This window comes from Acipenser ruthenus, chromosome 49 (assembly GCF_902713425.1).
Source record: "Acipenser ruthenus chromosome 49, fAciRut3.2 maternal haplotype, whole genome shotgun sequence".
Classification (NCBI taxonomy): domain Eukaryota; kingdom Metazoa; phylum Chordata; class Actinopteri; order Acipenseriformes; family Acipenseridae; genus Acipenser; species Acipenser ruthenus.
This window is the reverse complement of record NC_081237.1, coordinates 4,454,802-4,525,340: the sequence shown is the minus strand read 5'-3', so window position 1 is coordinate 4,525,340 and position 70,539 is coordinate 4,454,802. Positions and strand designations below refer to the sequence as shown.

Here is a 70,539-nt window from a genome sequence, read left to right as displayed (position 1 = left end):
CAGCCTTCCTGCCTGCCGAGCTTCCACCTACATGTGCAAAAACAAAGCAGCAGACAGGCTCATTACTACCGAAGAGCACATGAATGACAATGATCATACTCCAAAAAAAAAAAATAATAATTCTGTCTATATTACATTTGGCCACTTAAGTAACAAAAGACACATGTGTAGCACAGGGATTGAAAAAAACTGCATAGCTGTTTCACTCCATTCCAGGATTTACTCCGAGATTGATTAGCCAAAGTGTATAGGTAAAAAGCTCAGGTGTGTTTTATTAATCATTATTAAAAAAAAATATATAAAATAGCAGATCCTCCAGCAATATAATAAATGCACTGCCACTTACCCTTGTCGCTGTCCCCTGCCTTGATGGGGCTGCTCTCCAGGGAGATGGTCGCAATCTTCCTCTCAATGCTACAACAGAGAGAGAGCTGCTTTAAAAAAATCAACAAGGGGCTCCTGAAGATATACAGGGTGCTTTGCAAATGTCATGCTTTTGGCATTAAAAAAAAAAAAAGGAACCAGAGATGATGCACAATACGAGTCAAATCAAAAAGGACTGAAATCGTGAAAAGGACACGTCACGATTGTATCTGTTGGTCGAAAAACAGTAAAAAAGACGATAGTGTTTCATAGAGCTGCATTAGACATTTAAAATTGTATTTTTCATCAAATAGTTCAGATAGAAATGAGGTCACACCAAGATTAGATATACAGTTTAGTTACTCATATTTAATTACAGTATAGCTGATTTTCATAGCACTCAAGGAGTGCAAGGCTCTCACTGTATAGCAGTTAAATCCAGTCCAGGTTTTGCTATACGCTTCCAGTCAGCAAAGCAGCACCCCAACCCCCCAGCCAGACAGTGTCAGAGACACTGAAGGCACACAGATCTCAGCGATTTATTTAGTTTCTGAACGCAGGTTACCGCATGCTGCCGCTGTCGTCCTGGAAGCCGCAGTGCTCTTCGTCAGAGCTGGACGGGGGGGAGGGGGAGTAGCGCCTTGCCCCGTTCAACTCCAGGGGGCGCTCCCTCTTGAGCACGGGGGGCTGGTCCAGGTTCGGGACGGGGGAGTTCTTCAGAGAGTTCTCCGGGGACGAGATGGCTGCGATTTCCAAAGGCTGGTTTATGTTGTTCACCTGCAAATAAAAAGAAATACATTAACACAAATAAATAGATTGCATGATCGAAATAATGAAACACGGACTGCCACACAGCATTGCTATACATCCGTAATAGGGCTACATTTTAAAAGAAACCTAATAAATTCAAAAGACAAAACGTAGCCTTTAGCAACGTCACTCTAAAAAAAACACTACCCTTCCTCACCATGGAGTTGATATTGAGAGGGGACCCCGAGGCGTGGGTGCAGAGTCCCGGAACGGGTTTGCGTTTGGGGGAGCCCCCCATGGATGTGGTCCCTGCAGAGCCACGCTTCCTCCTACCACGCTTCCTGCCCTCCAGAGCGTGGCCCTGGCTGGCTGGAGGTCCCAGCTTAGCAGAGGAGGGCTGTTTACCCCCCAGGGTCCCTGAGAAGATGATCTTCCTCTTGGCTTCGCTCTCCAGCAGCTCCATGTCCGACCCCAGCTCCCTCTTCCCCTCAGGTAGGATTCTGGGGGGCCCGTCAGCGTACTGCAGCACCCCTCCTGTACTGTGGAGCCCCCCTCCGCTTCCCCCCAGATGGGGGCTGCCGGGAGAGGCCTGCCCCGAGCTGCGCGCCTGCATGACCAGGAAGGAGGACGTCTGCGGTGGAGAGCCCCGGGACACTGGGGACCCGTCCAGGGAGCTGGGATCCAGGGAGAAACAGCCCGAGCCTGGATGGGAGCCTCCATTCACAGTCATGGAGCCAGAGCTGAAGGAAAAACCTGCCCAAAAAACCCCAAAGACACAAGAAGGTTAGGCTGCAAAACAAGGCTAACTAGTAAACAATGCAAAATGCACAAGGTTTATTTATTCTGCAAATAAACGTGTACATAATGTGTGTGTGTGTATATACATATAAAATTGAACACATTATGGGGTCTGTTACATTGATCTAAAACCATGCCAGATCTTTACACAGCTTCTGTTTAAATATTAAACCAGGACCAAACTTGGCATGTTTGTTACAAGATAAAAACACTCTTAAAAAAAGAGACACTCAAAATTTGAGATTTTCACAAAGTTCCTTTTTTTTCTTTTTTCAATTCCTCTTTTAAATACCATTATACACAGCTGTAACAATGACTATATTCACACAGTTATTGTTTTGAGATTCAGCTTTTATTAGGGAGCTCCCCTAAATCCCTCGTTTAGAAAGATACAGGGTATTAATGCTAGCAGGGTAGCCGTCTGTGTGACAGGCAGGAGATCGAGACGGAGGATGAAGTTGATACGCCTCGCAGGCAAACAGGATTTATTTACATATCAACACACTGAACAGCTCGCGTGACACTACCAGCAACGGTAGAGCACGGAACACATACAACACAGTGTACGAAAACTTTGGTGGGATCTACAATCTCTGAACTAATCTTCTCTGTTCAATAATAAACTCTGGCTACTTGCCCAGCTGTCTGCGGTTTCGACTTGTTTACTCAATCTTGGGTATGCAACCCTAGTTCTGGTTCTCTCTCACTCACACACTGTGCTGAGGAGCTTGATCATGGTGGATAAACGGTTAGAGATGATATGTGACAGGTGGATACGCGAAAGATTACTGTATTTAGATTCACCACCACTAAGATCAACTGATTAGACCTGCATATATCTCCAAGCGAGACTGGCTAATCTCCAATGGCTAGCAGTATGATCAGGTTTGCAGAAGTGCCACAGGTCTACTGACATTTCTTTAAAAAAATTACACCTACATGAGAACCAGCCAACTCGGTTACTCAGAGACCCAGCCCCCCAACACGCCCCTGGCAGCCTTACCTGAGGTAGGTGTGTGCTGCAGTTTCTGTCCCGTCGCGCTGCCGTTGGTCTGGCAGGTGGAGCTGCTCAGCTTGTCAGGGTAGCCCGGGTCTCGGGTCTGTGGTACCGGACTAGGCGTGCTCCTCTGTAAAACCGAGTCAGACAACGTCAGTCACAATCTCAAGATCGAGTAAAGGGGATGATGCAATATTGATTTGAAAGGAAGGAAAGTTTACTAAGCACACTGCAAAGTTAGAGTGCAGCAGATAAGAGGAGACAAAAGCTGCGCAGGTCTAAGGAGCAAGTAGCTTCAGTGTGGTTCCAAGGTCAATTCATTTCTTTCTCCCCCACTAATGTCATCTCTACCAATAATATTATAGAATAACAAGCAGGGGTGGGGGCATCCGAATTGAAATACCCCAGCTGATGATGCTTGAACTGGGAAATAAATAGAATTATAAAAAAAAAAAAAAAAAAAAACACAACACACACATTGCAGCAATGGAACTTGAGACGGGGAACAAGCGTAGGAAAAATGGGATGGAGAAATAAAATAGCTGTTTAAGCCATTTAATGTTTGTGGATACCGCACTGTGTCAGCGGGGCGGGTGGGACTGGTGATCGAGTGCAGTGGCAACCCACCAGTTTCAGCGCACAAGGGAATACTGATAAAATGAGGATATGAACGAGGGGGCTACAGGCATTGCAGGACCTCCTCAAGGTGCTCTGGACAGAACTAACCTTTCCCAGGGTGCAGGGAGTAGGGTGATGGGATGGTAGAGACAGACACACTCACCAGTTTCTCTGCGCGACTGGGCAGCACCACGCTGGCCAGGGGAATGCTGACTGGCAGCTTGCAAGGGTGCACCGTGCTCAAGGGGATACTGACGGGGAGGCTGGTGATGGTGTCAGCAGTTCCAGGGGGGATTCTCTCTTTACAGCCCTGAGGGGATGGAGGCGGAGTGGGGAGGGAGGAGGGGAGAAGGTGGAAGACACACGGAGAGACAGAGAGGGTGAAATACCCTGATAAAAAACACACAAGCATTTCCACCCCTGCAGAACCGTGCATATAAAAAAAGAAAAAAACAGGACAGCAAGCAAGCAAGAAAAGAGGGTTTCATCATGATCATAATTTCGAGTTTGTACGAGACACAGATTTCATTTTTTTTTTTGTATCTGGGTGTTTTATCGGTTAAAACCGAAAATCAGAAGCCCTAAATATAAATGTGCCTTTGTAATAGCTGTTTTTTACTGAATTGCTGGCCCCTTGAAAAGAACACGAACTGCAGCATTTCATAAAATAAAAAGGGAAGACGAGTCTCGTGCAGAGCGAGACTGAACAGACACTCAGAAGGTACCTTGCTGTCAGCAGTCTTGGCCGCCCCGCTCTGTTGGCTCCCAGGTGAAGGGGGCAATGGGAAGGTCTGTCCGTGTTTCAGCCCCGGGGTGAGTGGAGACAGAGCCCCATCCCTTCCAGCCTCACCTCTGAAGAGAGAGAAAGCAACAAATCAGACCGACACTCGCACAATGCTGCAATCGAGAACTTCTAATGTGTATTCTGAAAGAGTCAAGGGTAATCAAATTAAACTATTAAATTATAACTAATTATGTACTAAAAAAAGACAATAAAATGTATTTATGAATGTCATTAAATGTAAAAAAGAATACATTTTATTGTCTTGGTTCAAAACATATACAGACATTATTTACAATAATATTTATTTACAATAATAAAGCAAAGCAGATTTATACTTTACACTAAAAATTAAAAAAAAAAAAACCAAGTACAATTTACTCAAAACCCTCGTGACACTTTCTATAAATGCCCCTCCCCTGTGCACCTCACCTGTGCAGCCCCAGTGCAGCCCTCTGGCCCCAGCTGGGCTCCTGGTTGAGGTGTCTCCACAGGGCAATCTTGGCCGGGGAGAAGCGTGTGTAATCGGGCAGGGCGTGGCTGGGCTGCCTCTGCCTGGCCCCGGGGGTAGGGGGAACGATGTCTTGATCATGAGGGGAGGGCAGGTAGTGCGAGACGAGTTCCGCTTTGCCCCCCCTGTCGAACCCGTCGCCCCCATTCATGGACAGCTCCGGGCTCAGCCCGTTGAAGGCCGGCAGGGGCAGCTTGGACACCTCCATGTCGAGGCAGGGGGGCTGCAGGTCCAGGCAGGGGGGCCCCTTGCTCCTGTAGTGGGAAGGCAGGGTGTCCTCACAGGGGCTGTACGACTTGAGCTGCAGCAGCTCCTGTTGGCGCTGGCTCTTCTCCAGCTCCACAATGCTGATCTGAAGACACCAAAGGAAGGAACCACAGCGAAAGTGGATTAAATTAAACAAACGTTTTGATTATAAAAAACAGGTGGTGTTTGCATTCAGGTTTAAAAGGAGTGTCACAACTTTTAAAATTAAGATCTTTTGATTATTTTCTAGTTCCGTATACTGCAATTAGGCAGCTGCAGATACAGGGATGGAAACAGGACTCCCATTGCATAGCAGTCTGATCCACTCCTGGTTTTATTAGGGGTTTAATAAGACACACCTGAGCTTGTTAGCTATAAAGTGGCTAATCAAGCTTGTATTAACTGGAATGGATGAAACTGCTGTGCAATAGGAGTCCTATTTCCATCCCAGCAGATAGTTCGGCATCTACCTTCGTTGGCGTACACAGAAGGAGGCAATAGCCGAAGCTTTGGATTTAAACGTTTAAGTTTTGGGTGTTTGACTGTGGAATGCCCTCCATTTTATGGCGACACAGTTAAAAGTTTTGCACACTATTTCGCACATGGTTTTTCTTATTACAATCTCAGGACAGGGATCCCCAAGCTCCTTCATTGCAAGTGAGATTGCTGCTATTTAGCCCTACCCTGTATAGTCCTACCCTCTGCAATGAGTCACCTTGGCTTCTACATTTTAAACAGTGCTTCCTGCAGCTAGTGCCATTAACCACATCTTCCTCTCTCTTTCCCTCTCCCTGACAATTCTGCTCTGGTTCCAATCCCTCAATTAACTCCTGCAACAAAAAGAAAAAGGTCCCAGTTCTAGTCTCGTAATCGATATGCTAGACGCGCCAGGGACGGAACGAAGACTCCCTCTGCATGGCACTTTGATCTATTCTTGGTTTTAGTACGAGTTAAACTACACCTGTGCTTGCTACCTATATACTAGCTAATCAAGCTTGTAATGAAACCTGGAATGGGTGAAACTGCTTATTTCCATCCCCGCACGCTACTAGCACACACTGGCTGGTGATTGATATCCTGAGAGACATATGCAATACACACCCTACTCCACTGCTGGACCCCATGGCAGACCCATCAAGAATGGAACAGAGAGATCTCTTTACCAAGGTTTTTAAAATCCATGATTTTACCTCTAATAGGACTAGTGGCATTATGAAAAAACAAGAATATAGAAGGTGATAAAAAAGGCAATAAAAGATTGGAAAACCTTGGCTAACACTCCTGTAATGCCAGCCAGCTATCCTGAGGCAAAGGAGCAGACCTAGGATCAACTGCAATTACAATGTTGATCCTTGGCACACCTGCGTAACTGTTATTATACCATATAACAGATCAATCACAACTGAATTGCACACCTTTCCAAGTGTAATCATTCACATTTTCATGTTGTTTTACATTGTGCGATCATTACTCTCATTTTCCACCACTTAGTGACCCCATTATAAAAAACAAGTTATATTGTATTTTGCTTTTGCACGATTCCCCTCTAGCTGCAGCGCAGTGCTTGTTGTGAGCGCCCCCTACCTGCAGCTCGAGGCAGTGTCGCTGCTTCTCGGAGATCTGGCTCCTCAGTGCCTGCTTCTCCTTCAGGAGAGACTCCAGAGACACACTCGACCAGTCCAGCTTCAGGTCGTCACACCGGGCCTTCAGCTGAGAGGCAATGAAATAAATGAATAAATAAAAAACAAACACACCAGGCTTCAGTCTTTACTCCTTTAGCAGAGTAACGTACGGTGCATCCCATAGGATGGTCAACAACTGAAATTAGTCTCAATTACCAGCTAAAAACTACCAATTAAAAAAATGCAATAAAATCACGACTGTCACGTCCCATCAACAGTAATTCTCTTGCACCCTATCAGTCTGCTTCCACTAAGATTTTAAAGTATTGTATTAATTGTGACCATTTTACATTTCTCTTCTTATAATAAGAAGGAATAAATCCTTAATTCCCTCTCTCCCTGTGTAACCTCGCACACAGCCAAAAGGTCTATCTAACACAGGATAAGATCAGGTTCTTCTGATGTTTCAAAATAACCTTTGTTTTGTAAGTGTTGTTATCACAACACCTTGGGCTGGTGCCTGCTTCTATCACACAGACAAGATAAGAAACTGGTTTATTTAATGATGTACAGTACTGTTACCACGGGATGAGAACCCTTTGTTCATTAAAACACTGATTACGATCACAGGTACAAAGTCTCAAGCCTGGGCCGGCTTGATCTTCAAAAGACTGGCTGGGAGACTCCAAGAAGGGCAGCTGGTTTTGCCTTCTATTTAAACCTGTGTATTTCTGTACTCTTTACTCTCTTTATCCAAGCTGGCATTGAAGGTTTTGTGATCGATAGAGTGTCCTGTAGGATACCTACAGCACGGTTTTGTTTGAAGATTTGTTGGTGCAGTTTGCATGTGGTTACGTTCTGTACTGTCTGTCACTGGATTTCCTGTTTGTTCCGGAATTAAAACTTCTTTTTTTTTTTTTTACTGAAAATCGCATGAAGAGCACTGGAATTATTATAAACAAACCTTTTATCATTACACCATGGCCCACCACCTCTTTATGGACAAATCGGCTGACTACAGCAAGTGGGGCTGATCCTTCATAGCTTTAGACTAGCGTCACGAATGGGACTGTCGCCGATAACACCACTATTGATTTTTCAGTGCAATCAATCTCAGGGCTGTATTGATGAATGTTCCAGCCCCAGCGCCCTGGCTCACTCACCAGGCACAGGCTCTGCTCCCTCAGCTCCGATGCGTCGCTCTCCAGCTGCTTGGTCTGCTCCTTCAGCTGCCGGTTGTGGGCGGAGATCTCCTTCTGCGCCTGGACCAGGTCCTCGTACGTCAGGGCCTTCACTCCCAGCTGGGGGGACAGAAACAAGTTCACAGGGATTGTGGCGAATTAAGCTTGTCGTTAAACCTGGAATGTGTGAAACTGCTATGCAATAGGAGCCTTACCACCCCCATCTCTGCATAAACTACAGAACACAGACGTTAAACTGGGAGGAACTCAAGGGAAAGCAGGTGTGTGTACACCGATGAAGACACAAGCCAAAACCTATGTACTTGATTTAGTTTCTCAGAAGTTTTGACTTATATTATTGAGTATTTTGCAAGTTATGGATCATGTAAACAGTAGACAAATGGTTTCAGATACTACCTGCATCATTCCCCTCCGCTCCCACTCAAGTAGGCCTTGTTAAGCACACAGTAAAAACCGAAATGACTCAAATAAAATTGAGTCTAATTAAGCTTGCTGTGAGCCAGAGCTCTCCATCCTTTTAGACTGAAAGAGCCATTTCAATGACAAAACAGTAACTGAACTGCGCAATGCTTCTGTGTTGCAAACAGGCTCATTAACCAGGTTACAAAGCTTTGCTTTCGCACTTCGACTTGCTTTTAAACAAAAGCTACTGAATATCCAGCCTTCCCCCTGCCGTGGAGCGGGAGACGCGGAGGAACGCACCTCCTCGAGTTTGTGCTGAAAGAGCCCCTTGGTCTTCTCTTTCTGGGCTTGGCAGAGAGTGTACAGCTGCTCAACCCGGCCCGACAGCTCGCTGTTTCGTTGCTGGAGAGAGAGAGAAAGGGAAAGAATAGTCATTAAAGCCCTCCAAGAGAGTTTATTCTAGAGCAAGGGGAAACCTAAGCAGCAACAAATTTAGAGAGACACAGAAATTAATATTTAACTTGTAAAATCACTGATAAAATTCATACTATGACCCCAATGACGATTCTTATGCCACACCCCAATACTGTAAATCCTAAATCCCCACTGCCTTACACTGAAGGCAGTATTACAGGATCACCTTACATCACAGGAACCCCTCCCCTGCAGGCTCAGCACTGTGCACCATACTGTTACCCCTGCATTGTTTTAATCACCTTCTCCTGCTCCAGGATCTGCTGCAGGCTGGTCTTGTACTGGGGAGTCTTCATGTAGGCCATGAAATGCAGGTACTGGACTTTGATGGAGTCTGTGAGAGAAAAATCAAGCGCAGAGCAGCGCGTTATACACCTTGTCCATCTCCCTGTGCTTTTATCATTACAACCCCTTCTCAAAGACAAGATGGTGTCGGCGAAAAGCCCCACAAATGTTGCTCTGCCTGTAATCTGACAGCATTTCTATATTCAGCTCAATCACATGTTTAATACCTATTAACAGACTTCCAGCAGCTTTATTTGCTGAAATTACAATTAAAATAATATTTGTTTAATTACAATAATCCTGCAGTAATTACAATTATACTAAAAAGTAACTACACTACACACATTAACACTATATATTCAAAATAACCCAGCAACAATCACAGGTACGAATACAGAAACATGCTAGACAGCCTTTTATTTATTCAAACTAACAGGGTCACTAAAAGTGGTTTAAAATACGAGAATAATGGTCACTCAATGTGAAAAGCAACATGGAACTGCAAATGAAGCTTGGGAAGGTGTGGAATTCAACTACAATCGATTACTTATCTGGTATAATTACAATTAGAACTAATTAAGTAGGCGTGCCAAGGTTCAACTATAATTAATTACAAAATCGGACAACTCCATTTGTAACGGAGTCCAGCTGTGCCTATGAATGAAGGTAACCCTCCTACCCAGGAGCTGCTGCAGTGCAGGGGGGGTGGGGCTGAGCAGCAGCTGCCCTGATGAATAGCGTTGCACTTTGGGAGGTAGTTGGAAGAATGGGCTACGAGGTGACTTGTATGCATCTGAGAGAGTCAGGCAAGAGAGAAAACAAAAAAAGGTTACTTTACACAGGAATCTATTTTAATGAACTAAACAGATGTCAAAACACAGCTACATGAATACCCCTTTCCTCCCCGGATCGATTTATTGACCTTCCCCATTATTAACATCACTGAATACAATAACACAGAAAGGAGGTCAGCCCGCTGTTTAGATACAGTAAGATAAACTAGACCTCTTAGTGTGGTAAAGCATGTATACTGAGGAATACTCCCTTTATAATAGAGCAGCTACAGTCTTAATATTTCACACAGGAACATGTGTATGCATAAATGCAATAATAATAATAATAATAATAATAATAATAATAATAATAATAATACCCTTAAAACAATTTTTCTTCTTTTCTCAAGCTTACAAAAAAAACGCTGGTCTGCTTTACAGTGCACATGTATGAAAAGCTTGGTGTCACATGCTTCACGTAGCTTTCGGAATAGCTTTAAAATGCAGTACAAGTAAGAGAAACACGCTCCCACACTGACCCTGAGGGGGCGCTGTCTGGGACACGGTTTTGGCGTGGAGCAGGTCCAGGGCTGACTGGTTCTTCTTGGCTTTGCGCTCAGCGGCTGCGATGAGATTCGCCTTCTTGGGGCGGCCGCGCTTCCTGCCGGCCATCTTGCGCCCCTTGTTGCCGATACGGGCCTTGCGCGGCTTCGCGGGGGACCCCTTCTTCACCAGGGCCACGGACCCCGACTTCTCATCTTCACCCCCAGAATCCTGACCGAGAGAGAGAGAGAGAACTGAAATACAGTGCTACCATGTGCTTGATTTAGAGCAGGGGGGTCCAATCCTGGTCCTGGATGACCAATCCACTCCAGGTTTAACAGATACAATTATATAATTAACTACTTTAGGGTCTGGACAGAGGTTTCATTACTTAAACAATTAACAGGGTTGGAACAAATACCAGGACTGGAAAGGCCAACTTTGGCCACCCCTGATTTAGACAGAGGGCCAGTGGATTGCTCCACGCCCCCCTGCCCCCGAGAGCACAAAGAAACTCAGAAGGTCCGCTTACCTTGTGTTCCTGGATCTTGGTCGGTGTAGTCGTGTTGCTTTTGCTCTCTTTAGTTTCTCTTTGTAGCCGACGTCTAGCTGCCTCTTGTTCCTCCTGAAACATGCAACAAGTTGGAATCTCAGCCCATTGACTTGAATGGGAAGGCAAGGGCTGGACGTGAACCACAAACCACACGGTTCAAAGACCAACGCCTTACTATTCAACTAAAGAGCAAGCTCTGCAGCAGAGAGGTAAGCATGAGCGTTGCGTGGATGTCTGCATTACTGACCGATCAGCCGCTAGGAGACGGATTACAAACAGCAATGCTACTGTTACAAAACAGACCACTGCAGGGACCCCTTCTTAACCTGAACACGGGCAGATCGGACGAAAAAAAAAATTCTAAAACAGAACAACCCCCATTCTTACACGCCACTACCAACCTTCACAATAACAGCGCATGTGGATGTAGAAAAGACATTGGGAGGCTGCATTTACAAGTCATGACTGTTTTTAAATCGGCACCTATTCTTTTAAAAATGTCATTCATACAAGGTATTATTAGTTGAACCCTACACAGTGTCAATACACAGCCCACCCACACTCAGGTTTGAACAAAGGATTTAAAACAACCAACCCTAACACTTGCCAGATATGTTTATACTGTACTTCTCCCACGCCAGCTCCCCAAATAAAGATAATAATCATTTAAAAAAAAAAAAAAAAAAACTTACCCTGAGTTTTGGATTTCTGAGACTAGAAAAATAGTTTTCAAGCTGAAAGAGACAATGATAGAAAGAGTTACATGAGAGCGGCACGCTCGGTATGGAAGATTACTACAGCAACAGTCAGAGCTCTCTCTGCAGCACACCGGACCAACAGCTACCCCTGTCTTAGCAGTCAGTTAACTGAAGAGCTACAAGTGGCAAGATTTCCAAAACACAGGATCAAAGTACAACCATCTTCTTAGAGGTGGAAAACTGGTTTTGGTTGGGACACCAACCTTAAACGCTTCATTTACGCATTCTGAATTAAAACGAACGACCTACACCCTGTGTGTACAAGCCGCAGATGGACTTTTGAGCATTTTACACTGCTGGGGAAAAATCGCCTTGGATTGTGTCAACCACTCATCGGTGGTTATCCAGGGATTACCCTAAAAATAAGTGGTTGACAGAATCCAGGGGGAATCCCTGGTGCTGTAAAATGCTCTAAAAAGCTGATCAGATATCCTTAGTTTCTTATCGGTGTTAGCATGTTATAATTGGTGGTTAGAGTTTGCTGGATAGTCTTTATACTTACTATGGTGCGGTCTATTGTATGCAAGTAGTAAGAAACTGGTTTCCCTGTCCAGGATACAGAGCCCCTCAGTGGTGATAATTCCACAACCCTCATTATTGTGCCTATGTCTGGAAGGGAAGAGAAAGAGCACAATATGAAAAAAAACACAAAATAAATCCAACAAATTATACATATTACACACATTTCTTATTACTTTAGTACTATACAAACTGGAAAAAGAAAGTCACCAAGTCTCTCTCTCTCAAACTAATTTAGGTTTAAGAACCTGATGTAAGAAACTGGTTGCATGAAAATTAAGCAACAGACTTCCACATACCGCTCAAGTTCCGACTGTTTATTCTAAAGTTTAGAGGTGCAAAAGGTTTAGAGGATACGATTTTGCCACCTGGAACGAAAAACAAAAACAAGGAGAGAAAGAAAAAAAAAAAGTTAGGCGTTTCAGAAATGAAACCAGATAGAATTCAGTGAGCTGCTGCACCTGACAACCGGCCCGAACGTTTCAATGCAACTGTAATTACAACGCAGAAACATGATCCTTTTCATCTTCATACTACTCCGATACAGTTTGGAGTTTAAACTTCAGTGGTTACACCGAAGATACGTTAGTGCGTAGATTGTATTTGTCCACGTGATACTCTGTTTTGACCCGAGGAACTGGCCATCGAGTTTCTGAAAAAACACCCTCACGCATGGCAGATCTTAATTACACAGCAGATTCGTTTGCTGAAATTACAATCACAAAGCTCTTCTGTTCAATCCGTTACAGTTATGCTGCAGCAATTACAATTTCAATTGCACTAAAACAATTACGTAAACAACTACCCACAAACACATTTACTCAGTTTATTCTAAATAACCCAGCAATAAATCGCAGGTACAAATCCAGACACACACTTGAAATAAATGGGGTTACTAAAAGTATTTGAGAACGCAAGGACAATAATCACATGGCAAATACATGTGTCATTGAACTGCAAGCGATCAACTGTATGGTATAATTTCAATTAAACTTAAAATGATGCAGGTGTGCCTAAGTTCAATTGCAATTCATTACAAACTGCACAATCACGATTGTAATTGACCTCAGGGCTGACGCATGGAGACAAACAGTAAAAGCTGGGACACCAGACCCACCTTCTTTCATGTTTGCAAACCGTTCCTTCAGCTGGTGGTCCACCTCGGGACCAAAGGCAAAGTTATTCACAAAAATCACACTGCAAGACAACACTGTGGATTATTGGTACAGAAGGGGAACGATTCAGAGAAATACAGAGCAACACATTCAACCAGGAGCAGAAGAGAAAGGGAAAGGGAGAGTTTAACATCCATTTCAAAATCGCTTCCTGGCAGAACCCAAAACAAAACAGAACCATGTTATGCCTGTATATAATGTGGGCCACATACTGTATCTTGTATGGTTCTAGTTTTTACTGCATCGGCATTGATGCTGCCTGCCAGCAAGAAGTACTTGTAAAGGAGATGTTGCATCTCAAGCACCCCCCTGTACAAACAGATTTGAATACATAAATACAAATATTAAAAGAGATGCCGGCACACACAATACATTTAAACATTTACATATCAATGTCAATATAGATGAAAGCATCATCAAATAACTACCAACAATTAAATTAAAGCTTATTTTTAAAGTTTGTATACAAATAAGCTTTTATTATAAATATTACTATTAGTTTATTTAGTACAGAGACTAGGGAGTGTGAACTGTGCATCAGCTGCAGAGTCACTTACAACAACGTCTCACCCGAAAGACGGAGCACAAGGAGGTTAAGTGGCTTGCTCAGAGTCATACAGTGAGTGAGCCAGGATTTGAACCGGGGACCTCCTGGTTACAAGCCTGTTTCTTTAACCACTGGACCACACAGCCTCCTTGAGCATTATTACATTACTTTCGCAATCCAAGTATTATAGATATTTAAACGGTACAAGAGGAGGGGGAGGGTGGCCAACAAAACTAACCCCGTGTGGTCCCATGCGTGGTTGTTTACGATGACCGTTCCTCCCCCGTCAAACATGTGAAAACCAGAATCCTCACCTTGTGTTTGCGATTCTCTCCTTCCACTCTTCAGAAAGGAAATCCCCTCTTTCCAACTAAAAAAAAATAAAAAATAAATAAAAATAATAAAATAGATTTCAAAGATTTTAATAATGGGCCTAGAAAAAAAAAAAAAGTTATAATCTTTTCCAGGAGATGGCGCTCTCTGATGGGTGTCGATGCCAGCGGCGCAGATGGCAACTACAGCCCCCGCTGATCTCTCACAGACAGAGACTGCAGAACCCCAGCTGCACCCTGGGATACGCATCAGCATGGTCAGTCATCCGGGACAAGCATTCTGCCAGAACGCTGAGAGAACAATGGCAGCAGATCCCCATCCTGAGCCCTGCCAGGGGCTTTCTCTCACACACTCGTCATTCCAGCCTTTCATTCATTATGTCTACCCTGTCAAGGGTGGAAGACCTTGTTTGTCAGCATTAAAAAAAAAAAGAAAAAACGAACCAGTAGGTGGGATGGCTTTCTGCATGCAAGTAAAGGTTTGATGCTCTAGATCTGTGGTTTCCAACCCCGCTCCTCAGGGTCCCCTGTGCCTGCTGGTTTTCATTTCAGCTCAGCTTGCAATTACTTAAATAAACCATTAACTGAACTAATAAAATGCTTAATTAGGTCTTTTACATTTATTTTTAGCTCTTCAAGTTGGAGATTTCAACTTAATTATAAAATTATAAATAACTTGCACTCAGCAACTTTTTAGGAGCCGAGAACAATTATAAAGGTCGATTTAAGCTAATTATGAGTTCAGTTAAGGGCTTAGTTAAGTAATTGAGAGCTCAGCGGGAATGAAAACCAGAAGAAACAGGGGTCCCCGAGAACGAACATTTCTGTGGGCAGTACAATCATCGATATCTTCAAATTATATTTTGAGTGCCCAATTAATCGATTGCTATTTGGAGGCTTAACTGACAGTCCTATTACCTATACACTGCGGCTAATAAAGCTTGTATTAAAACCTGGAATGGGTGAAACTGCAATGCAATAGGAGTCTTCTTTCCATCCCTGTTACGTGTTGGGTTCTGTTGAAGGGCTTGCATATAGCACAAAAGACGTCTAAATGTCTGTCTAACTTCTTTTCATATACAATATATAAAACTTTTCATACGGCTATCATCATAAACTCACCGAATAATTGCCGTGCTTCTTTCCGTACCATTTCATCCACTTTGTAAACTCCCAGTCCATCGCCTGCAAATGCATTTACAATGAACAAACATCCTATATACACACACACCAAAAACGTAGGGCTTGCTGCATATACTGTGTCTAACAAGCTCATAGTGAAACCCGGAATGGGTGAAACTGCTATGCAATGGGAGTCTTATTTCCAGCCCTGTTCTGATGCCATGCAAGATATAACAGATCAGTGCGCACCTCTGCGTATTTGGATGGGATGTCTGCCTTCTCAACTCCGTAGTAGTGTTTGCAGTTCGTCGCTGCAGCCACCTGTAGCACCACCTGGCCCACACCTGCAATCAAACAGCAGGCAGAGAGAAAAATTCAACTGCATGCACATAGAAAACCAAAATCTAAACACTGAACTAGGCACCTCTTAAAGATAATTACAGCTTCTGCAGAACTAAGTGACAACGGACTAAAATAAAGGTTTGTTACGACCAGAAATAATTCTAGAATTATAGGGTGGCGAGAGGCTGTGTATGGGTTAAATCTGCAATGGTATAAGAAACCAAGTCAAGTGGACAAAGGTTTCGTCTCCTGCCTTCTTGCTAAGCTGTTTCTGTAGCTGCTTCTAGTTTATACTGATTGGGCATTTTGGATGATGCTGTTGATTTTGACACGCAGGTATTCCCCATCCTATAGCCCTACGATAAGCCACCAGGAAGCCCACGCCGATGCCCCTGCAGTTCAGGCTCCGGCGGGCCGCGGGTACTGACCGCTGCCCAGGTCCACGAAGGTGTCTTCCTCCATCATCTCGATCTCGTTGATGATCTGAGCCACCAGGTTGAAGGAGGTCTCTCCGTACACCTCCGGGGAGAAGGGCTCGTAGTTGTTGAGCTTCTCCGGGTCGGTGACCGAGTGGTTGTAGACCTGCTGCAAGATGTGGCGGAGCAGCCCATTCGAGGGAGGAGTGTTCAGCTTCATGGGCTGCGTCGTGCCTTTCCACTGCGCGGAGGAGGAGAGACAAGGGTGTGATGTGCTGTCCTTCATTAATTCATACATTTGCAATTTTTTTAAATGCTCTACTGGGCTACTTGGACCGATTCACAAAGCTTAGGAAGGTTTTGCAGGGATGGAAATCAGACTCCAAGTGCATAGCAGCTTCACCCATGTCAGGTTTTAATACGAGCTTGATTAGCCCCAGTGTATAGGAAACAAGCTCAGGTGTGTCTTATTAAGCTCCTAGTGAAACCAGGAATGGATCAAACTGCTATGCAATGGGAGCCTTATTTCCATCCCTGTTTTGTTAAGGACAGTTTATGTTTTTGCAAATGTCCAATTTGATCCAACTATAAAACTCTCAATAGTGCCAAACGTAAAAGAAACGCCTTATTTTTTCTTGTCGAAACTTTTGTCATTGAATTTATTTAGTTTAGAAGTTCTTAATGTCCAATTTCATTAATTAAATCAAGTTCACAGTTCATGAAGTCTTTTTCAATTACTGTTTTTATAGCAATGTTTAACCCAAGAAAATGGTTCTAGACAGAGCCAATTGGCCTGAATATGAATTAACAAGATAACAAACAGAAGCCTTTTTATTTGCATACATCAGGAAGGTTAAAATGATAATATCACACCCTTGATTTGACTTTCTACAACTTATAAACAATTCTACTGAAGCGTTACGTCAACAGCAAGTAGTGCAGTCAACTGTTGAATAATTGACTCTGGTGAGAAACAATGAACAAATGCCCAGCTGTACACAACCACCACATCTCTGCATTCAGGCAGGAAATCCCCCACACAAGTCACTATAGACAAGTGTGTATAACACACACACATTATAGAAGCACAGCATGGGGCTGGCCGCTGTGTATAGCCAGTACTGGCCCCTGCCGAGCGGCGTCTATCTTGAGGAATACTTACCAGCTGGTGAATACTGTCAATAGCTCTGTTGTACTTGTCACATAGCCTCTGCATGCTCTCGAAGCTGCAATACATACAAGCAGATAAGACATGAGCTGAATCCAGGGCTCCACCCTCAATGCTCTGCTAAAGCTGGATTAGCGTCACCGCGCTGAGGGAGCACAGAGATCAGCGACTTTACTGCAGTTCTCATACCAACATCCCTCGTTACTCCACACGCTATGTGGCACCCAGATCCCACTGGCAAGCCGCACCTTCTGCAGGGCATCACAGGCAAAACCTCTGCAGACCCGGGGGGAGGAACACTGTTTGCTGTTTTTATTGCTGGGGTTTGACTATTCTTTAGTTTTGAGTAAAATAAACCCAGTGGTACCTCCATCATACTACCAGTTAGACAGCAGAGACATACTCTCCTGCACAGTAGAATGTATGATTAGTTTCAGACACTGGTATGCATTGGTTTCTTTTGCATCATATCTTTTATAAACGTGGTTACAGGAGCGAATGCGAACATGCTCATTTCTGACTACGTTTCAAGCTGTATTTGTTCAAATATTTGTCCCAGCACTATTTGGGTAACAATGGCAAAAGTACGGGTCTAAATGCCAGGAGATATCGTCTGAACGCAAGCTCAGCAACTGACTTTGAATGATGTGCGGGTCAACTGTCCTCCCTTGGCGACGCTACTTAACAGCTGGGTAAGAATTGGCAAAGCAAGGGCTGCAGAAACAAGTGGAGTCACAGCAGCTCCCCTGGAGAGCTTCCCCAGACAAAGCACAGCAATATTTTCAGCTACTGTCTTTCATTCGTTCTTTCAGAGGCAGGAGGAATTTCTCACTCTGATGATAAATACTCTTGAAAGGCTTGCTCCCCGTCCCCCTCCCCTCTTCGCTGTTAAATTCCTCACCTTTTTGTGTCATAGTCGATCAGCACATAGTTCTCCATGGCCAGCTTCAGGTCAGGTATCTCCTCACACACCCACCTGTAACAGGACAACGTGGGGTTAACATACAGTGACCCTTCACCTGCTCTCAGGGAGATGGAACAAGCCAACAATTTAGTATTTCCAGAAAAATGTTAAAGTACAGCTCAAAACTAACGGCCCAGGGCCGCCTCAGATTTAGGTCTGCAACCCCGTTCACAATTTGCCTAGAAATGTGGCAAATTGCTTTTTGTTTTTTTTGATGGAATGATTGCTTGCACTCAGAATGGAAGCGCTACCGGGATATACAGTAATCCTTGATTTGTAGCAGATGTTTCTTATTAATATATTTTTTTTCAATGCAGCACAGTAGCAATTTTATGGTATATATTAAAACAACATTATTGGTAACGGTCCGAGCTTACCCCCACCCACAATCACATTATCCTCTCAAGAACACGGGGGTATTTAGAACACAGGAAATAGCAACCTGCTAGTGTTCACAGGTATAAATATTTTCGTAACGGATACTTCACTCAAATTGCAAATGACTAACAGGTTGTACATACAAGGACTGGCATTCACAAGACAAGCTCACGACTGACCATCTAATACTACTGCTCCCTCCTAAGGAAAGACACGGCATTACAAAAGAATTCATTAGTCAATAACGTTTACACCTGGAATAATTTTATACAAAATTTTAACATTCATTCCATTTACAATAAACATTCATATAATTTACATGATACGTTTCTTCTCAGTTATACATATTTGTTTAACCTGCATGAATACCGTCTTTGTTTACAAACACGATCATTAAGCTGTTCTGTTTACTTGTTATTATCATTGTCATTATTATTCTCTAGTCCCTAACCATTACAAATGAAGACTGAACATCAACATTGCCCCTTCTCTTGGAAGATTACCCAACATATGGCTATAACAAAACCCTTGTTCCACAAGTAGCTACAGCAACATCATTAAGGGAAGTGCCCTAATCCAATACAGCAATACACCATCATATATCAACAACATGCACGACACACAATAAACTACTGCGCTACTGCCAGTGGAATACATATTTATTCATGTAGGTTCAACTCAGAGTTAGTCTTAGTCATCCGGGTGGCTATTGTAAAATAAAGCTGCAGCAATCTACAGCCTTGCTGCTTGAAGTACAAACCAGCACATCGAGGTGAAATTCGTCCTTGCCAAACTCGTTGGTCCGATCTTTAGGGGTGATTGTTACTGTTTTACGGCATCTCTGGATACCAACAAGTAAACTGAAGCCTCTTTCAATACAGAACTTGAATACCAGAAGCAGTTTTAGTAGAATGTTTATGGAAATTTAAAGCGAAAGTTGCCTGTGTTAATGTTTATATATGGTACGTGTATTGATTTGGTTAACAAACAAAAAAAGCCAAGTGTTTTTTTTTTGCATGTTTTTTTTCCCCTTCCCCAAATGTATGCAAAAAAATCTCCGACATCATAAAAAATCTGCATTTCTGTGTTATCACAGAAAATCTCATCGGTAACGTGATACGAAAAGGCGGCCCAAGTCTGCTGTGTGTTCATATATACATAAAGCCCGTCCCTGGTCCTGCATCGAAACGGGGGCCCTGGGCTGCCTTTTCTTTGTTGGAGTGATCACATGTGAGAAAAGGCGGCCCTGAGCCAAATGAATGACTGAATTACCCTGACGTAATGGGCACTGGTATTTTGAGTGTCACTGGTATTTTGAGAATGGTAAACATTTAGGCAAAACTGTAAACATTTAACCAGGGATGGAAATTAAGACCACTATTGATTGCAGTTGTAGTGCCTGCAATTACAGCAGACAGTGGGATCCTGAGCTGATCTAGGTGGTTTACTTTGACAGTTCTTATTCTTACCTGATTGTTTCGATGATTTCATGAGCAGCATCATGGTGTTTATCCTGAATGGAGAAAAACAAAACCGCGGTGTTAAAACAATATATAGTTAACTGAAATAAGAATAACTTAACTAATTACAATGCCACGTCCTTTCTATCTGTGTGTGAATATCAGCTAAAATATCTTAACAGTTGCTTCGCAGTCGAGCAAAAAGTAGGTCAGATTATTCGAGCATTACAAACATTGTCATAGGTACACACTGTGAAACAGAGGGCATGTAAACAACGCTGGACTCGAGAGAAGACTGGCTTTGAACCAGCTGTGGAAAGGTAAACAGACAATTCAAAACGCTGACTGAGCAGCAGATCAAATCAATAGCATTCAATCACAGGCTGGAGCCAGCAGGCTGTGGGGCTTTTTAGAGGAATGATCTGTAAATATTTCAGTCACTGCTTTCAGGAGACCTTGATGCATTAGCAGCTGCAGCTCCCAGACTTGGCATACAAGAGGACAATTGGTCTGAATACTCTACACTTTCAAGCTGTGTAATTTAATAACATGACCTAAAAATGTGTAGTTTTAAAAAGAAACAAAATTAGATCATGCACAATACAGAACAAAGGAAAATAAATGGATAGACTCAATACTGATGCCTGAAGGCTGAAACAGGAAGGAAACAAGAGTAGATTGTTACCTCATTAGCTATGTAGCGCCACATTAATAGATTTAAACAGAAATAAGTGAGTGTAGTTGCTTTACCAGGGCATCAAAGGCATATACAGGTAAGCACCTCCACTGTTTGTTTTCAAACACACTTTATATAATCATGTATATAATCTCTTCTGTGCTTGCTGTGTATGTGAGAGGCAGTGACTGAGGCCAACTGAACCAGCAAGGAATTCCACTCGTTGCTAATACCGCCCCACTGAAACCACTTTCCAAGTCCTGTTAAAACTTTAGTAGTTAGACAGCAGGTGGAACACACACACACACACACGCTGCAGCAGACCGCAGAATAAACAGGCACAGACAGACAGACGCTCACAAAACAAATATGGAGAATGCAGAAGTATACGCAAGCCCATCAGGTCAGTCATCCCTGTGATATCAGTAGGATCTTGTCTATCTGTATTAGCCAAAGCTGCAGTGTGCCACAATCGCGTTTAGTTTCACAGTAATACGTTTGGGTCTTCATCAGATCAGGGACTGGTATAATTGCAGAGGGTTGGATTACTAATATACTTAAGGCTCACAGTGAAATCTCCAATGGATCAAACTGCTAAGCAACGAGTCTTGTTTCCATTCTTCTATGGTTAACCTCCAGCACATTCCACATGAATCAGAAAGCAGACAGCCCAGAACTGACAGATTGCTTACATTCTCCAAAAGGTAGTTTCAACATCTGCCTGCATTAAAATGGATTAAAAAAAAAGTCAATGTGCTTTGACCTTCACACAATGCTTTTTTCTTTTGTACAATGACATTAAAGAGCAGGATGCACACTGTGCTAAACCACTATTGCCACGATAAAGTTTACTAGGATTATCACGGTTAATGCATTGGGCAAATTCATTATAAACTAAACACAAGGCTGCAGTAGAAAGGGTCTTTATTTCAGTATGCACCCCACCACACACACACACACACACACACACGCACACGCAGCCCTACAAATAGCAGTCACGGTTTCCTTCCTGCGTCTTGTGAGTCTTGTGTGCATCTCAGAACAAGGACAGGCAGCCTCCACTGCTATAAATAAACAGGTACGATTAGGCAGCGTTTTTTTTTTTTTTTTTCTCCAAAGGGTCACAGCCGGGAGAATGACTCAGAAGAAAGACGTTGTCAGTGAGTCAACCTCACTCGTCCTCGTCACACACCCACGCCCCCACCCACACGTATCATTATGTTTTTGGCAAGCTGCTAGGACAGATGAAATAAGAAGTGTAAAATGGTGGAGACATGCTTAACCGCACCACACCAGTTAAACCTGTAATCACAGACCTTCACAGAAGTTCCACCCAAATCATCACATCCGCTGGCTGTCCTAGTCGATTTCAATATCCTGGCTTACTGTTGTCAGGAATGGTATTAGCACTAAATAGGAGGCTGATCCAATCCACTTTAAAATGGGATTCATTGGAAGCACCAGCTTGTAACCTGCAAGCCCTGTGGCTAATTAAGACCATCAGCAAAAAACAGTTCAAACTGCTCTACAAATGGGCTTTAATTGTAAACCAGAGACTTATCTGAAGCAGCAAAAAGTCACTAAGCCTGACCCTTTAACCACGCTGACATGAGAAGTCATGCAGTGAGCAGCTGCAGCAACCAAGGTTTGATAATTCTGCAAGCATGTGCAGTCACAAGTTTACAACTAAAACACAGACTAGACAAGAAGGCACTTCTCTCCCTTTGTTTTCTTCTGCGGTACAATCTACACTCAGAGCAGATCTCTAAACTAAACTGGATCTGGTCCCAACTGGTTGAGATTAGTGAGAGTCTACTTTAGGGATTAATTGAGTTGGCGTCTGTTGTGACTCCAGGACAGTTTGATGGTGTTCTTGCAGTCCCCTTCATGGTGTGTGTAGGTTTTGGCATGTGAGGATCATTTTACACTATCTCCTCAAACCAATTTCAGTCCCAGCTGCTTCCAATCAAACCAGAGGAAGGAACTTGTACCTCCAACTCTCTTTTTAAATAACTTCCCTTTGTTAACAGACGCTCGTAAAAAGTACGATTCAGTATATTTCTCTGGCTGGCAAGCACAGTGTGTAACGTCAATCCCAATAAGGGGCAGCTTTAGCCTGCCCTGTATCACAATATGGATGACCTTGGCAGTGTAACAAACATTACGTTTTCATGGAGTTGGCCCTGTTGCAGACTGGCTAGTGTAAATTCCTAGTCAGAAACTGGTCCTCCCAATGACCTCCAACCAAGGAAGAAATGGAGATGTGCGAGTGTGTGACGTGACATCAGTCTCGGGGGAGCTCAGTGCTCAGCAGCATTCACTCTCTCTCATACACACACGCCAAGCCGCCTGAAGGCCAGCAAGTGAAACACACAAAGCCCCATATTAGAAGACAATCATAAGGGAAGTCCCCTCCCTTAATCACCGACCGACTGACAGCAGGTCTCAAAGCTGCTGCGACCTTCACTCAAGTTCGGTTTTAAGCTGTGCTGCGACCTGCACTTCCTCAGAAAAGCAGGCACTGCTGACATTCCTGGTCTGTTCGCCTTGAGTTTCAGCTGCAGCAACACAAGCAGTCTCCCTCCCTCCCTCCCTCTCTCTCTCTCTCTCTCTCTCTCTCATTCAGTGGCCAGAACAAGCATGCTCGTGCATCGACTCCCACGCGACCAGCACACAGAAAGGGGAAATCTCTTGCAAAGGGTTACACAAGAGTGGCGTCCCTGCAGAGCCTGGTTTGGAAATTTAGAAAAAAATGTAGCAAAACGAAAAAAAAAAAAGTGCAAGACTGAAACCCAACTTTGTGTTTGGCTAGACATTTAAATCAACTCATAACTGAATAAAATCAATAAACAGTGTTGAATAGCCAAAGTCCTGAATTTAACACAACTTGATTTGGTCTAGATCCCTGAAGAACTGGCGGTGGAATGTCCACACCAAAATACAGCAACGTTAAAACATCAAAGGGGGGGGGAAACAAAACCAGTTCAAAGCGAAACCACATCTCTCACTTTCTAACCGTGTCTTTTCCCTCCTAAACGACGTCACTTTCATGCTATTGCACACACATTTACATGCACAAGCAACCGTGTAGTTCTCTGAAAGACTGCCGAGCAGAATTTAGCGGAAAAACCCGCCCCACACCCCCAACCACCCCACTCAAAAAAAAACACCACCAACATTTGCGTTTGCGCACCGTCTAGATTTACTCATTCACACCCACACCTTAAAACAACCCAGCAGCACGCAATCTGATAAGAGTGCCTGCCCTTGGAGGACTTCAGGTCTGTGCCCACGGAAAGCCCACATCCGTTCAGCCCACACTCGGCGTGCTGACGTCAGTGCGGGACAGACCACTTATTCTTGCAGCCCCTGAAACTGACACGCAGGCTTGTAGTAAAACCTGGAATGGGTGAAACTAACTGCTATGCAATAGGATGATTGGGCCGCGCTGGCGGGTACAAACCTAACACCAGCTGTGGGCACCGAACCCAAATTAAACATAGTTAGCAAAATGAAGGATTTCATATACTTTGCCTTAGCCTCCTTAATTTGCTTGAGTACCTTTTCCATTCATAGCTTCCTAGTTATCTTAACTTTGAAAAATCAACCAAGGCACAATACTGGAGAGAAGTCACGTCTACATTGGGACCTATTGCCAACTACACTTATTTAGCTGAGGGTAGATCTTGCACTCAAAGCCAGTGACAAAGCATTCTAAATGTTTAAACCAGAACAGGTTCTATAAAATCAAACTAAGTACATCTATATCAAACCAGAACAGGTTCTATAAAATCAAACGAAGTACATCTATATCAAACCAGAACAGGTTCTATAAAATCAAACGAAGTACATCTATATCAAGTTTGTCTATTTATGATTTCTATTTAGCTTAAATGACTTCTATGTTTAAGTGTGCGTTGGCTACCTCTAAGTTGAGAGTGTACTTTCTCTTTCAATTTGTATCATGCACTTTACTCCCGGACCTGGCACAGCAGAGTGCAAAAGACATACACTCAACTTGATCAGAGGTAGCCACCAGACAGCCCTCTTCTGTATGAGTGTGTGTCCCCGTCATAGAAATGACTGAACCATCATTCAGCTGTGCCACAGTTTCAGGAACGTAGCAGGCCAGCACAGCATTGGTGTTAAGTGGGGGTGTGACTGGGAAGGGGTTCTAACTGGGAAAACGTCCTGCCCAGCAAGAAAGCACTGGGGACCCAAACAAATCTAAAAACACTGCCATGAATTCCAGCCGCTTCCAAACCACTCAAGTTTGCCATGTTTGTTTCTAATCTGAACTTTTTAAAACACACAATCCTTCTGTCCCAGACGCACTCAAACAAACCTTTACCTAAGAGTTTAATCATTTTGCGCTTGCCTCCAGTTCAAGGCAGAGGCGCTGGAACAACTTTCATAGTGGGGGTGCTGAAAGCTATTGAACAAAGCCTCTGGTTCAAGGTCTGTTTGTGTTTACAGTATCTGGTTATTCCACTACCATTGAACATAAGTAAGTTTACAAACGAGAGGAGGCCATTCAGCCCATCTTGCTCGTTTGGTTGTTAGTAGCTTATTGATCCCAGAATCTCATCAAGCAGCTTCTTGAAGGATTCCAGGGTGTCAGCTTCAACAACATTACTGGGGAGTTGGTTCCAGACCCTCACAATTCTCTCTGTAAAAAAGTGCCTCCTATTTTCTGTTCTGAATGCCCCTTTATCTAATCTCCATTTGTGACCCCTGGTCCTTGTTTCTTTTTTCAGGTCAAAAAAGTCCCCTGGGTCGACATCGTCTATACCTTTCAGGATTTTGAATGTTTGAATCAGATCGCCGCGTAGTCTTCTTTGTTCAAGACTGAATAGATTCAATTCTTTTAGCATGTCTGCATACGACATGCCTTTTAAACCCGGGATAATTCTGGTTGCTTTTCTTTACACTCTTTCTAGAGCAGCAATATCCTTTTTGTAACAAGGTGACCAGAACTGAACTGAACACAATATTCTAGGTGAGGTCTTACTAATGCATTGAAAAGTTTTAACATTACTTCCCTTGATTTAAATTCAACACTTCTCATTGCATTATCCTCGCTGTTGCATTGCCCCGATGACTAGAATGTTGGGCTTTCCTCTGCATCCAGTGAACGTGCTCCAGAAATACATTTGAACACACATCTGAAACAGCAACCACTGAAGTTATTTACATAAGACTACATGCTGTATTACACTTAGTGGGCAGCTACCCTTACATGACCCCCTGAAGTCAATGTTTTCATTCAACGAATCGGTAACCTGATTACTGTACAAGCCTGCATTTAGTAACTAGCTCATAGCTGCAGCGGCCATCTGGAGCGAACTGTACACTACAGACTGTATTGTATGCGTTTTATTTGACGGACTGCAAGCACGGAAGCGTAACTAAAGGCTGCACAGTTTACAAAAAATAAATAAATAATTGTGACTGTCTACTGACGACACAGTCGGTCATTCGCGGTATTGCTTTGATGTTTGGGCTCTTGCATTCAGCGCGTACAGACAGTACTTCAATGCTTAAGCAACCTAAATACTGCAATAAAATCTCACTGGTTTTACTAGGTAGTGGTACAGTGAGGGCTTCGCTTTGATTATATATAGTTTCATATGAATTATGGCGTGTGCCCCGTATTAACGTACAGAGTCCATGGACTGTAAATACAGACAATGCCTTCCGAATTCCACAGTATATATATATATAAAAATAAAAAAAATCAATCACAAAAAACAAACACCCATTCGAATAATTTGTTCTGTATAAATATTTTAACGCCGGGGAGGTCTGTAATATTGAAACGTTACTACGTGTTTTGACAGCCTCAGAACAAACTCGCTAACTAGCAGCAGACACAATTAAAACGAGTATATATGTCTGACGAAAACCAAAACATCTCGCTTTATTTACCGTGTTTATTTTTTAAACAAACTTGTTCTGCTCATAACATTCGACTGTTTATCGATAAACAATAAACTTTAGTGCTTGTATGAAAAACCAACTGCACACCAAACAGTAACTACACGAGTTAAGTATGTATTAAAACAGAAACCTCAGTACAAAGAGATTAGAATGAGGTTTTAATTTAGAAATATCTTGTTTAAACAGTCTAACCGTAAAAAATATATATATTAAAAAAACAGCATAGGAACAACATTCTTTTTTTACTGATCATTCATATTAGAAGCGAGTCAGATTCTATTTCTTACAGCGACTAATATATTAATCATGTTATTCATTCATTAATCACAACTATTTATCTTCCGTCCCTTGTGAATTATTTCTATGTTGCCCTTTTGTTCAGGGTTTTATTTCATCGTGGCTCTTTGATCAATCTCAAAATAAAAAACACAAATAACATTAAAATATTAAAAGTCACTCCGTCACGTTTCCCGGGTATGATCCGGACGGATTATAAATTAAATATTCAAATTACACGCTTACATAGACAGGTAAAGGCCAGGGATATGTAGCCGATTCGGCTCCTGCCGGTGATTTTAACCGCAATTCCAGCTTCTCTCCCATCTCAGCACCGCGCTCCGACCCCAGAAAACGACGTTAGAAAGCAAACATTATTGACATTAATGATAACAACATCCACGCGAATTCAAACGAGGTTTATCCAGCTCTCTCTCAGTCCTAGCGGCTTCTACCCTCCAGCGCCGCCGCCATCTTCAACCGGCGTGAAAAAAAAACGAGCACAACGCGGCTGCTACCAAAGTCCAGACACGGGGGGGGGGGGGTGTGGTTGTAAGCAGTGAGAAATTTGTTTGTCTGTCTGCCCAACCGCGCGTTTTTTTTTTTCCAAGCTTCAGCGGGGCGGTAGATTGACGTTGCCGTTACTATAGACACCTGCTTTCTCAAAACACGATGCAACCAGCAACGGTTATTTATTTGGGAAGCCCAAACCCGTGATGTTCCTGCCAATAACCGTCAATGGGCGGGACCGTACCATTTCCCGGGAACGGGGGCGCCATGACTCCATGCCTCCCCTGCAGACAAAGCCAGTACAGACTGTGCTGTTCTGTTTGCACGCACGGAGGTGCACGGGTGGGCTCGCAGAGTCGTGTTCGTGTTTTTCTTTTCATGTGAATTGGAAATTCAAAATCACACGATTGGTATACGTCTGTGTGAGCTGGCTACTGCTTGTGACATCACGCTCCCGTCTGGCGGTGGAGTCAGCAGTCCCACACACACGGGGGTTTCTGTGGAGCGAATGACACATTTCCACGCAAGCTGTTCAATGCCTAATCTCGATCTCGTGTGACGTGTAGCGCGGCATGAATCGGGACATTCGTGTTGTGAGTCCCTAATAATACACCCAGCGTACTATTTTACCGTAGCGATCGTGGCAACAGAACAATGTTTAGATCCCCTCGTGATTTACACGAGTGACTCAAAAATAAATGACGTAGCGTAAGGCAAGCCCTATTAACATTTAATCAGGACATTTTTTATATCAACAATTCTATTTTTGATACATAAAAAATAGAAAAAAAAAAACATCTGTTGACATAAAAAAAAATGTATTTTTTGATATCAACAAAACATTACTGATATATTTAATAGAATTGCTCATATCATGTTTAAGGGCTTGCTAGAGCATTATATATGCGTCGACCGACCTTTGGACAGGGAAGCAACCCGTTACCCAAACCAAATGCAAACATCCAATAATAATATTACTCAAAAAAAAAAAAAAACCTGCAGAGTCTACAATCATGATAACCTCTTCACTAAAACGTAACGCCTTGTCATATAGCAATATTCGACTATAGTTTAGCCTTCTGCACTCTGTGCTGTATCAGAAAGCAGGCTTTGTTGACAGCCCTGCTTGTTAGCTGTTAGCACCTCATCACCTCACTGGTAAGTCCCCACAGTATTTGCACAGTGTGGTTGCTGTTATTTAGTCTGCTTTTAAGTAAACAAACCCTTTTTTGGCTATAACAGGGGTGTCCAGGCCCTGTCCTGGAGGGCCAGTCTGCTCCAGGTGTAAAAGGTCAAATGATATGATGAACTACTTCAGGGCCTGGATGGATGGAGGGCTAATCCATTCAATTAAATGACACTTTTATCCAAAAAGCTAAGACAGCTCCTGACTTGAGTACACTGCAAATGAAGCACTGCAGTACTAACACTGTAGCCCCACAGTGCTCAGCATGGTCTTCTCCAGAACTTCCATATGGAATCGCCATGCTCTGGAGTGTGGAGGCAGGTGAAGAAACTACTGCACTCAGTTGTAGTTTGTTTTTGTTGGGTTCTTTGATGGAACTGCAGCATTATTGCACAGCTGGACGCATCACTTTCAAACGCTGAGTCAGAATTCTGAGACAAAGCCATGAGACTCTAAACCAAGAAGACAAACGTTTCAGCGGTCTTGTTTTGTGTGTGGGTGTCCCGGGAGGTGAACAAGTTTCTGAATGAAACCAGGCAAAGCGTATGCCACCAATATGAAAACAATTTAAAATGAAAAAGATATGTAATCCATATGTTTACAATTTAAAAGCATCATGAGCCGTTTAAGGAAAAATGTCAACAGCATACACATGCTGTACAAAAATAAACGCTGCAGTAAGTCTGGCAAAACCAGAGTTCTGAAAAAAACAAACATGTGGAAAGACGCGGAGCAACATCAGCAGCAACTCTGTTCAGACCGAACGCATTGCTAAATGCTAACCCCTGGGACGCAAGGAATCGAGCGGCTGACAAACGCGTTCTTCTGAAAATACATTTGAGAGAGACTCGAGTATCACGAGGTGGAAACTGGCCGTTTGGATGGCCTGATCCGACCTGTCGGTGCATTTTAAACCCTGTTTCGTGCACCTCATTGCAAAAATAAGAACATAAGAAAGTTTGCATTATTTTTAGACACATGTACTTTATACCTTAAAGAATTAAAGGGATAATATATACCCTAATTGAATTCGATTTCTTACATCATAACATCCCCTTTCGTTCTGTAATCATTCCCTGTTGCTGTCTGAGGTCACTAGTCAAATGCTTTCGCTGTTCCCGGGGGAAGCATATTCACGTTGCACAGGCTCACCACTAATATGCTTCCCCAACCTCACTTCCTCCCCAATGCTTGTTGTAAAAGTCGATCTAAGCAGAACAATCACCCGATAATCAACACAGAACACACATGCTGGGGTATGGAGCAGATAAGGGAGTGACTGTTAGGAACACTTCGATCTCTTTATAAAGAGGAGGGACTGGAGCACTAAGGGTTAATATAATACAAACACCACACAGACTACTGTGCGTTCTGGAGAAAAGTGTTTCAGCCACCTAAATAAACACCCTTTATTCGTGTCATGTGTGGGGAGTTAATGGTGGCTGGGAGGGAACATTAGCTCTCCACATGTGAACAAGATATCACCCCCATCCCCCTCCAAAACAGAGAGGGGGTGGGTTACCCATTCCTTCCCCTGCTTCACTGTGCACAGTACGCTTTGCTTTGCTTTTCCTATGGTAAATAAACCCAAACGCAGGCAGCATAGTGAGCACGAAGGAGCTGTAGCTATGTAGGAAGGCTTTTCGACACGCACCGAGGGTGTGGGCTCTTCGTGAGAAACGCCCTGATAAAAACGGCTATTAATAAGATTGCACATGGCGTGGCTGCCAGTCAGCACACACACTATCTGTACCAGACAGGCAGCGCCCGCACTTTCTGCAGGAGCCTCCTCGCCCCCTGGTGGCTCTTCTCTGTACTGCGCTCCTGTGGAAAGGACTTGATAGAATGAACCCAGTTACTGAGTGTAATCATAAATATATCCTTTCCAGTTTGTCAGAGTGAGCCGGGCGGGCTGGCAGTGTGCCCCGGGCTGTGGTGAGGGGCAGGAGGGTTATCATGAACTGGCAGAAATGCCAAGCATTCAGCCCACACCAGGTCACATGACGCCGCGAGTCTGGCATGTGACCAGAGGTGGTGTGCTTCCTGTATGGGCGGGGAAGGGTTGGTTTGAGACACACCCCCTGAAGCACAATACAATACAATACAATACAGTACAGTACAGTACAGTACAGTACAGTACAGTACAATACAGTACAATACAATACAATACAATACAATACAATACAGTACAGTACAGTACAATACAACACAGTACAATACAATACAGTACAGTACAGTACAGTACAATACAACACAGTACAATACAATACAATACAGTACAGTACAGTACAGTACAGTACAGTACAGTACAGTACAATACAATACAATACAATACAATACAATACAGTACAGTACAGTACAATACAACACAGTACAATACAATACAGTACAGTACAGTACAGTACAATACAACACAGTACAATACAATACAATACAATACAGTACAGTACAGTACAGTACAATACAACACAGTACAATACAATACAACACAGTACAGTACAGTACAACACAACACAACACAGTACAGTACAATACAGTACAGTACAGTACAGTACAATACAATACAATACAGTACAGTACAGTACAATACAATACAATACAATACAGTACAGTACAACACAACACAGTACAGTACAGTACAGTACAACACAACACAACACAACACAGTACAATACAATACAATACAATACAATACAATGGATTTTCGAAATCTGATCCACAAATGATTCACATCATCAGGCTCCAGACAGTAGCGTCCCACCGTACGGTTGTATCCAATTTCACGCTGAAATGTAATTCTGCCTTCTGTGCACTTCTGTGTTTTCAGAGGCGCTTCTTATCACAGGGAGGGGGGGGGGGGAGGTTTGTTTATTTATATATATATATATATATATATATATATATATATATATATATATATATATATATATATATATATATATATTTATATTTATTTATTTATTTTATTTGGCAGACGCCTTTATCCAAGGTCGACTTACGGGTGTTACAGGACAGTACAGGGTTATAATGCAAAAATCAGTATTTAAATACAGTTAGCATTATAACGATTTATAGACGGGGCAGTCCTTGACTTCTCCGGCAGCTGGTTCCACCACAGAGGGGCTAGGGAAGAGAAGCAGCGGGCTCGGGAGGATGGAGAGTGGAGGGCAGGCATGGCCAGTCAGCCAGGAGAGGGGAGAGCTAGACGGGGGTGTCGGGAGACAGGAGGGATTGGAGGTGTGGTGAAGAGAGCGGTAGGCAAAAACGTAACTGATGCTGAATCATTGAGATCCTTTAAGACAACGTTTTGGGATCAGTCAGCTACGAACACTGATGAGTGGCATACCCTCTCGTTCGTAAATGTTCTGATGAAAAAATACAATCTGATAGTGTTCCAAAACCTGTAATAAATATCGATATATATTCACAGACTTAAGACTTCCCATGGACTGAACCTGGGAGACGATGGAACTTCAGCTCAGAGCTGTCTGCGTCTCAGTGTTCTTAGAACAGAAAGTCACCGTGCAAATTTCAAACTTAAAACAACATCATGTTATTTCTGCCTTGCTAGCTGAAGACTTTGGAAGCCGAAACGTTGCAGCTAATCGTTTTAAAATAGCAGTTTTTCAGTTTAGCAGTGACTTTACTTCATCATTAAGCATTTCTAGTGGTTCTTGAAATGTATTTTTTGTTTACGACTAAGTCGCCCTGGATCGTCTGCTAAGAAATAATAATAATAATAATAATAATAATAATAATAATAATAATAATAATAATAATAATAATAATGAGTATCCTGTTGGATCCAGATTCTCCTGGGATAGAGAGCTGTGCGCTGGTTTTGAATTCTCTCTCTCTCCCGAACAGGCTCTCTTCACCGGAGTGAGACACGTGTGAAATTCCTTTGTGAGCTGACAGAGACCTCTGTTCTGTGAAGCCCTCATGTGACTTCCACACAGATACTGTGAGTGCGTGTGTGCGTCTGGAGAAGCTGCAGGGTCTGCTTGTTTGCGTAGGCTTATAAAAGGGAAAGAAAGGAGTATCTTTTTAATGAATGTTTTTTTAAATAACTTTATTTTACTCGAGAATGTTGCTGACATTAGTATTCGGTAAATCGCATATCCTGTAAGTCGATACGATTTGCAACAAGACATTCAGTAAAATACACTTTTGTATTAAATTTAAGCTGCGGGACAGAATCTTTAAGACATGATAGACGTCGTAAGTGGGGCAGTGTTCAGATATTCATTTTACAGCTTTTCCTTGCTGATTTATTTAAATGGCACTGCAGATCTGATGAATCGATTAACACGATGTTTATTAGATTAAGGCTACACAGCCACCAGGACTCATTTTGGTTTGGATGGTGGACCTTCGCTGTCTGTTGCCCATTGCTCACACTGTACAAAGCACGGCATCGGCTATATCTGTGTCCAGTCTCTGTGTTATAGTCCCAGGCTCCACGCTTGCCCTGGGAGGAAGGTGACTCGTTTGCCCTCTGTTGACACTTATCATGCAGTATGCATTGTGCTGTGCTGTATCATTGAGGGTTGGGTATCACGTCCACACAGCACTCCACCCTCTGCTCAGTGCAAGAATTACAGCATGCAGTTCCAGCAGTAGCCACAAGAGGGCAGCTCTAACAATGCCAGCCCGAGTTCAATTCAAAACCAGCTAATAGAATGTGTAATCTGTGTGTGTGTGTGTGGTATTTGCTTGTATAACGATAAATAATAATAATAATAATAATAATAATAATAATAATAATAATAATAATAATAAACTGATGTGTGTAAATCTTATTGTAGGTGATCACTTCGTTTCTCAGTCTGTAATAATAAAACTCGTGTCAGGTTTGCTGTGACATTCTAGACGCAGATTGTGAATGAATCAGCTCTCAGGCAGCGGCACCTCCACCTACCCGTCAGCCTTTCTTACACGCGTCCCTGGGGAATCACACACACAGCATCTCTCTTTTTTTCATTATTATTCTAATTAATATGTAATATAAACGGCACCCTGTACGTAAGACAGGTTGACAGGACGCTTACACAAACACAATCTACTTAATATGTGTGGAGTAGCGGTTAGGACTCTGGACTCTTAACCAGGGGGTCGTGGGTTCAATCCCCAGTGGGGGACACTGCTGCTGTACCCTTGAGCAAGGTACTTTACCAAGATTGCTCCAGTAAAAAAAACCAACTGTATAAATGGGGAATTGTATGTAAAATAATGTGATATAATGTAAAATGTGATATCTTGTAACAATTGTAAGTCGCCCTGGATAAGGGCGTCTGCTAAGAAATAAATAATAATAATAATAATTAATAAATAATCTGTGAAACAAAATGTACTACAATGTAAAAAAGACGAGAAATACATGTTTGTTTTTTTTTGTTACATTAAAATCTTTGAGCTTTCATTCAATGAAATCCTATTTTGGTCGCTGTCGTCTTAGCCATGACAAAAGCAGATGCTACAGCAGTAACTGACCATCTTGTGTTTATATAAAAAAAAAATATATATATATATATTAGCTCAAAGAGCCAGCTGCCCAAATATAAAATAATAAACACATTTATCGTCAGCCTCTCTCCCTCTCGCTGGATTTTACCCGGTGTAGTTTTTCGAGGCCTCTTTGTGTCAGCTGACCCGACGCCATTTTGTCCGCCATTTCCTCCCGGAGCAGCAGCGATACTCGCCGCAAAAACAGTGCTGGGCAGCGCCTGCCTTTCAACCCGAGAAAAAACACAACCCCGGCCCCTTAGCATGACACAATAAGACGGGTCCCCCAGCAGACACGCAACAAAACCGCAACCATGGCTCTGAAAATGGTAAAAGGCAGCATCGACCGCATGTTTGACAAAAACCTCCAGGATCTGGTACGTGGCATCAGGAATCACAAGGAGGACGAGGTAAGCAAATCGAATTGAAAATGGGAAGTTGTTTGGGAATAATGATAATAATAACGACAACAAGCTGTCATTTTGAAATCCTAGCGTATTATTAATGCAAAGCACAGTGCACACGATTGTCCCCATCTGCGAGGATAATGCTAGCTATTTAAATTGAAGGCAGCTCTTCCGCCGGTCAGGTAGGGATGTGTCAAAATTCAACTGAGCAATGAAATGAATAACAATAAACATATAGTGTCTCTTTACATAAATCTGTGCTTGGCTTTCGTACTGACACGTATTTAAATTAATCTCAAGTCTCTGATGCGTTTGCACAGGTACCAGTAAACAACGCTATGTGTTTTTAAAAAAAAAAAACATTCGCTACATTTTTCTGTTCTCAAGTACCATACAGTTTCGTAGGCCCTTGTGAAATGCACGAAATATCATGACATATTGCAAGGCTGAATTGATTTTATCGTTAATTGTTATCGTGCAGAATGCACCCATTCCCCGGTTAACGTGAATTCGAGACGGAATGACGTCTGTGATTGTGGCAGTCAGCTGGGTGTTGGGCGATATTGACGTATTGATGATATTATCGTTAAATTCAGTGCAGTGTGTTTGAATGAAAAGTTTATCCAATGTGGGAATGGTTCTTTGAAACGACCAAGGAAAGGGGGTGAGACAACTTTTGAGTGCATTTGAATTTATATTCCGGTAGGCTAATTCTGTTCACTGAAGTTGTAATACAATACGTTCATGCTTTGAATGCAGATTGACAAACTGAAATAAAGCTTACTGCTGTATTATTATGTGGAGCAAGCATGGCTTCTCATTATATTCTCCACCTTGCATACATTGGACTCGACTACACCACATCATGAGTGTAACATTAGCCCACGGGCCTGCCTTGCAGACAGTTTTTGTTAAATCCACTAAGATTACTAGCTAATTTTACTCGCCTACTCGTTCATTTCAATGCATCTGTTTAAATGGTATTTATAGATTGATTGGTGGAATGATTCTATGTAGCCTGCCTGATGCTAAAAATACCCTGTCAGGGTAGTGACTCAGTTCTCAGTTAGATAAAAAAAAGAGATAAATAACCAGCCAACTACAGAAAAATGAACCCACAAACCCTGCATGCAGACAGAGAATTCAAATCGAATTGAAACAGGCTGCCAGCTGTGCTACTGGGGGAACTGGGTATGCACCAGCTCTCAACAGATAGCCTGTTCTGTACGCACACACACACACACGCACACGCACACAGGAAGAAGCATGTCAGTCAGTGGGCCTGCTTGGTTAATTAGTGATCACATTGAGTTGGGGGTGGATTACCGCAGCACTGCATCCAGATCTGTACATACTGCAGGTGTCTAATCATTTTGCTTACACTCTGGGTGTAAAGATTCATCTGTGTCGATGAGTCCTGACCCTTTATTTACGTGACGTATCACAGTAGAAGTCTGTACAACAGAGCTTATTGTAGATCACCAGGTGGGTCTTGAGTAAAGAATATTGTAGGTGGTATGGCTACATCGTCTGTCTGTCTGTCTCAATTGGATTTGGTCCGTCATTAATTGATTATTTCGTGTTCTTATGCATCATGCAAATAGCCAGTCAGGACAGTCGCATGTATCATGAACATATGGCATTGCTACCTGCATGTCGTGGTACGCATCGCATGGTGACATTAGTGTGTAGTTGCACCCCTGGTGTTCACCCACCTGCCACGTTAGCAGCTGTGAGCTGAGTGTGGGTTTGCACTGGCGATTACACTGCGCATGTTGAAAGAGCTGCTCCCCCTTCGCATTGACCCCGTGCAGCAATTGAAGTCTGTCTGGGGCCGGGGGTGTAGCGGTTGCTTTTGAAAGGGTGAAGTCCGATCTCGTGCCAGTGGGTTTGTTACCTGAGACGCAGCATTTGTGGTTTTTGTTGGACGCCGCGGTTGCGATGTGGAAAGTAAAGACAGGTCCGTGCGCGGTGATATCTGGCTGCATTAGACTTGATCTTTGTGAGTTGATTGTTGCAGTTCCCTGGGGGTGTTTCTTGGCTTGTTCGTCAAAGTGCATTAGATTGATGCAGCTCGCTTCTCAGAAACCAGGCTTCACAGGCACTGTAGTTTGGGAGTGGGTGCCACAGTCTCTGTTTCACTACCATGCAGTGCAGTGGGTGATGGGATGAGTATCTCACAGTGGAAGTGCTGCGTATCTTAATTATGGGTTTCGCTATATCTTGAGAAAGAATTGGAGCATTCCTTTGCAGAAGTTCCAGAGGATATCATTGGACCATGGTTGCGCATTCTGGCCTCTGATTGGTTCAGCTAATGAAGGCTATATATTCTGAATAATGCATTTTGATGAAGTTTTGCATAGAGATTTATTCCGATCTTCCCCATATCGCGGTGGCCTATGGCGTCAACACCATAGCTTATATATAATGAAAGCAGTTGCCCTGTTCACTTCCTTGAATGTAGCAAACCTCCACAGCTTGCAAACCAACAGTATACAGGGTTCAATATAGTCTTATACATGGAATCGCATTGGATTCTGTGCCAGCCAGGGTTTACTTCAAGAGAAACCGCAGAGGTGACCGGCTCAGGTGTGAGCTAGTCGACAGGGGGAGTGCTGTTCAAACCTGGAATGGCTTGTTTCTCATTGCAGTTTGAGTTGATTCTTGCATGCCCTGTGTTGCACACCAGTTTCCCCACATTGCAGATGTTTGATTAAACACATTCTTGAAATATCAATGTGCAAATGAATGCACGCAGTTATTAACACCCGAGGCACACAAGCTCACCCAACCAGTGAGTCCCTCGTTGTTACTGCGTTGGGAATTTTTTTAGCTGCATGATTTATTTTTTTTTGCAGTAGAGTGGAGAGGGGCCAATGCTTGCATATGTCATGCGTCAAATGCTATTTATAACTTGAAAACCACTCGTCCAGTTCTTATGAAATTTGTAGCGACGTTCTTAAGAATGTGCCTGTTTGTAATTATTTCAGTTCCCCATTCAGTATAAGAATAAGTGAAAATCTAGGCTTATGGTGCTGAATCAAAGCTATTCCACAAGTTAAGTCATAAACAAGCCAACCTTCAAATATTGCTTGAAGGTCCTGATTGTTGTGTGTATAGATAACTGTCTGCCTCCCAGGCCAGTTCAATTTAACATTGCCTGTGTGAGCGAGATATGTGGCAGTGATTTTATCAGTACAGGGATGGGAATGAGACTTGCATAGCAGTTTGAGCCATTCCTGGTTTTACTGTGAGTCTTATAAGACGCACCTGAGCTTGTTACCTATACACTGTGGCTACTCAAGCTCATGGTAAAACCTGGAATGGGAGAAACGCAATCCCTGTTGGATTCACGTTGAATTTCAAGAGTCAGCAATGTGGGACTCCACCGCAAAGTTAACTGGATGCCTTTCTTTCTCTGAGGCGGGCTGGTAAGCACAGTGTGCCACAATGAACAGTAATGGCCCCTTTTATTGGAAGGTCTTGGAGGAAGCCAGCGTTTAGTTTCTACTGCTGAGGCTACACTGTTCTGCTCAGTCCAGTGAAATCCATTCCAGGCACCCGCTAGCTGGCTTGCCTGCCTGCTTGTCATGCTTCGAATCCACAGTGCAGCTGAAGCACAGTGCTGACGGGCAGTGTAAGCAGATCTCCCAGGAGAGATTGGGTGACACTTGTTCCTGTGCAGAGCAGCGCATCCCTGAAATATTGATAGGTGAGAAATCAAGCTTTTTGAATCGTTGCATTTTTTTTTATGTTTTAGATTACATTGACTGTGCTTATTGTGTGGGGAGCAGGGGGCCTGCCTTCCTGCTGTGAGTCTTCTAGCGAGATGTGTGTCACAGTTTCACTTTCATTTTTTTAATATTTTTTGCTCAGATGATGTGCAGCCGGAGGGAGAGGGAGAGGGAGAGGGAGAGGGAGAGGGAGACAGAGATACTTTCTTAAACAGCGAATCAAATCCTGTGTTTATAATCTTTACAGTGATGTGCAAGAGCTCCTGTACATTTCTCTCTGTTCAGCCGAGTATACATTCCCACCATGAGCTTGGCTGAATGAAAAGGAAATTAAAATCTCTCAATATCAGCAGAACGGCGCAGGCTAATCCGCATGCATGGCCTCGTCTAGAGCAACGACCTTCTGCTATTATTATTGTATATTCCTGTTGTCTACTCCAGGCTGATCTTTTTGTGCAACCTTCTCAGCATTCAGGGAGCAGAATCAAAGAAAAGGAATCCATCCCCCATCAGCTGTTACTGGGAGAAATGATTGCGAAATGTAATTAGCAGCTCCCATCGCCCCCTCCCCTCCTAGCTACAGTGTCCCATGACTAAAGACACATGAGCAGGCTCATCATTTTAAGTGTGTGTGTGTCATGTACGACAGTCTGTACATGACCTCACAAATCCAATTGAACTGTGAGTGAGGCCGTGTCTGTGTGTGTTCGAGTCCCCACAGAACCTGTGTGCTTGCAAGTCTCTGTGTCTACCGCCTATATTGACACTTCCCACTTTATTAGTAGCCGATGAGCATTGTCAGGAAGTTGAATGCACTGGAATAAGCAAGGCAATGCTGGTTTTCATTTCGCCACTTCCAGGTAGACTGGGTTTCACTTTGAATCAATTCCTTTTTTTTTAAACTAACGTCAGTGATGACATCACTCGGCAGTCCCCCTCACCTCTGACTTGACAGTGATGTTTCTCCTCTGGTGTTTCTCGCAGGCCAAGTTCATCTCAGCATGCATCGACGAGATCAAGCACGAGCTGAAGCAGGACAACATCGCGGTGAAGGCCAATGCTGTGTGCAAGCTGACCTACGTGAGTGTGCTTTTATACTGGAGTCGGCTTCTTTCATCAGCGCAGTGTGTGGCACTGAAAGCAGCAGGCGTGTTTCAGAATGCCACACTGTTTATCAAAGTTTGCTTTCTTTTTTAACTCTCCTTTTGAGACACGTTTTACAAGCTTGTAGTGACTAGTAAAGCATAATACCATTGCTGTGATTCATCATTGTGAAACTACCTGAAGGGGATCGTCCACCGCTGCATTGACTTCCTAGTTTAAATAAGGGCTGAATTAACATAAGACACCCTCTTCCACTCCACAGGCATTGTGCACTAAAGAGTTATCAGGGATGGAAATAAGACTCCTGTTGCACAGCAGTTTGATCCATTTCTGGTTTTCCTGTGAGTTTCAATAAGATACACCTGAGCTTGTTGCATACACACTGTGGCTAATCAAGATGTATTAAAACCTGGAATGGGTGAAACTGCTGTGCAGTAGGAGTCTTATTTCCATACCTGGTGACAGGGGCACTGTGAATAATGCTAGTTTTCATGCTGCCCACTTTTTGGCCCCTTCAGTCAATGCCTAACCAGGATGTTGTTCAAAGTTCAACACGTGACTGTATTTATGTAACTGACATGGTTTGAACAGGACTCGCACGAGTGAGGAGCGCTGATACTGAGGCCAGTTCAATAGCTCTCCCCCCATGTGTTGAAGGTGACCCTGTGTTGTGTTTGTTCTGCAGTTGCAGATGCTGGGGTACGATGTCAGCTGGGCGGCTTTCAACATCATCGAAGTGATGAGCTCCTCCAAGTTCACCTTCAAGGTACGGCAGGGCTCCTGACTTGGAGGGTCTGTCGCTGGGGAAAGTGACCCAATTAGGAATTATCCCCCGTTTCCATTGCCTGGCGATCCCGGCTACGGCTGCCCACGGCAACAAAACAGGATGTTTCCAGACTGGCTGCAAAGGAAGTGCATCATCACCTAGCCAGTGTTTAAGCTGTTTGTTTACAGCCATAATGAAACATGTGGAGCTTGATATATAAAAACTAAGCGACATTAGTCCAAAAAGAAACCCAACAAACCATTGTTCCTGCACGTCAGGGGGCTGCACAGGTTATTAAGGCATTTCTACCTGATGTATAGTTTATTGTTTTGTGTTTAGCAGTGGGCAGCAGTGTGGAGTAGTGGTTAGGGCTCTGGACTCTTGACCAGAGGGTTGTGGGTTCAATCCCAGGTGGGGGACACTGCTGTTGTACCCTTGAGCAAGGTACTTTACCTAGATTGCTCCAGTAAAAACCCAACTGTATAAATGGGTAATTGTATGTAAAAATAATGTGATATCTGTCTAATGTGAAATAATGTGATATCTTGTAACAATTGTAAGTCGCCCTGGATAAGGGCGTCTGCTAAGAAATAAATAATAATAATAATAATAATTTTTAATAGAGAGCAGCACGCAAACTGAAAGCTCGCTCTGCTTTGTTCTGAATGCAGTGTTGCCGGCTGGTTTCTGTAAAACAAAACTCAATCCCCCAGTGACCTTTGACCCACTGCAAGAAGTCCCAAGGGTGGCCAGGTTTGGAAAAAAGCACCAAATCTTAATGATTTTGGTGAAGGCTGTAGCGCCAGGCAGTGGAAACAAGGATTTTTTTTTTTCCTATAGGAATTTACAGTTTGAATTTAGCTTTTAATTATTTATGTTTTTGAAGTTATGTGTTTTATTATTATGATTATTATTAGTCTTAGTCTGCATATAATTATTTACTTTATTTACAATGGATTTCTGTTTCAAAATCCTTCAGTCTACTTTCATTTCCATTAAACACTTTGGGACAGTTGGTCGGAGTAGGTGTTTGACTGCTCATCCCTGTCCATCTCTCTCTCTCCAGCGGATAGGTTACCTGGCTGCCTCTCAGTGCTTCCATGAGGGGACTGATGTCATCATGCTGACAACCAATCAGATTCGCAAGGTGAGCTCTTTGGGTCTGTTGTTGCAAGCTTAGCTCGATGTGCTGGACTGTTTTGATTGCTTATCGGCTTGGTTCTGTACTGTGTTTGGCTCATGCCTTAGTACCATAAGCACCCTGTTTTTCTGCCTGCAGGACCTCAGCAGCCCCAATCAGTACGACACGGGCGTGGCGCTGACTGGGCTCTCCTGCTTCGTGACCCCGGACCTTGCCAGGGACCTGGCCAATGACATAATGACGCTGGTGAGTGTTAACAGTGAGCGCTTAGCATGGCCAGTGAGCAAGCAAGCAAGCAACCCTGATCCAATTATATCTTCAGAAAAAATATATAAAGATATAATATATATATGTAAGGATTTTTGCCTTTGTATTTCCCTGACCTTGTAGCTCTTTAGCTTGGCATGTGGCCCAACACACACCCATGTAGGGAGTGACTGGCTTTTCATAACTCCCTGCAGCTGTGGCCTCGGGACAGATAACACTTTTGTTTTGGCATAAATTGTTTCTGCTTTAATAAACTGTTTTGAACCTGTATACAAACCATAATCAAACCAACTGAAACACACTATTGGAGCACGTAGGCTTTTTCTGATAAGCACGCACCTGGTGTGGGGCAGGGTACACATTGTTCCAGTTAAATTGCACAAGCTCTTATTGTTTCATCAGCCTTTGTTCCTTTTCATTATACAATCCGTTATTTATGCTTCCCATTTAAATGATGAAGGAAGTGAGAAATCATAGAAACTGTCTGTAAACACTGTGTGATTTTCCTGTGTTTTAATGTAAGCTCTGAATCAACGCAGTGTTAATGAAGGCATAAAATGAATCTGTGCATAGCTGGTGCACATCAGACGTTTGCAATCACCAGCCTTGTGATGCATGGGTATAGCGCTTTGCTGCCTGCGAGAATTGAGCAAAACTCATAGCATTGTTCTTAAATGTAACTTCTTGTTATCTGGGTTTCTGCTGTTCATTGGTAAAGAAGAAACGCAAATGTAACTTTTAATGAAATTACGTCAGCTAGCTGTATATCTGTAAAAAACATCTAAAAAACATCTACACTGATGCGGCTCAGAAACTAACACCTCTGTGCCATGAAAGCTGGGCTCAGACACGAACATCTCCCCTGATGCAGCTCAGACACAAACATCTCCCCTGATGCGGCTCAGACACGAACATCTCCCCTGATGCAGCTCAGACACAAACATCTCCCCTGATGCGGCTCAGACACGAACATCTCCCCTGATGCAGCTCAGACACGAACATCTCCCCTGATGCGGCTCAGACACGAACATCTCCCCTGATGCGGCTCAGACACGAACATCTCCCCTGATGCAGCTCAGACACGAACATCTCCCCTGATGCAGCTCAGACACGAACATCTCCCCTGATGCAGCTCAGACACGAACATCTCCCCTGATGCAGCTCAGACACGAACATCTCCCCTGATGCAGCTCAGACACGAACATCTCCCCTGATGCCCGGAGCTGTTTTCATCACAGCCTTGACACAACGTGGCATGGACTCCACAAGGTGCTGGGGGGTGTCTCGAGGGGTCCATGCAGTCATTAATATTTCCTGCAGTTGGAGCTGAAGGGTAGGAAGACAATAGCTCCGATGAATGCTTTGGAGAGTTCGTCCTAAACATGCTCGTCCTAGATCATGCCAGTCCTGTGCTCCTCAAACCATTCCAGTGCAGTTCTGGCACGGTCGGTCCTAATAAACTGGCCGGTTTCACACATTAATTAAAGATCTGCTGTGCTCAAAGTCCAGTGTCTGCTGGGCTCTCTGTCGGCAGGTTTGGCTACAGTGTGCTCCTCCCCTGGTAGACTCTGTGTTTCCTCCCTGCAGATGTCGCACACAAAGCCCTACATCCGCAAGAAGGCAGTGCTGATCATGTACAAGGTATTCCTGAAGTACCCCGAGTCTCTGCGCCCCGCTTTCCCCCGGCTCAAAGAGAAACTGGAGGACCCCGACCCAGGTTAGTACCCCTCAGAGTAACAGTGTCTATTGTGAACCCCTGGATATTACCCTGATACTGACACTGTCTCATGAGACATGTCTTATTGTGGACCCCCCAACTCCTAAGAGACAACACTTTGACTCCTGTCTATTGTGCACCTCTTGAAATGACTGAAAAACACTGCCCTGTGCTGTATCAGATAAGGTGACTGCTAAGACAAATCCTACCATGTAAACACCAGCATGTCTCATGAGTCACAGTATATCCTATAGGATAAACTGTACCATTGTACCTTGGCAGTAGAGGCTCTTGTTGACAAAGTGATGAAATCATTGGAACTAGTGGCAGAATGTTAACAAATAGTTCCCAGCAGTTGAACCTGTTTAATATAATATCTCTTGTCTTTCTCTCTCTCTCTCTCTCTCTCTCTCTCTCTCTGTCCCTCTCTGCTGTTCAGGGGTACAGTCAGCTGCTGTGAATGTTATCTGTGAGCTCGCCAGACGCAACCCCAAAAACTACCTGTCCCTCGCCCCACTCTTCTTCAAACTGATGACCTCCTCCACCAACAACTGGGTCCTTATCAAGATCATCAAGCTGGTGCGTACCCCCGAAAAACACTGGGGTGACCTAGTTGAAAAGTCAAGCCCTGTTGAGGGTTTTATAGTTGCAGTAATGGATGATTTTCTCCCCCCCCCACACAGTTTGGAGCCCTCACTCCACTTGAACCCAGACTGGGAAAGAAACTAATTGAGCCTCTAACAAACCTCATACACAGGTAAGAGAGAGAGAGCCGCTAACAAACCTCATACACAGGTAAGAGAGAGAGCCGCTAACAAACCTCATACACAGGTAAGAGAGAGAGCCGCTAACAAACCTCATACACAGGTAAGAGAGAGAGCCGCTAACAAACCTCATACACAGGTAAGAGAGAGAGCCGCTAACAAACCTCATACACAGGTAAGAGAGAGAGCCGCTAACAAACCTCATACACAGGTAAGAGAGAGAGCCGCTAACAAACCTCATACACAGGTAAGAGAGAGAGCCGCTAACAAACCTCATACACAGGTAAGAGAGAGAGCCGCTAACAAACCTCATACACAGGTAAGAGAGAGAGCCGCTAACAAACCTCATACACAGGTAAGAGAGAGAGCCGCTAACAAACCTCATACACAGGTAAGAGAGAGAGCCGCTAACAAACCTCATACACAGGTAAGAGAGAGAGCCGCTAACAAACCTCTTGTGTGCATTGCAGAGCAGTCGGAGTGGAGAACAGCCTTGTTTTAAAAAATATATATTTTAATTAATTGAATTTAGACATCATATCTGAATATTTCTAATTACTGGGTTGAAAATAAGTCTAGCGAATGTTGTACCCATGTGTTGCCTGTCTGATCAGGTCCCTGTGCCGTGACTTGCATTGCATTGACTTGTTAGTAATGTTAACCGTGTTTAAGGTGTTCATAATGTTTGTATCTGTGTGCTTCCTTTGCAGCACCTCAGCCATGTCCCTCCTGTATGAGTGTGTGAACACGGTCATTGCAGGTCAGCACAGACTCCTGCGTTCTCTTTTATCTGTTTTTGTTGTTGATCTTGAAAGTGACTGTGTTGATTTAGCAAGAAAAAAATAATTTAATCTCTGTACACAAAGCGAGCATTAGCCAGCCTGCCCTGGACTGGGGGGAGCTCCCTTTCCAATAGGGGAGTGAGGAAGGGAGCAGTTCAGCCTGGAGGGAGCACCTCTTAGAGATGTGAGTGAGGGAGGGAGCAGTTCAGTCTCCATGCCTCAAGTCTACCCTGGACTGGAGCACGCTTTCTAATAAGGGAGGGAGGGAGCAGTTCAGTCTCCATGCCTCAAGCCTGCCTTGGACTGGAGGGAGCACCTCTTAGAGATGTGAGAGTGGGAGGGAGAAGTTCAGTCTCCATGCCTCAAGTCTACCCTGGACTGGAGCACGCTTTCTAAAAGAGGAGTGAGTGAGGGAGGGAGCAGTTCAGTCTCCATGCCTCAAGCCTGCCCTGGACTGGAGGGAGCACCCTTTCTCTTAGGCAGTAAGGGAGAGAGCAATTCTTTATGGACAAGTCAGTTTGTCTAAAGAAAGAGAGAACACAAGGAAAAATAAATATAGATAATAACTTGGCGGTACAATAAAAAATAAAGACTAAACAAACCAATAATAACACAATACTTGCTTGTTGTTCCAGCCCTAATTCAGTGATTCATATTGCACAAGCAACGCATCACTCTCCCACAGAAATTAGACTTGGTGTGCATGGCACACAATGAGAAATATGCATTTTTGTTTACGACTGTAAGTCGCCCTGGATAAGGGCATCTGCTAAGACATTAATAATAATAATAATAATAATAATGCATTTAGAGGAAGCGCTAGTGAAGAAACAGCTGAACATCTCCTGGCCCCCGGCAGAGAGTACTGTGATCACATTCCCAGCTAATTCAATTTTAGGAACACTGCTGTCCTTTTGTGAGCCCTAATGAAACGCAGCCTGGTTTCTGCACGGCCAGGGAGGCTGGCAGAGGAACATTCACTGGGGTGTCTGTCTCCCCGGACTAATGTGAGAAAACAAAGCCGTCCGCTCGCCCCTCGCAGCCCCGCATTACCTCATGGCACTGCTTTGCAAAGCAGTTCTGGAAAGGGATTACATCACAATGTAAAACATCGCTGCCACTTCCTAGCAGAGTTTTCAAATGTATGTTATGTGCTGCTTCAAGTGATGGCACAGTTTTTCATCTAGTAGTTAAATAAATGCATGTTTTAAAGATGTTGTTATTATTATTATTATTATTATTCATTTCTTAGCAGACGCCCTTATCCAGGGCGACTTACAATTGTTACAAGATATCACATTATACATTATTTCACATTATACAGTTATCACATTATTTTTACATACAATTGCCCATTTATACAGTTGGGTTTTTACTGGAGCAATCTAGGTAAAGTACCTTGCTCAAGGGTACAACAGCAGTGTCCTCCACTGGGGATTGAACCCACAACCCTCCGGTCAAGAGTCCAGTGCCCTAACCACTACTCCACACTGCTGCCCTATGTTCTAAGCCCCGTCACCCGAATCTCACCTAATATGTATTTCTTTAATTCTCTAACATAAAGACACACACCTTATGGTACGTGTGTGTGTGTGTGTGTGTGTCTGGTTTTTTTATGGTATTTTTATTTAAAGCTCTTGGTGAATAACATTTAAGCAGGAATGGAAATGAGACCCCATTGCATAGCAGTCTGATCCATTCCTGGTTTTACTCTGACAAGCCTGAGCTTGTTACTTATACACTGTGGCTAATCAACCTCGTAGTAAAACCTGGAATGGGTGAAACTGCTATGCAATAGGAGTCTTTTTCCCATCCCTGAAACCCTTGACCCTGAAACATCTGTACAGTTTCTTGGTGGGGGTGGCGGGCTGGAGAGGGGTGTTTATTTCTGTAGACCTCATGATTTTTTTTTTTTACTTCCCAGTTTTAATATCCCTGTCTTCCGGAATGCCCAATCACAGCGCCAGCATCCAGGTAGGTCCCGGTCTGTCTTCAGCGCTATACAGTGTAACTAGGGGTGAAACTGAACATAATACTATAGACCATAGTAATGCTGCACGAACCGATCCTAACGTTATTCAGATCAAACTCCACAGGTAGAGGGTCGTTGGTGTCGATCGGGCTGATTTACCATTCCAGGTGAAACAAGTGAAGAAACAGCTGCTTGGGTTTGTGTGGATCGCTGTTCTCCACATTAAGAAAAGCAGCAAACGTCACAAATCCAAGAGGCTTCACTTGTTTCACTTTGAGTGGTAAATGATCCCAGTCGACACCAGTGGCCCTCACCTGATGGTCAGCACCTGACTTCTTACACTGTGCTGAAGAACAAGAGAGCCATTCAGAGGATCTCAACGGTCTTGTAACTGCGGCTCCCGACTGTAGCGTTATAAAAAGGGGGAGCGCTATTCTGCTGCCATTTAAATCATTAAAAGAAGCGGGCTTCAGGAACGTCTTGAACAGTGTGTGTGAGTCTGTTTGTCTTGTCAAGTAAGTTTGGACCCGTTTTTACAATTTTTTAAATGGATCAGTTGAATAGACCTCAGAAGTGGTCCGGAAAGTCAAGAATTATTGCATGCATGCATTGGTATACATGGGTCAGCTGGATTAATTTAGAGCATTGTACAGCACTGGTGTTTGCTAATGTTGCATTGTGATGCACTTGCTGATTTGACCCCCCCCCCCCCCCCCCCCGTCTGACTCTCTGTCCGTCTGTCTGTCCATCCTCAGCTGTGTGTCCAGAAACTGAGAATCCTGATTGAAGACTCTGATCAGAACCGTAAGTATTCATTTTGCAACATTTCCAATGTTTTTTTGACGCGCTTTAGTCTTTCACGCGCTGGAATTCGTTATGTTAACTCAACGCGCATTACAGCACGTTATGTTTTTATTTGACACGCAGTACTTCAATGGAGCTTGAAAACAACACCGCCTAGATTCTCAGAGCTGTTTACTCCAGACTGTCATCGGCACAATTCTTACTTACCAAACCAGAAATAAACAGGCTGGGGCTTGTGAGGAGTCCGAAGCTGTGTCTTCGTTTTAGAACTGAAACTGTTGGTTTTTTTGCACTTTGGAGTTGTTGTCTTTGGGAGTCCAGTTTAATGCATGTTGTCTGTGTGCTGCAGTGAAGTACCTCGGGCTCCTGGCCATGTCAAAGATCCTGAAGACTCACCCCAAGTCTGTGCAGTCCCACAAGGACCTCATTCTGCAGTGTCTCGATGACAAGGACGAGTCCATCCGGCTACGAGCCCTCGACCTGCTCTACGGCATGGTGAGTACAGACAGGACCCCCAAACTAACCCTGACTCTGTACAGACAGGACCCCCAAACTAACCCTGACTCTGTACAGACAGGACCCCCAAACTAACCCTGACTCTGTACAGACAGGACCTCCAAACTAACCCTGACTCTGTACAGACAGGACCTCCAAACTAACCCTGACTCTGTACAGACAGGACCTCCAAACTAACCCTGACTCTGTACAGACAGGACCTCCAAACTAACCCTGACTCTGTACAGACAGGACCTCCAAACTAACCCTGACTCTGTACAGACAGGACCCCCACACTAACACTGACCTGCTCTACGGCAGACACAAATTGAAAACGACTGCATTGATGGGCCAAATAGCCCCTTTCTCGTGTTCTTATGTTCTGGAGCTAGTGACTGAACAAGTGTCCTCTCTCTCTCTCTCTCTCTCTCTCTCTCTCTCTCTCTCTCTCTCTCTCTCTCTCTCTCTCTCTCTCTCTCTCGCTCTCGTTCGTTCTCTCTTTTTCTCTCCCCCCCCCCTTTCTTTCCCCCTCCAGGTGTCCAAGAAGAACCTGATGGAGATAGTGAAGAAGCTGATGATCCACGTGGACAAGGCGGAGGGGACGACCTACCGAGATGAGCTGCTCACCAAGATCATCGACATCTGCAGCCAGTCCAACTACCAGTACATCACCAACTTCGAGTGGTACGCTCCCTCCTGCCACTGCTGCGTTCACAAAGATGCAGCGCCTGCTTTGTGTGGTTTCATTAAGGGTTTACCTTTCTGTCCTTGTGAAGAACCATGGCATCTCTCTCTCTCTCTCTCTGATTCTCTCAATTCAATTCAAAGATGCTTTATTGGGGCATGACTACAGCAGAAGTATTGCCAAAGCAGTTACTCATTAAATAATAATAAAAATACAAATAAAAACATCATACCAAATTATTACAGAAAATAAATCTATATAAAAATATTTCAAATAAAACAGACACATGTAAAGATACTTCTTGGGAGCAGATCGCCTGTCTCGCTCATGACACTGTCTGATATATTCAGCGGCTGTGAGTGCCGTGTCACTGTTCTCGCCCAGAATAATTACCATCCTCGTCCTTCAGTGAGATTTTTTGGGAGATCTTTGATTCTCTCTCTCTCTCTCTCTCTCTCTCTCAGGTATATCAGTATCCTGGTGGAGCTCACTCGTTTGGAGGGGACTCGGCACGGTCACCTCATTGCCTCTCAGATGCTGGACGTTGCGATCCGAGTGAAGGCTATCCGCTCCTTCGCAGTGTCCCAGATGGCCATGCTGCTGGACAACGCACACCTGCTGGCCGGGAACACGCAGCGCAACGGGATCTGTGAGGTCCTGTACGCGGCGGCCTGGATCTGCGGGGAGTTCTCAGAGTACGTACGGACGCACTCCTACACAGAAACTCAAATCAGACACGTAGACACACTCTCTCACACAGACACTCACGTGCACACACGGACACACAGACTCCGACACTGACTCGCCCCCTGCATTGAATGTTTTCTTATATCATTTGTTTTGTTTTAACCCTTTGCAGTCCATTGTCGGACTGGGTCCGACACTGCAATTATTCCTCACAGGTCCTTTGTCGGACTGGGTCCGACATCATTATAGCAACGCAATAAACGGGTGTTTAGTCGTTTTTTCTCCGGAAAAAGCCGAGAAAACCATTCAATTGCCGAGTGGGAGCGACAGGAGCCGAGACAAGTCGAAAAAAAAAAAAAAAAAAAAGGCGTATCTCATGAATAGTCATACATGGTATCAGGTATCAGATAACGGGGCGGTCATAGTAAACAAGCTGGCTGAGTGCGTCAGCGCACAGAGACTATCATGGACATTTGCAGAGCTTTTTTCAGATGTTATAGTAATAAAATAATGACTTGGATCGCATTATTGAGGAGTTTGGTGATAAAACGAGTGATCCGGAGATGATCGATCGGTATGTACGACTATTATTATTATTATTATTATTATTATTATTATTATTATTATTATTATTATTATTATTATTATTATTATTTATTTCTTACATAGGTGAACGCTATAGCAAACGAAAGGGTGGGGCGGGGCTGGAGATGCCTAGTGAGTGCTTTGTTGATATGCAGGGCCATTTAAACCCGTTTGACTGTGAAAAAAAATACTTTTAAACAGCGCGTCTAAAATTAACTGCGCGTGTGAAAATTAATTAGACCTGGCGTGCCTGACGCGCAGTTAATAAATGGACTGCAAAGGGTTAAACATTATTGGGACACTGATAGTAACTAAAAATAACTGGTTTTGCTTTTATTGCTGTTCATGTATATCTAGATTTAGATATTTCTATAACAAGCTCAGGGATGGAAATAAGACTCCTATTGCATAGCAGTTTCACCCATTCCATGTTTTACACAAGTTTGATTAGCCACAGCGTATAGGTAACAAGCTCAGGTCTGTCTTATTAGACCCATCGTGAAACCAGTCTTATTTCCATTCCTGAAGCTTATCAGTAAATGGCTTTTTTGGAATAAGAGGAAGGGTGATCACACCATATCCACTTTTCAAACTAGAAACATTGAGACGCACTGCAGTGGGAGTGCCAGGAGTCTCTAACCCAACCCCCCCCCCCCCCCCTCTCCCCTCTCCAGACACCTGGAGGAGCCCATGCAGACCCTGGAGGCCATGCTGCGGCCCAAGGTGACCACCCTGCCGGGGCACATCCAGGCTGTGTACGTGCAGAATGCCGTCAAGCTGTTCGCCACTGTGCTGGCTCGCCAGGAGGGGGCAGGAGATAGGCAGGCCGCGCAGGAGACCACAGAGCTGCTCATTGAGAAACTGCCACAGTTCGTACAGAGCTCAGACCTGGAGGTGCAGGAGAGGGTAAGAGACAGAGAGGGCTTCAGAGCGCCATGACCTGGGCATGCACTTCTGTGCACCTTTTCTTTTTTTGGGGGGGAGGGTTGGCAGGATTTGGAGGAGAAAAAAGGTTCCTCTTAGAACTGATATGAACTTTTTTTTCACTTTTTTTTTTTTGTGTATATTGGGATTTCTGATGGAGTCTATACAAATATATTTGTGGTGTCGGTTCTGCAGCGCGGCGCTCACTGTGTCTGTCTGTCTGTCTGTGTGTCCCTGCAGGCATCCTGCATCCTGCAGCTCATCAAGTACATCCAGAAGCTGCAGGCGAGGGAGGTGAGCGTGTCCGAGGAGGTGAGCGCGCTCTTCTCTGGGGAGCTCAACCCCGTGGCCCCCAAAGCGCAGAAGAAGGTGCCCATCCCAGACGGGTACGCAAGGACTTGACTCCGCTCAACCCCATTCCACGGCTTGAAACTCACGCCAGCCCTGCTCACCCAAGTCCTGGGCTTCAGAACTCCCCTCAGATCAGGAGCCAGGCGTTTGAGCAGGGTTAGAAACTTGCACTAGCCCCGCTGCAGCACCCAGTCCTGGGTTTCAGAACTCTCCTTCTTTATTGAAATGATCAGGTGCCCATGAGTTTGAACGTCCTGGTAAATTTGCTTTGAATTAACTGCACTTCTCATCACAGCTTGAATAAGTCACACTTGAGTCTTACTGAGGTTTAGCATACTGTTACATCTTTTATTCTCACATATTCTGTGTCATCAGTGAGCTGCTGCTTTTCTGATGCTGTTGCTTCTTGTCCTGGTTCTGACCCATCTACCCACCCCCACCTGCAGGCTGGATCTGGACTCGTGGATCAATAAGCCCCTCCGTGAGATCGAATCCGAGGACGAGAAACCCAGAGCCATCTTCCACGAGGAGGAGCCACAGCACAGCCGACCCAGACTGCCTGAGATAGACGAGAAGGAGCTGGCCAAGGTAACGCCCCCTCGGACACGCCCCCCCCCCCCCCTAGACAAGAACACAGATCAGGATAACCCAGCGTGCACCACAACCACTGCTACACCCCTTTGCAGTCTCACACTGACACGTGTACGCATCCCTGATCTCCACGTTTTCATTCCCCTCTCCCACTCTCTGACCCGCTCTGCTCCTCTCCTCTCGTTCCAGCGCCGTGAAGTCCGGAAGCAGGAGCAGGCCAGCAACCCGTTCTACATCAAGAGCTCCCCGTCCCCGCAGAAGGTAAAGTGTGCAGACCGAGGCCGGGCTTTCCAAGCCGTTTATTAAAGCAATCCATCACAGCGCAGGGGCCGCGTTCGGAAAACGCAGCAGACATGATGTTTCTGGTAGTTTTATTTCGATGATAGTTGGGGTGAGGATCCCCAAAATCCGTAGAAGCTGGACGGAGTCCTCCAGAACTACGTTCTTTGTTTCACAGAACCAAGCTGATCCCAGTTCTTAGGACCATTAAATTCCGGCGCTGTGCTCAGTACCTGCTGCTTGAAATGGATGCCACTGTTAAAAAAAACAGTTTGAATATTCTCAAGACCTGTTCGCTTTTAGAGAGCATCTACTGTTTCGCTTACCTCTTTATGACAATGCAATCATTCTGTCTGATGTCTCTCTCTCTCTCTTTTTCTGTTCAGTGCTATCAGGAGACGGCCAATGTTGATCACATCCCTGTTGTGCAGATTGACCTCACGGTGCCCTTGAAAGTGCCAGGTGAATGCAGCCTCCAGTCCTCCAGAGGTCTCTGTAACCCTGCAGTGCAGCCTCCAGTCGTCCAGAGGTCTCTGTAACCCTGCAGTGTAGCCTCCAGTCCTCCAGAGGTCTCTGTAACCCTGCAGTGTAGCTTCCAGTCCTCCAGAGGTCTCTGTAACCCTGCAGTGCAGCCTCCAGTCCTCCAGAGGTCTCTGTAACCCTGCAGTGCAGCTTCCAGTCCTGCAGAGGTCTCTGTAACCCTGCAGTGCAACCTCCAGTCTTCCAGAGGTTTCTGTAACCCTGCAGTGTAGCCTGCAGTGCTCCAGAGGATTGAGGCAAAGTCAAGGTAGCGAGTGTTGCATGAGCAGACCACAGTAACCTCCTGCACCTAATCAGGAAGGTTCATGTCATTAAATGGGCCCCCTGTTCTAGATTGTTGCCCTGCAGTGTAGCCCAGTCTTAACTGTGCAGTACCTCCTCCAGCCCCTTAGGTGTCCCTCTAACGCCCCCCTCTGTCCCCTGTGTGCTGGCAGGCATGCCCATGTCAGACCAGTACGTGAAGCTGGAGGAGGATAGACGGCAGAAGCAGAAACAGGACAAGAAGAAAGACAAGAAGAAGAAGAAAGAGAAAGAGAAGAAGCGAGGGAAGGGGCGGCGCCTGGACTCTGCGCACACAGAGAGCGAGGAGGACATCGCGCCGGCACAGAGTGTGGACATCATGACGGAGGAGATGCCTGAGGTGAGGGGTAAGGGAGAGGTAACTCTCAATCCAGGCCTGGATAACGGTAAACAGGACAGGAGCTTCATATTTGTAATTCTTCTTTTTTTTCTACTGAGTTGGTGGTTTTAACGCTGTGTGTTTGTCCGCCCCTGTGTTTCAGAACGCACTGCCGAGCGACGAGGACGATAAAGACCCCAACGACCCCTACAGGGCCCTGGATATCGATCTGGACAAGTAGGTGCCGAGCCCCACTCGCTGCGTAACGCTGCTGCAGCAACAAATCCAGCTCTCACAGCGCCACCAAGCCCAGGCAATACTAATCATAATCAACACCCCCAGTGCATCGCAGTCTGAGCCAGTCCAGGCTTTCCTGTGAGCCTTCATTGAAAATGACCTGTACTAGAGGTCTGTGGTGTGTCTCCACTTAAACTGCTGTGCAATGTAAGCCTTTCTTTTATACCTGATCCATAACTTTATAGAACCCAAATACAATTCTAAGCTAAAACGAGATGAAAGCAAGTCAGGTTTAGCTAGTGCCATCTATAGTGTTCTTGACTTTTGTAGTTGTACCTTAAATAATACCTTAAATTGTATTTACACTACAAACTAAAATACCTTACATTTTGTCACTAACTTAAGTCTGCAGTATGATTGTAACTGACACAGTGCTTTGACGTGTGGAACACTCTGTATCAGTGTTGTATAGGAACTGGATTTGTAACTGAAGAACAACATGACTGTTTGCTTATGGCCTCTGCATGTCTGTCTGTCTGTCTGTCTGTCTGCGTCACTGACTACAGTTGAATCCTGAAACACACTGGTTTGCTGTATCCTGCCCTACCTGTCGTTTTAACCCCTACCCCTATTGTCATGTTTTTATTACAATCAAAAGAAATGGCCTGCATCGTTTTCAGTAACTAAAAACAGAAAACTCTATGTTCATACCACCAGCAAAACACCTTCTGTATTGTGTTTCAAAATCTAAAGCAGGTTAAGCAAACCAACGTGTTTGTGGCTTGACAGACAGTCGGACGCGTTTTCTTCTCCCCACCCCAGGGGGAGAGCTGGCGGCATGTTTGTGTTTATGTTGCAGCTGATCTGTTTATTTTCCCTCTTCTCACCCGTTCACCGTGTCTCTGCTCTCCTTACCATCTCTATCTCTTTCTGTCTGTGTGTGTCTCTCTCTCTCTCTCTGTCTCTCTCTCTCTCTCTCTCTCTCTCTGTCTCTCTCTCTCTCTCTCTCTCTCTCTCTCTCTCTGTCTCTTCCATGCACTCTTCTGCTGTTCAGTTTGGGGTCAGGAGGTGGAGTCTGGCGGTAAGTGCTGCAAAGGGTCCACACACACCTCCTTGTCAATTATCCTGTTGAGGTCCACAATAAATTGAGCAGTTCAAACAGTTTCTTCTTAAAATCCATTTGAGAGTGACTCGAGGATCACGAGGAATCGGACAGTTTGGAGCACAAGATCCAACCTGTCAGTAAATTTTAAACCCTGTTTTGTGCACCTCCATTACAAAACGAATCATTTGTATTTGTGGGACGCACGTGTCCCTTGTACCGTAAAGGGTTAACCCCATCCTGGTCTGTACGATCCCTGGGTACTGTGTCTCGGCGCACATGTATTTGCACCAGTCTGTTTAGTTAATAACCTGCAGGAATGTGAGACGCAGTTTGGAAACCTTGGATGAATTGACCTGCCCAGCATACCTTATATTAATGTCCTTCCCATGTATTGGCAAAATCATTACATTTAAATCAGTAGGACGTTCTATTTTAGCCTGTGCATTTCGTTTTGGTTTTATCCGCAGTGGTGTGGCTATTTATCCACCTAGGGGACTGAAGGATACGCCTGGGCTCAGTAGTGCAGCACAGTGAACCCGATGCACTCTCATGTGTGCGTGTAAGATAATATCCGAACGAGAGGAGGACTTACCACTCCATCAGTGCTTGTCCAGTTCCTACTCCAGTCTTACAGGATCGCAGTGATCGAAGTCTTTAAAATCTTAAAAGTAGCTGACAAAGCTAACCCTAACCAAATACTTTGACCAGAGGACACAGTTCCCTGTTTTTGGGATCAGTCAGATACTAGGAACCGGACAAGCAGATCTTAAGTTCTTCTGTTCTAAGACGGTGCTGAACAGTGGCGTGGCTGAGAGCTGCAGCCCGGAGTGTTTGTTAATCCCCCCCCCCCCCCCCCATGCTCATGTTTTGGTTTGGCCCCACAGGCCCCTGGTGGACAGTGACAAGCTCCCGGTGCGGACCCACAGGCCTACGGAGATGCTGAAATCCCCCGACCCCGTGGCGGGAGTGGAGGAGCAGGGCGAGAAGAAGAGCAGCAAGAAAATCAAGAAGGACAAGGAGAAGAAGGACAAGGAGAGGAAGGTACGAGGGGAGAGGAAGGTACAAGGGGAGAGGAGTGGACGCCATGTGTGGGGGCTGAGTAATGCTTGTGCAACATTAATCTTAACCTTTATTCCGGGGGGTCGCATATCCGACCCCCTGTGGACTGGGGGGACAAACTGATTTAAACATGGGGACATTGTTTGTGCTTTAAAAGTAAGCAAACGTGAACGAGATTAATTAGGCTTCAATTACACAGTGTTGCTTTGTGGTTTGCTGTGTGCCGTCTCAGCGGGTCCTCTGACGGTCGCGTTTTCTTCCTCCGTTTGCAGAAAAGCAAAGAGGAGAAGAAGAGAAAGAAGCACAGGAAGTCTGCTTCGGGGAAGGAAGTGGAAGAGGAGGGACAAGTTGAAAAGCTCGCCCCTCCAGCAGCGGAAAGCGAGAGCACAGCCCCGCCCGCAGCCCCACCCACGGAGGTAAAACCAGGAAACAGGCACCGAGATCGGGGGGGTGGGGAGGGACTGGGATAGTACAGGGAGGGAGGGGGGTGGACACGGTGCTACTGGAAGTGAGTAAAAGGATTAAACACATGCGAATGATAACCTGTTTTTGTTGTGTGGTTTGTGTAGAAGCCTGGTCTTATCCATTCCCTGTACTGTACAGTCCTCCTGTCTTGTTTGTGATCCCAGTGCAGATCTCACAGCCCCGCCGCTCCCTGCCTCTTTATGGCCAGAAATGCCTTCCTGCCTCACCTCCCCTCCTTCTCTCGTTTTGCAGGACTCTGATTTGGATTTCTGGCTTTCCAGCGCTCCAGTGCCCTCTCAGTCCCAGGTTGGAATCGTGTTTCTGTGCCATAATCTGTGCCATAATCTGTGCCATACTGCATGCAACCACATCCCCATTTCTCCATGCAATTCTCTTTTCTCTCATTGGAACTCACACTGTCAGTATGGTGGTTTACTGGCGTTATCCCGACAGTTAGTTATATAGGATTTATGACCTGTTCTCTGTGAAACCCACTTGGTCACGCTTTTAAGTATCTCTAGAGAACCGCTTGTGCAATTGTGCTAAAACTTGGTAAGGACATTCCGTAGCGCAAATTATTGACAGTTTCAGAATCTGGGGTGTATGAAGGCGCCTGTCCTTTTGTTCGTCCCTCTCCTTCTCTACCTACATGCGTACAATACTGATGGATCTGATTCGTTTTTTGCAGTCGTAGCAGCAGGGGTGTGTGTGTGTGTGTGTGTGTGTGTGTGTGTGTGTGTGTAGCCAACACACTTGTTCAGCCAGATCTAGTCTGACCTGCAGCACCGTCTATCAACAGCATGTGTGAGATTGGGTGTGTCGTCGCCCCCTAGTGGGCATGGATTAACACTGCTGTCTTTGCTGTTTGATTTGTTGCAGTCTCTTCAGGTGGTGCAGGGACTTCACTGCTCATTCATTTTCATGTTTAATTGCTGGTTTGATGGTGTCTTTTGCTCACGTGGGATTCTGGTTTCTGTTCCCGCAGCCCGAGCTAGTAGATCCTGCCCCCTCGTCCGAGCCAGAGGAGCCCAAAGACGAGGAGGAGAGGGAGGAGAGCGTGAGTACCCCGTCCCTGATCATCCAGACATCATTTCCTTCTGATACTTACAGAATATTGTAGAGGGTGACCCAGGGATGGAAATAAGACTCCCGTTGCATAGCAGTTACACCCGTTCCAGGTTTTACTACAAGCTTGATTAGCCTCATAGTAAAACCAGGAATGGATCAAACTGTTATGCAATGGGAGTCGTATTTCTATCCCTGAGGTGCTGTACAATACAATTTGATAATTATCTGCTTTTATTTTCCGCAGCACCCTATAAAATATACTTCAAATATGAATTATCAGACAGAAATGAGTCATATTAAGATTAGCTATACTGTCTGTCTCTCTCTGAAATGTTCCTTGTATCTTGATAGGGTTTGTAAACACGTTAATATCAAGATATTGAGCAGATGGCGTGTTCTGGTTTGCTGTTCTGTTTGCTGAGAGCCTTGCAGGGACGTCATTGCATCACAGTCGTTGAGTATCTGGGAATAGTAAAGATTAGAACCGAAGTGTCACTGTCTGTGCTTCAAATATTAAAAAATAATAATAATTAAAGAGACGCCAAGGAATCGTTGTAAGCCTGAACTTTGAACCCACGTATTGGGATTTTTCACTTTTTGTTACTCGTTTTTTATAATAATGCACGTCGATCTCTGTCTGTTTTAAACTCCAGAAATCTTCGAAACACAAGAAGAAGAAACACAGGAAGGAGAAGGAGGAGAAATCGAAGAAGAAGAAGAAGAAGCACCAGGATGAGGGCGCGGCCGAGTCTGTGCAGAACGGGACGCTGGAGGAAGAGGAGGAGCCCCTGCCGGTCCGTATTCCCCCCGCCGGTCCATATTCCCTGCACACCTGCTCTTTTATTCCAGTCTCCTCTACTGGTCTGTACACCAGGTCGTTAATCCTCAATGCCCTCGCAAGCACTGCTGGGCCAGACGTACCCGTGCTCCTTCCTTCGATTCCCACAGCTGGTCTGCACACCACATCCGTGATCGCAGTCCTTTGCAGTTTTATTTTAAAAGTTGCTGCACATACTGTGAAAGCAGTTGACCTGGCGCCCTGAGATGCTACACTTTAGGAACCCAGCAAACGCGATGACGCTTTTGCATGCTCACCTCGCTATTCACATTTTTTAATGTCGCGCCCCTCTGTTAATGATAAGTGGGTTTTTTTGTGTCCTACATGTGTGTTTTTGACAAGGTGCTGACACGCAGCTGTTTTTTCTTCTTTTTCAGCCTATGTCCAACTACAGCCTTCTTGCTGAGAACTCGGACATTAAAATGGTGAGTACAGGGCACAGCCGGGAGCTCGGCTGGTTTAGATAAATCACCTGCCTACCGACCTTCCTACTTCCCTACCCACACTTTTCTCAGAATTAGAATTCGGATTAGAATGCATTAAGTCTCTTAACCCTTAAACCTCTCTAAATCTGGCACTATTGAGTGTTTAATAGGGAAGGATGATGTCTCAGAAATGGCAGAGTTCTTGTCCTATATCATATAAGTCATATCATCATTTCATTTCATATTTTTTGTTTCTTAAGTTGATAAAGGAACAAGGACCGGTACCTGGAAAGGTTTGTGTGCTGTTTGTAAAATGCATGCAGGGGGGGGAGGGGGGGTGGTACAATAAGGATTAGCGGGGGCCTATAAAACTATTCTTTTTTGGTAGCCAATCGGGGCCTGCTTCTGCAACCACCTGGCTTTTGTGAAAAGGGGGGCTGATTGGTTTCTTGCCAGCAGGAGTGGGTTGCGATTGGTTGGTTTTCTTTTAGCCATACCTACCCTGTAACGTGATTGGTTTGATCCATGAAGGCTTGCGATGGGATTGGTGTAGCTGGCTAGAGTTACCTGATTGGTTTATCCTCCGGTGGTGTGAATAGCGATCAGTTTGTTTCTTCTGCAGGCATGTTAAGAGTGTGTTTTGATTGGTGTCTGTTTTTTGTGATGTGACTGGTTAGACTCCTAAGCGCTCGTTTTGTGTGGTTTGTCCCACGTCCGTGTGCGATGTGATTGGCCTGTCCTCGCCAGTCGTGTGATGTGATTGGTTCTCTGCAGGTGTGTGATATCCAGGGGAACCTGGATAACGGTAAACAGGACAGGAGCTTCATATTTGTAATTCTTCTTTTTTTTTCTACTGAGTTGGTGGCTTTAACGCTGTGTGTTTGTCCGCCCCTGTGTTTCAGAACGCACTGCCGAGTGACGAGGACGATAAAGACCCCAACGACCCCTACAGGGCCCTGGATATCGATCTGGACAAGTAGGTGCAGAGCCCCACTCGCTGCGTAACGCTGCTGCAGCAACAAATCCAGCTCTCACAGCGCCACCAAGCCCAGGCAATACTAATCATAATCAACACCCCCAGTGCATCGCAGTCTGAGCCAGTCCAGGCTTTCCTGTGAGCCTTCATTGAAAATGACCTGTACTAGAGGTCTGTGGTGTGTCTCCACTTAAACTGCTGTGCAATGGAAGCCTTCATTTATATCTGATCCATAACTTTATAGAACCCAAATACAATTCTAATCTAAAACGAGATGAAAGCAAGTCAGGTTTAGCTAGTGCCATCTATAGTGTGCTTGACTTTTGTAGTTGTACCTTAAATAATACCTTAAATTGTATTTACACTACAAACTAAAATACCTTACATTTTGTCACTAACTTAAGTCTGCAGTATGATTGTAACTGACACAGTGCTTTGACGTGTGGAACACTCTGTATCAGTGTTGTATAGGAACTGGATTTGTAACTGAAGAACAACATGACTGTTTGCTTATGGCCTCTGCATGTCTGTCTGTCTGTCTGTCTGCGTCACTGTCTACAGTTGAATCCTGAAACACACTGGTTTGCTGTATCCTGCCCTACCTGTCATTTTAACCCCTACTCCTATTGTCATGTTTTTATTACAATCAAAAGAAATGGCCTGCATCGTTTTCAGTAACTAAAAACAGAAAACTCTATGTTCATACCACCAGCAAAACACCTTCTGTATTGTGTTTCAAAATCTAAAGCAGGTTAAGCAAACCAACGTGTTTGTGGCTTGATAAAGACAGTCAGACGCGTTTTCTTCTCCCCACCCCAGGGGGAGAGCTGGCGGCATGTTTGTGTTTATGTTGCAGCTGATCTGTTTATTTTCCCTCTTCTCACCCGTTCACCGTGTCTCTGCTCTCCTTACCATCTCTATCTCTTTCTGTCTGTGTGTGTCTGTCTTGCTCTCTCTCTCTCTCTGGCTCTCTTCCATGCACTCTTCTGCTGTTCAGTTTGGGGTCAGGAGGTGGAGTCTGGCGGTAAGTGCTGCAAAGGGTCCACACACACCCTTGTCAATTATCCTGTTGAGGTCCACAAAAAATTGAACAGTTGTTCAAACAGTTTCTTCTTAAAATCCATTTGAGAGTGATTTGAGGATCACGAGGAATCGGACAGTTCGGAGCACAAGATCCAACCTGTCAGTAAATTTTAAACCCTGTTTCGTGCACCTCATTACAATCATTTGTATTTGTGGGACGCACGTGTCCTTGTACCGTAAAGGGTTAACCCTAATGCAGGACTGTAGGTCCCAATCCTGGTCTGTACGATCCCTGGGTACTGTGTCTCGGCGCACATGTATTTGCACCAGTCTGTTTAGTTAATAACCTGCAGGAATGTGAGACGCAGTTTGGAAACCTCGGATGAATTGACCTGCCCAGCATACCTTATATTAATGTCCTTCCCATGTATTGGCAAAATCATTACATTTAAATCAGTAGGACGTTCTATTTTAGCCTGTGCATTTCGTTTTGGTTTTATCCGCAGTGGTGTGGCTATTTATCCACCTAGGGGACTGAAGGATACGCCTGGGCTCAGCAGTGCAGCACAGTGAGCCCGATGCACTCTCATGTGTGCATGTAAGATAATATCCGAACGAGAGGAGGACTTACCACTCCATCAGTGCTTGTCCAGTTCCTACTCCAGTCTTACAGGATCGCAGTGATCGAAGTCTTTAAAATCTTAAAAGTAGCTGACAAAGCTAACCCTAACCAAATACTTAAGGCACAGCAGAGAAACCAGGACCAGAGGACACAGTTCCCTGTTTTTGGGATCAGTCAGATACTAGGAACCGGACAAGCAGATCTTAAGTTCTTCTGTTCTAAGACGGTGCTGAACAGTGGCGTGGCTGAGAGCTGCAGCCCGGAGTGTTTGTTAATCCCCCCCCCCATGCTCATGTTTTGGTTTGGCCCCACAGGCCCCTGGTGGACAGTGACAAGCTCCCGGTGCGGACCCACAGGCCTACGGAGATGCTGAAATCCCCCGACCCCGTGGCGGGAGTGGAGGAGCAGGGCGAGAAGAAGAGCAGCAAGAAAATCAAGAAGGACAAGGAGAAGAAGGACAAGGAGAGGAAGGTACGAGGGGAGAGGAAGGTACAAGGGGAGAGGAGAGGACGCCATGTGTGGGGGCTGAGTAATGCTTGTGCAACATTAATCTTAACCTTTATTCCGGGGGGTCGCATATCCGACCCCCTGTGGACTGGGGGGACAAACTGATTTAAACATGGGGACATTGTTTGTGCTTTAAAAGTAAGCAAACGTGAACGAGATTAATTAGGCTTCAAATACACAGTGTTGCTTTGTGGTTTGCTGTGTGCCGTCTCAGCGGGTCCTCTGACGGTCGCGTTTTCTTCCTCCGTTTGCAGAAAAGCAAAGAGGAGAAGAAGAGAAAGAAGCACAGGAAGTCTGCTTCGGGGAAGGAAGTGGAAGAGGAGGGACAAGTTGAAAAGCTCGCCCCTCCAGCAGCGGAAAGCGAGAGCACAGCCCCGCCCGCAGCCCCACCCACGGAGGTAAAACCAGGAAACAGGCACCGAGATCGGGGGGGTGGGGAGGGACTGGGATAGTACAGGGAGGGAGGGGGGTGGACACGGTGCTACTGGAAGTGAGTAAAAGGATTAAACACATGCGAATGATAACCTGTTTTTGTTGTGTGGTTTGTGTAGAAGCCTGGTCTTATCCATTCCCTGTACTGTACAGTCCTCCTGTCTTGTTTGTGATCCCAGTGCAGATCTCACAGCCCCGCCGCTCCCTGCCTCTTTATGGCCAGAAATGCCTTCCTGCCTCACCTCCCCTCCTTCTCTCGTTTTGCAGGACTCTGATTTGGATTTCTGGCTTTCCAGCGCTCCAGTGCCCTCTCAGTCCCAGGTTGGAATCGTGTTTCTGTGCCATAATCTGTGCCATAATCTGTGCCATACTGCATGCAACCACATCCCCATTTCTCCATGCAATTCTCTTTTCTCTCATTGGAACTCACACTGTCAGTATGGTGGTTTACTGGCGTTATCCCGACAGTTAGTTATATAGGATTTATGACCTGTTCTCTGTGAAACCCACTTGGTCACGCTTTTAAGTATCTCTAGAGAACCGCTTGTGCAATTGTGCTAAAACTTGGTAAGGACATTCCGTAGCGCAAATTATTGACAGTTTCAGAATCTGGGGTGTATGAAGGCGCCTGTCCTTTTGTTCGTCCCCCTCCTTCTCTACCTACATGCGTACAATACTGATGGATCTGATTCGTTTTTTGCAGTCGTAGCAGCAGGTGTGTGTGTGTGTGTGTGTGTGTGTATGTAGCCAACACACTTGTTCAGCCAGGTCTAGTCTGCCTGCAGCACCGTCTATCAACATCATGTATGAGATTGGGTGTGTCATCGCCCCCTAGTGGGCATGGATTAACACTGCTGTCTTTGCTGTTTGATTTGTTGCAGTCTCTTCAGGTGGTGCAGGGACTTCACTGCTCATTCATTTTCATGTTTAATTGCTGGGTTGATGGTGTCTTTTGCTCACGTGGGATTCTGGTTTCTGTTCCCGCAGCCCGAGCTAGTAGATCCTGCCCCCTCGTCCGAGCCAGAGGAGCCCAAAGACGAGGAGGAGAGGGAGGAGAGCGTGAGTACCCCGTCCCTGATCATCCAGACATCATTTCCTTCTGATACTTACAGAATATTGTAGAGGGTGACCCAGGGATGGAAATAAGACTCCCGTTGCATAGCAGTTACACCCGTTCCAGGTTTTACTACAAGCTTGATTAGCCTCATAGTAAAACCAGGAATGGATCAAACTGTTATGCAATGGGAGTCGTATTTCTATCCCTGAGGTGCTGTACAATACAATTTGATAATTATCTGCTTTTATTTTCCGCAGCACCCTATAAAATATACTTCAAATATGAATTATCAGACAGAAATGGGTCGTATTAAGATTAGCTATACTGTCTGTCTCTCTGAAATGTTCCTTGTATCTTGATAGGGTTTGTAAACACGTTAATATCAAGATATTGAGCAGATGGCGTGTTCTGGTTTGCTGTTCTGTTTGCTGAGAGCCTTGCAGGGACGTCATTGCATCACAGTCGTTGAGTATCTGGGAATAGTAAAGATTAGAACCGAAGTGTCACTGTCTGTGCTTCAAATATTAAAAAATAATAATTAAAGAGACGCCAAGGAATCGTTGTAAACCTGAACTTTGACCCCACGTATTGGGATTTTTCACTTTTTGTTACTCGTTTTTTATAATAATGCACGTCGATCTCTGTCCTGTTTTAAACTCCAGAAATCTTCGAAACACAAGAAGAAACAACACAGGAAGGAGAAGGAGGAGAAATCGAAGAAGAAGAAGAAGCACCAGGATGAGGGCGCGGCCGAGTCTGTGCAGAACGGGACGCTGGAGGAAGAGGAGGAGCCCCTGCCGGTCCGTATTCCCCCCGCCGGTCCATATTTCCCTGCACACCTGCTCTTTATTCCAGTCTCCTCTACTGGTCTGTACACCAGGTCGTTAATCCTCAATGCCCTCGAAAGCACTGCTGGGCCCGACGTACCCGTGCTCCTTCCTTCGATTCCCACAGCTGGTCTGCACACCACATCCGTGATCGCAGTCCTTTGCAGTTTTATTTTAAAAGTTGCTGCACATACTGTGAAAGCAGTTGACCTGGCGCCCTGAGATGCTACACTTTAGGAACCCAGCAAGCGCGATGACGCTTTTGCATGCTCACCTCGCTATTCACATTTTTTAATGTCGCGCCCCTCTGTTAATGATAAGTGGGTTTTTTTGTGTCCTACATGTGTGTTTTTGACAAGGTGCTGACACGCAGCTGTTTTTTCTTCTTTTTCAGCCTATGTCCAACTACAGCCTTCTTGCTGAGAACTCGGACATTAAAATGGTGAGTACAGGGCACAGCCGGGAGCTCGGCTGGTTTAGATAAATCACCTGCCTACCGACCTTCCTACTTCCCTACCCACACTTTTCTCAGAATTAGAATTCGGATTAGAATGCATTAAGTCTCTTAACCCTTAAACCTCTCTAAATCTGGCACTATTGAGTGTTTAATAGGGAAGGATGATGTCTCAGAAATGGCAGAGTTCTTGTCCTATATCATATAAGTCATATCATCATTTCATTTCATATTTTTTGTTTCTTAAGTTGATAAAGGAACAAGGACCGGTACCTGGAAAGGTTTGTGTGCTGTTTGTAAAATGCATGCAGGGGGGGGAGGGGGGGTGGTACAATAAGGATTAGCGGGGGCCTATAAAACTATTCTTTTTTGGTAGCCAATCGGGGCCTGCTTCTGCAACCACCTGGCTTTTGTGAAAAGGGGGGCTGATTGGTTTCTTGCCAGCAGGAGTGGGTTGCGATTGGTTGGTTTTCTTTTAGCCATACCTACCCTGTAACGTGATTGGTTTGATCCATGAAGGCTTGCGATGGGATTGGTGTAGCTGGCTAGAGTTACCTGATTGGTTTATCCTCCGGTGGTGTGAATAGCGATCAGTTTGTTTCTTCTGCAGGCATGTTAAGAGTGTGTTTTGATTGGTGTCTGTTTTTTGTGATGTGACTGGTTAGACTCCTAAGCGCTCGTTTTGTGTGGTTTGTCCCACGTCCGTGTGCGATGTGATTGGCCTGTCCTCGCCAGTCGTGTGATGTGATTGGTTCTCTGCAGGTGTGTGATATCCAGGGGAACCTGCAGGACGGCAGTCAGGTGGTGGTGTCGGTCATCTTCGAGAACAAGGGCAGCAGCTTCCTCAAGTCCATGGAGTTCAACGTGATGGACTCTCTCAACACCAAGCTGGTGCGGCCCGAAGGAGCCAGCGTGCATGACGGCATTGCTGTGCCCTTCCAACTGCCCCCGGGTAAGAGGGGGAGCCCGGGGGGGTGGGGGGGTACCAGTATACTTCCCTGTGTTTGTTCTAGTGTTCAATTTAAAGACAATAAAAGTAATTCTAATAAGAATATAATACAAGCGAGGTAGGAGTGTAACAACAGTTCTAGATTAGATGCATCTTCCAAGAAATTAAGAGATTATTATTGAATTGATGGTGTTTCTTTTATTCCACTGTGTGCGGTATGTGGGTGTGCTGTACTGTAGGTAAGAGCAGTGTGTGTTTCTCCTCTCAGGCGTCTCGAACGAGGCCCGGTTTGTGTTCACCGTCCAGAGCATCATCATGCCTCAGAAACTGAAAGGAACCCTGACCTTCATCGTGAAAGTAAGTGTAGCAGCGCAGCTGCAACGCTGCGGGTCTTAGTGATCACTCTGTGTCGCTAAACCAGAAATCGGCAGCAAAAACCATTACTAATCTAGAGACAGTCCACACTGTTAGCATGTCCACAACAGTGTTCTGCTGTGTTGTAAACCATTCAAAATGTCATAACTTGTATTCTGTTTTAAATAGTACAGATCTACACTCTCCAGGCAAACCAACAAATACTATGGAGACACAGAGAGTACTTGTTTTTTTGTTTTTTAAACAGACAGAAGACGGATCATCTCATGAAAAACTTGATTTCAAACTGCTGTTCACATGCACGTCGTACCTGATCACAACGCCCTGTTACAGGTTGGTAGTGGTGTGCATATCTGCTCCTCCGTGCCATTGAAAGAGCACATCTGTAAAAAAATCTATAGTGTGTTTTGAACAATGTTTCATATATATATATTATTTCCCTCCCTCCCTCCCTCCCTCCCTCCCCAGCGATGCTTTTGCTAAGTTGTTGGAGTCTGGTGAGCTGAAGATGAACTCTTTGAAACTGGAAGGAATAACCATGCCCTTCCACCACCTGCTTGCAAAGATCTGCTTCCACCACCACTTCTCAGGTACGAGCTGCAGGGAGCACGAGGAAGGCTGGAGTGAAAGGTTTCCTTTAGCGTGGACTCGTTTATAAGAGTTACGGACGCAGGTCAGTTTCCTCGCTTGCTTTGCTGTTCTCGCTCATGAAAGGGAGATTGAAGCGTGGTTTGTTTTCCCGTTTGCAGTGGTGGAGCGGATCGACTCGTGCTCATCGATGTACAGCCGCTCTATCCAGGGGCATCACGTGTGTCTTCTAGTGAAAACGGTAAGCGTCAATCAGCGACTCACCCGCGCTGTCCTGCCAACGGGGAGCCTGATTCCAAACATCGTTACTGCAGGGTGGCTGTGTGCCGTTGAATTTCCTAGGACTTACCTTTTATTTTATTTTAACAAGCAGTGTTTTGCAACCAGAAAAGCCATCAGGAGCTGCCCTCTAGGGTGAATTTCCATGGAATGCATAGTAAATCTGAAATGAAATAGTCTTGCATTGCAAACGTACTGCTGTGTAAAGAGCTAGGCTGGTTTCACAGACTAACCTGGGATTACATTGTGTTAACCGAGGTCTGTGAAACCAGCCATAGTGGTAACGGCTATATTTACCATGGGTTACATTCCCATACTTTTATAGGATCTTGAAATGATCTGTGCCCTATGACTGTGTCAGCAGTATTGACTGAAGTTTTTGTGGCTAAGAGCACTGACTGTTGCAGATCAGTGACATATACAATATCTATATCTGGTACTAACTGTCTGATACAAATTTGTTTTCAGATGGCTCTATCACATCAATACCAGGGTCTGCAATGTAAAAATATATATATGCATGTTTTTATTTCTTGCAGGGGGACAAGAGTGTGTCCATTGATGCAAAATGTGACGAGTCGACCCTCCTCAGTAACGTGCTGGATGAAATCAAGCTGACATTTGCTGGGACATGCTGATTGTCTTTTTGAATTCTGCAACTGTAAAAAAAAAAATAATAATAATAATAATCAAAGAAAAAGGCACTAAAACAAGAAGAGCCCTGCTCCCACTCTCCCCTGCGCATGTACTGTAGCGGCACGCGCTTCACTTTATATCCACAGTCCTTTGCAGTTTCAGCATTCTCTCAATTTGTATGTTTTAAGAAGAGTTTTTTGTTTGTTGGTTTGTTTTTTCATGCTTTTCTCTGGATGTCAAACCTTTTCCAACCCAGGGTATTTTTTAGTTTGTATTTTGTCATCCCCAGATTTTCTTTCTTTCTTTCTTTCCTGGCCTTGTATCCATATCTGTAACACTCCCAAGCAAGCAACACAGAAATCTAAGCAATGCCTGTCCTATATTATTTAAAAACCAGGAAATAATCCCTTGGTGGTATTTTTGATAGATTGACAATTCCTTTAATAAAGTGCATCTTGCTTGAATAGATACGGATCTCTTTTTAAATCCTTATTTTTTGCAGACAAACTGGCATACACACTGCCTGTTCTCTGAGCTGTATGTCCCTGTAAACTATATAACTGGAATGCTGTACTGGGATTACAGAGGAACAGGGATAGCCTTAAGATACCCAACTGCCCCTTACTGTAAATAGCCAGCCAAGAATTGTTAGGGTTTTCATTCGGCATCGTAAGGGGTCATATCTATAGGAAAAAACGGTTTTGTGAATGGCTGGTTTTAATTAAATGGATTCAGGTGGCCTCTGTAGACAAACACTGGTTAACGTCAAGCGATCTCGTCCTGGGGGGTTCTGTGGACTGGATGGGATCTCTGAAGATGTTAATTAGTGTCCACCCATCCTGTTTTTTTTATTTTTTGTATTATCATTTAAAGAGTTCTGTATGGAGGGTGGCACGTTGTTAGACGCTCCCTGGGGAAGCGGGTCTGGGTTGGGAAGTCCCCCTCCAGGACTGCCCGCTCAGTAGTGACTGTGACACTGCTAGCTGGAGTCAGGCAGGTTTAGACGCCCAGCATGGTCCCATTCCGAAAGTATTCTTGTGGTAGATTGTATGATTATGATGGTGTGCATTGAAACCTGCCTTAAACACCTGACCTATAAGTCCTGTGTCATTGATTTGCAGTGGAAGAACGCTTCCTGGTTGTTCGTGTCTGATTTCTCTTGAACCTAATTGTACCTCCCTAGCACAGTGCTTTTAGATATTAAGACATGCTCACTGTCTTTGAATTCCACAACTGGAAGCAGATTCAGTTGGGTGTGTATGAATCGCTTCTTTCACCGCTGCAGTAGAAAGGTGTGGATGAAACAGATCTTGTACTAAGATCACTGAACAATCGCATTACCATTGTAAAAAAAATAGCAAAAGGACACGTTCCTATTTCTGTTTTGCAGTAAAGCTCTGTCGTTGATGCCTTCAGCAGAGCTCTGTCTGCTCCGCTGGCAGTTGCTGTTGAGAGTGTTGTGTTTCCTTGTGTGTGGGGTTAGGGAGAGTGGGGTGGGTGTGTCTGTGCGTGTCAGAGAAGGGAGATTCAGTCAGCTCTGTGGATAAACGTCTCTTGAAATGAACTACATATTAAAGCAAACAAACACAAATGTCTTAAATCGTGTCTATGCCGGTAATTCGTAGTGATGTTCTGTCGATTGGATACGCCTCTCATTTTAGCCTGTAGTTTGTTTTTTTTTTCCTCTATTCCAGAACCCTGTGTGGTGATTCTATACATTTTGAACTGTATGATGTGTTATTATATAATTCGTAATAAAATAATTAATTTGCTATCCACATTCCCTTTACGATAATAAAACATGACAAGCTGCTGTATTTTATTTTGTTTTGTGTCGAGATGAACCAATAAAAATATAAGAAATGATTCAACCATCCAGGTGTCTCTGCTTTCAGCCCTTTTTTATTTTATTTTATTTTTGTAAGAGATTTGTAATGTGTTACTATTCCAGGACTGGGTCTAAAAACATCCACTGCACTACAGAGGCTGAAGGGAAATGCTTATAGATTGGTTTCTATTCATTGAAATAATTCAGGTACAGGGGAGTCTTCTCTTATAATGGTCCTGAAAGTGTGAAGTTCTGATAAAGCCATTTTCTCTCCATGTTTAGCTAAACTGCTTATTCCAAAATGTTAAATAAAATGGAATTAAAAGATATTCCAGAGCCATCCATATTTAAGTAGGCTATTTTTTTTACCTTATAAAAATATTATATTGATAAAGTGATAATGGAGACCAGATTAACTGAGTGTGAACATTTGTCCCATGTTAAAATACTAAGCTTTTCCAGGACATTTTTGCTGATTCAGAATGGAATTTCCTTTGTTCTGTGTATTGCATTTAAATCGCTTTGTTTAGCTCTTAAAGGTTTTATTTAGAATATATATAAATAAAATTGAATGCATATGTAAATCCATTAATGAAAGACAAACAGTCTTTGAATTAGTTACTCCAAACAGAAGTCATTTTTTTGTATATATATTTTTTATTAATATTAGTTTAAAAGAACCAGTGACAGTTAAATCCAGTAAGACCAATTCAGACAGATATTTACACCACGACAAGCTAGTATCAGAAAAAAAAAAAAAAATCTTGTACAGCAAGCAATGTCTATGTTCAACTATGACACAAGCACAGGGTTTGTGCAGACCCTCAAACAAAATGCGATAAAACACAACTCAAAAACACAGATGGGAAGGAAGTCACTTATACAGAACAGAGGATCCCAAGGAAGTACAGAACCTGCTTCTACTTGTGCAGCACGTTATAGTTATTGCATTTGATTTGATCAGAGCTCAGAACTTCTTACTGGCTGGAACGAACATGCAGTCTTTGCTGCTTTTAGCGCATGCTTCTTTAACTCGAGTAGCTGCAGGGGTGCAAGCAAGACTCCCGTAGCAGAGCAGTTTGAGCCATTCCAGGTTTTACTAATTACCCACACCGGAGCTTAAATTAGGATAAACCATCAGGATCAATTTAAGCTCAAGGTAAAACCCGGAACTGTTCAAACTGGACTGAAGACGTCCCCGTCTCCACTCACAACACTAGTTTATTCATTGCAAACACAGGACGTTCCTGTCCGTGTTCACCAATGCCTGCAGTACATGAAATGAACAGGAGGAGGCAGTGTGTGTGTGTTATTAAACACTAGTTTTCTCTTCAATGCTACTTCAAGCTAAATATAGACAACGTGGCTCATAGTTTCAGAGTT

The 70,539-nt window shown here is 44.4% G+C and overlaps 2 protein-coding genes across 10 annotated transcripts in view; one reads left to right on the top strand and one right to left on the bottom strand.

Annotated features, from left to right (window-relative positions):
- The window catches only part of LOC117428812 (histone-lysine N-methyltransferase, H3 lysine-79 specific-like), a 38,693-nt gene extending 11,016 nt beyond the window's left edge, over positions 1–27,677 (bottom strand). Inside the window, exons 1-27 of one of the 3 annotated variants that reach the window (XM_034047749.3) lie at positions 27,238–27,675; positions 20,109–20,152; positions 18,199–18,273; positions 17,292–17,355; positions 16,142–16,370; positions 15,621–15,715; positions 15,372–15,434; positions 14,232–14,287; positions 13,313–13,392; positions 12,495–12,563; positions 12,179–12,285; positions 11,611–11,652; positions 10,898–10,990; positions 10,362–10,596; positions 9,729–9,842; positions 9,007–9,098; positions 8,591–8,692; positions 7,850–7,987; positions 6,649–6,774; positions 4,740–5,170; positions 4,252–4,378; positions 3,690–3,836; positions 2,915–3,038; positions 1,331–1,866; positions 929–1,140; positions 347–414; positions 1–27 (exon numbers count right to left, since the gene is read on the bottom strand). The exon at positions 1–27 is cut by the window's left edge and continues 741 nt beyond it. In XM_034047749.3, coding sequence (XP_033903640.3) covers positions 1–27; positions 347–414; positions 929–1,140; positions 1,331–1,866; positions 2,915–3,038; positions 3,690–3,836; positions 4,252–4,378; positions 4,740–5,170; positions 6,649–6,774; positions 7,850–7,987; positions 8,591–8,692; positions 9,007–9,098; positions 9,729–9,842; positions 10,362–10,596; positions 10,898–10,990; positions 11,611–11,652; positions 12,179–12,285; positions 12,495–12,563; positions 13,313–13,392; positions 14,232–14,287; positions 15,372–15,434; positions 15,621–15,715; positions 16,142–16,370; positions 17,292–17,355; positions 18,199–18,273; positions 20,109–20,152; positions 27,238–27,318 — 3,577 coding nt within the window. In that variant the 5' untranslated portion in view covers positions 27,319–27,675. Of the gene's footprint in view, positions 28–346; positions 415–928; positions 1,141–1,330; positions 1,867–2,914; positions 3,039–3,689; positions 3,837–4,251; positions 4,379–4,739; positions 5,171–6,648; positions 6,775–7,849; positions 7,988–8,590; positions 8,693–9,006; positions 9,099–9,728; positions 9,843–10,361; positions 10,597–10,897; positions 10,991–11,610; positions 11,653–12,178; positions 12,286–12,494; positions 12,564–13,312; positions 13,393–14,231; positions 14,288–15,371; positions 15,435–15,620; positions 15,716–16,141; positions 16,371–17,291; positions 17,356–18,198; positions 18,274–20,108; positions 20,153–27,237 lie in introns of all 3 variants that reach the window. The other 2 variants (XM_034047751.3, XM_034047750.3) reach the window with 2 other exon arrangements.
- Positions 27,678–34,280: 6,603 nt separating this feature from the next.
- On the top strand, positions 34,281–69,194 carry LOC117966290 (AP-3 complex subunit delta-1-like). Of its 7 annotated transcripts, none has more exons than XM_059015088.1 (42): positions 34,281–34,602; positions 39,318–39,413; positions 40,123–40,203; positions 41,270–41,350; positions 41,483–41,590; positions 43,199–43,328; positions 43,768–43,907; positions 44,012–44,085; positions 44,803–44,852; positions 46,799–46,848; positions 47,602–47,650; positions 48,000–48,145; positions 48,681–48,829; positions 49,295–49,525; positions 50,777–51,008; positions 51,267–51,412; positions 51,824–51,965; positions 52,158–52,229; positions 52,634–52,709; positions 53,222–53,427; positions 53,570–53,643; positions 54,698–54,724; positions 55,633–55,807; positions 56,080–56,223; positions 56,525–56,578; positions 57,258–57,329; positions 57,994–58,134; positions 58,556–58,603; positions 59,506–59,579; positions 61,539–61,713; positions 61,986–62,129; positions 62,431–62,484; positions 63,151–63,222; positions 63,883–64,020; positions 64,442–64,489; positions 64,750–64,782; positions 65,264–65,453; positions 65,719–65,807; positions 66,073–66,158; positions 66,294–66,415; positions 66,575–66,654; positions 67,232–69,194. In XM_059015088.1, the coding sequence occupies exons 1-42, from the start codon at positions 34,507–34,509 to the stop codon at positions 67,328–67,330; spliced, it is 4,494 nt and encodes a 1,497-aa protein (XP_058871071.1). In that variant the 5' UTR covers positions 34,281–34,506; the 3' UTR covers positions 67,331–69,194. The 7 variants fall into 7 exon arrangements, with proteins under 7 accessions (XP_058871071.1, XP_058871075.1, XP_058871072.1 ...); XM_059015089.1 differs by having other exon boundaries at positions 34,282–34,602; positions 55,633–55,789; XM_059015090.1 differs by having other exon boundaries at positions 34,282–34,602; positions 61,539–61,695.
- The last annotated feature ends 1,345 nt before the right edge of the window (positions 69,195–70,539 follow it).

Excerpts from the sequence above, each read along its gene's own strand:
- LOC117966290 (XM_059015088.1), top strand. The coding sequence starts at position 34,507 with ATGGCTCTGAAAATGGTAAAAGGCAGCATCGACCGCATGTTTGACAAA. Across the intron at positions 53,428-53,569 it reads TGACGGAGGAGATGCCTGAG|AACGCACTGCCGAGCGACGA; the intron begins GTGAGGGGTAAG and ends CCTGTGTTTCAG. Across the intron at positions 59,580-61,538 it reads CTGGATATCGATCTGGACAA|GCCCCTGGTGGACAGTGACA; the intron begins GTAGGTGCAGAG and ends TTGGCCCCACAG.